The sequence below is a fragment of the Pyrus communis genome, chromosome 9, assembly GCF_041283825.1.
Source record: "Pyrus communis isolate YQ-2024b chromosome 9, ASM4128382v1, whole genome shotgun sequence".
Taxonomy (NCBI): domain Eukaryota; kingdom Viridiplantae; phylum Streptophyta; class Magnoliopsida; order Rosales; family Rosaceae; genus Pyrus; species Pyrus communis.
Genome location: NC_142573.1, coordinates 14,509,406 through 14,580,782, shown reverse-complemented (window position 1 = coordinate 14,580,782; position 71,377 = coordinate 14,509,406). Strand labels below are relative to the sequence as shown.

Below are 71,377 nucleotides of genomic sequence, written 5' to 3'. Positions count from 1 at the left end.
ACTTGATAAAAACTAACCACACGATGCATGATGAATGAACACAATTTACAAATTCTTAAAATTCTCATCAAAATGATTGGAAGAGGATCTTGTTGGTTATTTATGATGCTTAGAGAACAGAAGAAAAAAAAATGTATTAAATAGGTTGCAAGAGAGTTTCTTTCATAATAAAACGGACAATGTTTTTAAAATATATAGCAAGATTCACATGCATCATAAGATTCATAATTGATATCACTCGTGTTGGAAAAATAATAGATATGACACTTATCTATTCGATTGAGGATTTACCAAAATTGAATTTCAGGTACAAGTTCAAGAAAAAAAAATCTAGGCTTGTTTGTTTGTTTGTTTGTTCTTTTTTTTTTTTTTTTTTGTTGGTTTTTTTTTGGGGGTGGGGGCGAGGGGGTGGGGATGAAGAAGGTTTTTGCGTTTTTAGGTAAAAGAAGTTATATTCATTTAAAGCATATAGAGATACACAAGTAAAAGAAGTTATATTCATTTAAAGCATATAGAGATACACGATATAATATTCCTCTTCAAGTCACACACTAAACTTGGTAGATATAAACACATTCTTGGCTGGAAGATGCATTGTCTAATTATTTGCCCATGGCACATATTGAGGCAGTATATAATCGAAAGGGAAAAAGTGAGAATTTACTTCTTCAATGAGAACACCTTCAACAACAATGTTAAACTTGAAACTTGCAAATAAGAAATCTCAGCTTGAGTATCTAATTCAAGAATATTTGGTGAAAGCCCAGAGATGATGTGGAGTCTTGAATCTCATTGTGATGCTAAAGAGATCATTTTTAAAGACTACATTTTGTAGACCATATGCTGTAGCGGTTGATTGTTAGATTCTCTCTTTAATTCATTATAAAATGAATCCAACCATTAGCCATCACATCATGTGGTTTACAAAATATGGTTTAAAAAGATGGTCATCCTAGGATTTTCAAATTTTCTTTAGGCAAGTGGTGGATTACTCTAGTTGTTTCCTCTTTGACCTACTGTATATCAGATTCAAAGTTCAAACTCCCCTTCATCCTTTTATTGTCCCTTAGACCATCTCCAACCATTGGGGATAAAGCTTAAAAATTTAAGCTAGAAAATTTTAAGCCATAAGCCATAAACTGCTTTTCTCCTCCAACTTTTGTGGCTTAAAATTTTAGCCCGTGATGATTAAATAATGATTTTAGCCTAACTTTTTGTTTTCGGTAACTTTTTTTGAAAATAAAATTTACGTAGATTATCTTAATTTATTTTTATGAATTTTTTAGTCTAAAAATATTTAAATTCTAATAAGTAATTAAAAATCATACAAATACATAGGTATTTATAAAGTTTTAAGTTAAATTTGGTTGAAATAATTTTCTTAAATAATTTTAGACGTTAGATTTAATTTTGGGCTATCAAATCTTTTTTTTTTACTATTAGATTTGATCTCATTTGATCATAGCCGTTAGATTATAAGTAAAAAACAAAAAAAAGGTTTGAGATATGATAGTTTGGTGGGTCCAAAATAATTTAAGCCAAACTTAAATCCTAGGGGAAATCTAGTCCAAAGATATATTTTCTCCCCATGATTTATTTTAGCCCATAGTTGGAGATGGTTTGGAGGGGTTTTAAAGTTTATATTTTAAGCTTTATCTCATGGGTTGGAGATGGTCTTAGTGTAAAAGACAACTTGTACAAAAAAAAAAAAAAAAAAAAAAAAAAAAAGAAAAAAAGAAATTAAAACTTCAAAAATCTAATTGTGTACTCCAACTTTTTATATTAGAAATAAAAGTGCTCTAATAATACCAAAAAGCAAAGTATACATTTAGTTTTACATAAACCAATAAGCTAGTGTAGGATATAAAGTAAATTGATTATTTATACTGCACCTAACAACAAGCGCCCATGGCCTAATGGATAAGGCGCTTGACTTCTAATCAAGCGATTGTGGGTTCGAGTCCCACTGGGCGTGCAGCATTATCTTGGTTTTTTGCTACATTTTCTTAAGCTTCCCTTTTGCTTTCATGTCTCTCTCTGCATAATGTGTTTTGCAAAGTACAGTTGACTGCCGTAGACTGCGTGGAGAACCTTCCCCATCAGCCACCTTGCTTCCATGTTCCACTCCGTACGGCGGAACTAGGTCACGAGACAAGCAAATTGAGCAGCGCATACGACTATAGCTTTGGCCAACAATTAATCACGACCCGTCACATTTGTTTTTGACACATGGGCTTCACGCCACCGTCCCCCTCCATGCCGATGGTCATGATGAGGAAGTTGTTTTTTCCTCTTATACAATGCCGGTTTTGAGGGGGAGTGACTTTTGGTTCATATATAACTATATTAAGGGTTAATGTCAGTTTACTATCATGAAGTTTTTTGATTTTCAACATTTGGTACATGAAGTTTTTTTCATCCCAGTTTGGTACCAAAAGTTATAATTCTGGGACACTTATATATCCGTTAAGTTTTCCGTTAAAACTTCTGTTAACTAATGACGTGGTGCCCACGTGAACAATAACTGGGCGCTATGTGTCAATATGGGGCCTACTTGAATATTAAAAAATACAAAAAAAAAAAAAAAAAAAAAAAAAAGAGAATACCCACCCGTCTTCTACCTCCCCCCCAACCCCTCCCTCGTTTCTTTCCTCTCTTTCCTCTGCAATCCGCACTCTCCCTTCTCTCCTCTGCAACCTTCACCACCCTTCCTCATCTCCTCTAAAACCCACACCCACCTCTCCTACCTCACCTCACCCCTGCTCTCTCCCTTCTTTCCTTTGCACCCACCCAACGCTCTATACCTGACCCACCTCCACCTTCTTCACATTCCCTCCCTTCTCTCTCCTCCATCCTTTTCACTTCCACCTTTTGCAAAAACCCTAATCCCCAAAATTTGAGGAACATAAATTCGAAATTTTATCTAGAGTATCTATGGTTCACTAGCCACTCAAGGACAAAGAAGAACCGAAGCAAGGGTGCCACCACATGCCGTTGTCAAAGTCCAATGAGGTGGCGGCAGGGGCTAGGAATGCTCAAGAATCGGTTAGGATTTGGGAATTTATCCAAATTAGGGATTTGGGTCAACTGGGTTTTTGAAAAATTTCAGAAATTGGATGGGTTTCTTGTTGAATTAGAATTCCTTTGGGGGGGATTTTGTTGGGTTAGGTGTGCAAGGTGGGTGGGTACAGGTTGCAAAGGAGAGAATAGAGGGTGGTGCAGGTTGCAAAAAAGAGAAGGGAGGGAAGGGGTGCGAGTTAGAAGAGAGAAGGGATGGAGAGGGAACAGAGGGTGCGGGGATGAGGTAGGAGATGGATAGGTTTTTTTTTTTTTTTTTTTTAATTTTAAATTTCAAATTTTTTAATTTTTTTAATATTCAAGTGGGCCCATATTAACACGTGGCGCCTTGTTATTGTCCACGTGAGCATCACAGTTAATAGAAGTTCTAACAGAAAACTTAACGGATGTATGAAAGTGTCCCAGAATTATAACTTTAGGTACCAGACTGGGACGAAAAAAACTTCATGTACCAAATGTTGAAAACCAAGAAACTTCATAGTAGTAAACTGAGATTAATCTTTATATTAATTAACTCATTACTATGCTCTTATGTTTTTCCTAAACCTTAGGGTTTTGCTGGTGATGTCATTCTATGTCTGGGAGAGTGGTCTTGTGTCCCCGTTTTCAATTTTTTTTTTTTTTTTTGGAAACTAGGGAATTCATTACATGGGCAAAGATGCCAGCCAATACAAAGAGAGCCTACACTGAGGCATGCAAACAACAAAGCATAAGAAAAACTACGGACAACAGAGAGAGTTACATGGAAGATGCTAAAGCCAGGCTATCGCGTCAACCCCTCCATTGCCCCTATTACATTACAGAGGATAGGGTAACCCATCATTTTGAAGCACAAAAACCAATGAAGATGGGGGTCTGTTGACCCATGAAACATCGCACATCTCCGCACACTACTGTGACGCCATCGATTATGTCACCATGTTGGCTGATCTTGGGATCCAAGACCAGCGACAGTCCTAGAAAGACTCCCATAACCGTTTAGCTTTCACTAAGGAAGACTAGGCCTCCCATCTGCCAATCTCAAGAGATTTCGAAAGAGAGCAAAAAGATTCATATGAATCAGACTCCACAATTACCTTTCAAAGCCCTAAAGCTAAACCAAACTTATAGCCTTTAAGGATAACCACGGCTTCCGCAACACCCACGCATGAAGCCATAAGGGCATGCCTGATTGCAGCAACAAAAGAGTCGTCGGCATCTCATAGAATAATTCCCACGAAATCGGAGCACGTCAGCGCAGACCAGCTAGCATTAACATTAATTTTTGTGAACATCGTGGGAGGAGCAGACCATCTAGGCTCACGACCAGCCACCGATCCATGTTCTAGGAGCTCCGGGCTCTTTCTCACAACTTTGAAAAAAGTTCCAACTGAGTTGAAGATAACACATATAACTTGTGTGGGATTGATTTGACTATTATTGTACAAAAGATTGCATCTAGCTTTCCAAATGTGCCAGCACGTAAAGGTAACATACAAAAAAAGGGTCATTTTATCACCGGTAAGACCGCCATGCACATTTGAGAAAGAGAGTACCCACTTCATCCAGCTCGAAACCTCACATTTATCAATCTTGAGGTTAAGAGTTCCACCAAACCAGATAGGTTCCACCCAAGGGCATAATAACAGTAAGTGTTCAATCGATTCATCTTGGTTGTGGCATATCGGGCAAGTCGGATTAGGGACCGAATGCCTTTTGAACAGTTCATCCATTGTCGAAAGAGCCCGGTAGAGGGTTTTCCACATAAAACTTCTGATCTTTGCCGGTGTTTTAAGTGTCCAGATAAACTTCCAAATCCGACTTAGGATAACTCGGGATGAAGAGGGATGATGCAACACCGGGGGGCTGATTTGGGCTTGCTCCCAATGCTACCTGGTCTTCACCGAGTACTGCCCATTCTTGGTCTCCGACCAAATAAACTTGTCATTACACAAAGAGTCTCCAATATGTATATCATTAATAACACTGAGATCATCCATAGATAAGAAGGGTTGAAGTGAGTTAAGATCCTATGTTCGAGTTGCCGAACAAATAAAAGTTGCCACTTGAGTATCCTTAGTGACTAACATCTTTCCACCAAGAATATGATGGCCTAACGAGAGGGATGGAAGCCACTTGTCAACCAAGAGTCGCACATTTTTCCCATCCATGATTTACCAGTGAGCCTTCTTCAATAGTAAATCTCTTCCCACTAATAAGCTGGTCCAAACCGAAGACGCCCGACTACCCTTCTAAGCATCAAGAAAATAAATATTTGGGAAATACCTGGCCTTAAGAACCAAAGCCTATAACGAAGTCGGTTCCATGATCAACCTCCAACATTGTTTGGCAAGGAGAGCATCATTGAAGGATTTAAAATTTCTAAAACCCATTTTGCTGCCTCTACCATAACCCAAAAATCAAGGAGTCCAATTCATTACAAATAGTATTCTGGAACTTAAATAAATTCATCAGGTACGGTGGAATAACTTGAGCAACGACCTCTATTATCACCTCTTTACCAGCCTATGAAAGAGTGCATTGCTTCCACCCCTAGATTTTTTCCATCAAACGACCTTTCATATAAACAAGCCCACGACATTTTGAGCGGTTGCATATGGCAGGAATTCCCAGATAGGTTCCCGAATCGGACACCACCGGTATACCTAACACATTCCCTAGTTCTTCCGCAACTGCCATAGGAGTATTGGCACTAAAAAAATACGCACGATTTTGTGTAGATTCACTGCCTAGCTGGAGACCAAGTAGTAGGTTTCAAGTAGTCGGCCCAAGTTGCTACAATTTACCATGTCTGCCTTCAAAATGATTAGGGTATTGTCAACAAAGAAAATGTGGGAAATAGGCAGGCCCTGAGCACTCATCCGAACCCTTTGCAGCTTCATAGAATCCGTGGCGGAACTTATCATCTTAGACAAAACATCACTAACCATCAGAAATAGATACGGGGAGAGTGGGTCACCTTGCCTTAATCCTCTTGAAGGAGCAAATTTATTACCAGGTTACTCATTGAGGATGACAGCAAAGTTAACAGAACTCACACACCCCATGATAAGCCTCCGCCAATAAAGATGAAACCCCATCTTTTCCATCACGGCATCCAAAAAGTCTCATTCCACACGGTTGTAGGCTTTGTGCATATCAAGCTTGATGCCAAGTTCAAACTTGCTCTTTGTTTTCTTGAGCTTAAGGAAATGGAATAGCTCATGCACAATCCCGATGTTGTCCTGGATTTGTCGTCCCCCCACGAACGCATTCTGTATGGGAGAAATAAGGCTTGGAAAGGTTTCAGTCTATTAGTTAAAACCTTGGATAATACTTTATAAGAAAAATTACATAAACTAATAGGCCTGAATTGAGAGATCGATTCCGGGTTCGGGACTTTTGGGATTAAAACTATGTGAGTTGTATTGAGCTGTCGAGGGCAGGTTTCACCATTCGACAAAAACATGACAAGCTCGTTAACTTCCTTAACAATGCAATCCCAAAAAGAGTGGTAAAAAACTCCTTGGAACCCATTCGGACCAAGGGCCTTGAGGCCTCCCATTTGTTGAGCAACCTCTTTAATTTCCTCCTCTGAGGGCAGCACCAGAGAATGGTTCATTCCGTTCGTGACTATCGGGGTGATGCACTCCAAAACCTACCATCAATTCTTCTAACTTGACGAGTTAAATAGCTTGATGAAGTAATAATCAACCAGTTGATGCCCACGGCCTGGGTTCTCCTCCCAAACACCGTCATCCTTCTTCATCTTCACCACTTTATTCCTCCTCTGTCTTTGCAAAGTAAATTGATGGAAGAACGTTGTGTTGGCATCACCCTCTCGGAGCCATTTCACCCTAGACCACTGTTGCCAAAAGCATTCCTTTTGTCCCTGAAGCTTGTCAACCTCAATGGTCTTTTTCTTAATTTTCTCCGCATTTGGTCCCTAGTTCATTTGGAGTTCCCTGAGTTGGTCTATCAGAACCTCAATATCTCTAGCTCAATGATTGAGCTTTCTTTTATTCCATGAGGTGAGTCTAGATCTACAGTCACTAATTCATTTGTGCCATCTGGTAATCACGTCCCCATTGCATGGGCGGTTCCGGCAAGCTTCAATTAAGTTCCTACATTCCTCCTCCTTGGACCATAAAGCTTTAAAACGGAATCATTTTCTACCTTTTCTCTAACTTGGTTCACAGCGGATAATGATTGGGTAGTGGTCTGAACTCACCACCGTTGCATGGGTAACAGATTACCTAGCCCCCTGTCAATCCATTCCTCGACTAGCTCCCCATTTCTAGTCCCTCACCATGTGAATGGTGGCCCCTCCAGATTTTTCGGACTCCCAGATGAATTCATTGAAATCACTCTTGCATAACCAAGAAGTATCTGAAGTCCGGAAGTGAGATGTCATCCAATCCCAAAAGTCTTCATCCCCCCCCCCACCCGATAAGATGTTCCATATACTCCAATCACCCTTACCCACATAGTATCTCTGACGCCCCGAACTCTAGCATCGATGATATGTTTTGATGAAAAGGTAATTATGACCTCCAGCGAATCATCCTACCATAGACTAAGACCACCCGCCCTGCCAATAGGCGAGACATTGAACCATTAGAGAAACCCATTCTTCTACGCACCCCGTCAATTCTGTGATCCTTCGTCTTAGTTTCCGAAAGAAAGATCATAGAGGTGACATTGCGAACAGGCTAACAGGTAATAGTTGAGCGATCCTAATATTATTTTTAATTAAAATTTGTAGTCTAATAGGTTGAACATTCCATTTTTTGCAAAATAACTAAATAAGGATAGGGAAGAATATGCCTTGTACCCAATTTTTATTACACTCAATATTTTACGGTAAATAAGACTACAATAAATAATACTACCAGAACAATTCTCCACTATTAATGTATTTCTCTCAGGGTTTTTATCACAAATGGTCCCTAAGATTGATTAAACTGATCATTTTGGTTTCTCACTTTCAAAATCAATCAATGTCATCCCTGACATTCATTATCCCACATCAATTTAGTCATTCCGTTAAGTTTTGTCAACTATTCAGTTAGTTTGTATGTGGGACCCACAAATCCAATGAAATGGTGACACGTGGATTTACACAAAAAGGGTTTTTATCGCAAATGGTCCCTGACATTGATCAAACTCTTTATTTTGGTCCATGAGTTTCAAAAATCGATAAATTTGGTCCCTGACTTTCACTACGCACATTAATTTAGTCCTTTCGTTAGAATTTCATCCATTCCAATCATATGACTCCACGTGGATTAAGTATAAGAATTTTTTTTTTTAAGAGTGAACCAACGAACGAGTATTCCACGCTGGCATTTTTCTCGCGTCTCACAACCCCAAATTGAAAAAAAAATTCAATCTAAATTCGATAAAATCGAATCCAAATTCAATTCAAATTTGATAGGATTATAACCAACTAGAGTGAATGAGGAGTGAGTTATGGAGGCCAAGTACTTTTGTGGTGTCATAGTGCCTTACTTTTCCTTTTGAGCATACCCTGATGAAAACGATGATGACTATTTTTTCTTTAGTTTTGATTTTTAGTTTCTTATTTTACTTTTAGTTTTAAATCTTACAAAAAAAAAAAAAAGGTTCTTCTAGTTAATCCACGTGGCACCATATGCTTGGATTAGTAGGACAAAAATATTGACGAACCTTTAACAGAAGGATTAAATTGACGTGTAGTATTGAAAGTCAGGGACTAAATTTATCGATTTTTAAAACTTAGGGACCAAAATGAAGAGTTAGATCAATGTCAAGAGCCATTTGTGATAAAAACTCTTATTTTGTGTAAATCCATGTGTCACCATTTCATTGGATTTGTGGGTCCAACATACAAACTAACAGAATAGTTGACAGAATCTTAACAAAATGACCAAATTGATGTGCGGTAGTAAATGTTAGGGACGACATTGATTGATTTTAAAAGTGAGGGATCAAAATGATGAGTTTGATCAATCTCATGGACTATTTGTGATAAAAACCCTTTATCTCACTTGTTATGTGACCACATAATCAGAGATGGCTAAGAATCATTCGGCCGCATGATTCATGTTGGTTGGTTTATTTAAGATTCATGTTGGATGGCATACCTAACATTAGTTCTATATCTTTTTCACAAATCACAAGCAAATAGATGGTCCTAATTAACATGGCTTAGCCTAAATGAACAAAAAGAATAGCCTCCCCATTTGGGAATTCATTTTCCAAAAACAGGTAGGGTGTCTAATTTTTTCTAACACTACTTTCTTAAAAGTAGGAAAAACAGCAAAAACATTACTTTTGGCAATGGCCAAACCAAGGTCGGTAGCTAGGCTATATAAACCAGGACAATGTTTGGAAAATTAAGCAGGAGACGATCCTTAATCACGAATATTGTTTGACTCAAATTTAATTAGCTTTTAATTTTTCATTCAAGTCTTTTACTTTAGTCCACTCCATTATTTTAGTATTAATTAAATAACATGTTTGCCTTTTATTTTGTTTTATTTTATACCAAACGATATTATCTACATCAAGGGATAAGAGAGTGTGTCAAGTCTCACAATGGGCTAGCCATAATAATGTAGTTCAAATTCATTTTTGGCAAGAATGAAACCTAAGACCTCTAACTTACAAGTGAACAAAAATATCACTAAACCGTAATACTAAATGATATTTACCCTTTAACTATTCTTAACAAAAACTTTATTTAGTGTACTTGATATTATCAGGCAAAAAAAAAAAAAAAAAAAAAGAAATTAAAATTGGAACTTATTTTTGTGTCAACCCATAACAGTTTCTTATTTTGATTTGGAATCATACTTCTTTTTCTTATTATTCGTAATTCGTAATAAAAACATCATTTAATTTAAGAAATTTGGAGGAAGAAAAGTGCAGATTGTTTATCTGCAATTGTGCCCATAAACATGCTTTTGGTGTATCTGAAATTGTTACAAATGGGCACACACTTAATATAAGCCTGACAAACCGGTCGTGTTTGTCATGTTTCGTGTCATTTTTGTATAACATATGTTATCTTAACGGCTCATGTCCTATCACACCTATTATCTTAACGGGTCATTAACAGGTCGGGTCACTTTACCCAACAAGTAAAATGATCGGACCCGTTATGACCTCTTAAGAAAAATAATTTTTTTCCTTAAATTTGCACATATCGCATTGCCACATAAATATTACTTCAAAACATAAAAACACATTTGTCATTAATTACTACATCTACACTCCAAAATAAGAGCCTAATAAAAGAGCACCAATGCACTACTAGTCTACTACAAAATATCAAATGTGCAAGGATATGCAAAATGAACGAGTTTTTCTTTTCAAGGCTATGAAGCCTTTCTCAGAAGTTAAAACGTTGCCAATAAAATTCAAAGCTTGCATGTTATTCCTTTTACAAAATTCTTCAATTTTCATCCATCATGGGAAAATTGTATTAGAACTTTGGCTTGATCTATTGCCTTCAAGAGTTATGTTGATGATGTTTTTAGCAAAATTTTCTATATAAGAACTCTCTTCCGCATAAACTAAGTATAGAAAAACCAACAGTATACCAAAATAATTATGAAAAGAAATATAACAATAGTACTATACCATATAAAATATATTACCTCACTTTTTCCAAATTTTCTAAATTTAATTTAATATATATAATATTATGGAGAAATTAGGTTTTCATCCCTCTTTTTTTCAACTGTATTGATTGAAACCTTATTCCTTTTCAAATTTTAATCAAGGTCCCTTGGGTTTAATAAACATCATTAATTATTTCAATAATAAAATATTTTACATATCAAGATAATTAAATTTTATTTCTAAATTATTCATTTAGTGTTAGAACGTTACATTTGATATACTTCTATTTATGGCTAAATTTTGTATCAAATATTTTTATTTTTAGTTTGTACCCATTTTAATTTGCTATCCTTTTTTTAAATTGTGCCAATTTTCTATTCAGTTTTAGTTTGTACCCATATATATATATATATATATATATATATATATATATTTTTTTTTTGTGTCCATATTTTTCAACTTTTATTTGTACTCATATTTTTTTGACCTTTTATTTGTACCCATAATTTATTAATAGTGTACTCATTTGTCTTTAAAAAGGTACCACTTTGTTATATGTATGAAATGTACGCATTATATAAAATGTATCACCTATTTTTGTATAAAATGTATCAACTTTTTGTATGTAAAATGCTTCGTATAAAAATGATCAATTTTTTGCATGTAAAATGTCTTTAATATAAGTAATGAAAAATCATGGGTTTTATTTAAAGTATAATTTATTTTAATATTTTCAACAAATTATGAATTTTATTTAAAATCTGATTAATATAAATAACTACAAATATCAAATTTTAATTTAAAATTATAATAACCTATATAGAAATGCATTATTGCATTAATTTCAGGGACTTCAATAAAAAATCAAGAACCAACAAGATTTCAATCAAAGAACATTGATAAATGGGGACCGCATCTAAAGTCACCCTAATATTATATATATATATATATATATAAATAATTGTGTATATACATATAATTATTATAGTATTTTTAGGGTATAAAATTATTAAATTAATATTTTGCTTATTGTGTATCGGGTTATCCACGTGTATACCCTGACCAACCCGTTATCTTAACAAGTGCTTATCAAGTTACCCGATAACGACTCGATTCATTATCGTGTCGACCCGATAACCTATTAATTTTAGGGGTGGTTTCAGTACGGTTACCGTACCAAAACTCCCGTACCAATTACTATACCAAACTTTTGATATTGCAAAATCGATTACCATTATCGTGCCAAACTTTCGGTATTACCGAAGTTTGGTATGTCAAAATATTTCGATTGGAATGGTATGATAATAGTAATTACTACTTTATTTCAGGCCACTTTTTTGGACTAAAATTTGAATTTTTTTTTTTTCATCAACCCAATTCAAGGCTCACTTTTTTTCAATTTTTATGCCCTTATCTCATATTTTACATGCACAATTATATAGCTATGTAGCTAATTCATACCGTTTAGATGATTTAATCATACTTGAAGCAAGCCGATAGCAAGTACAGACAATAAAAAACTGCAGGCAACAAAGCATAGAGTAGAAAGCACATGCAACATCACAACAACACAATCCCAGCATATTTTATGTAATTGACGCTCATTAAATATATATTATTTTATATATATTTCATGTACCAAACACTAAAATATATGTAATAATATATATTTATATTTTTTTGATACGGTACAATGATATTGTGGCAATGGTATCGAATACCAATACCGTACCAGAAAATTTCGGTACGGTACATAATCGTGTCATTACTGGTTGTCACAAAATCGGTATGGTACGGTTGGCAAATCGGTTGACAAGGTAATTTGGCATAAAAATCCACTCTTGGTTAATTTTATGTCGTGTCATATCGTGTTAACGGGTCATGTTAGAAATTCACAGGCCTAACTTGATATACAATTTCAAAATGGGTACTTTTGACATGCAAATTTGACTATGGATACATGTACCATCAAACTTTTCCATTACAATTGGTACATTCCTTTAGCAATTTTTATGGTGGGTACATTTTACAGCGACCATGTTAATCTGAGTCATTAGGTTAACTTACATTTGCCAAGAAAACTTTCGTGGGGTACAAGGATCAAGCAAAAACTAATTTTGCATTTCTAGGTAGAAAGATCAAACAAAAAGTTAAATTATTAAAAATTGGTCATGGACTTCTTGGTTGATATTTTGGGATACAAAATTGGTTATGCCTTAAGTGAGTTTGTACCCAACAACATACATTAGAACTTCCAATTTGAAATATATTTGGTTGCGTGATATGGGGAGGGATATATGGATAAATTTCTGGTTATAAGAAGTACATTTAATTGTTTATAAATGAGTTGTCACAGTGAAATAAGTATGTAACTTGAATCAAAAACTGAAAATCAATAAAGTTAGAGTCGAAGAAAGTAGTTAACCTGGGACCAGAATCAAAAGTTCACAATCAGACTTGATTTTCTTGAATATTTTTAGGTCATGATCGTGTTTCTACTAAAAATACTATTATTAAATGTCATTCCCAAGTTCTCACATGATTCTCGTGTAAAAGGTGTTTGTTTCTTAATATTATGTTTGGATGAAGGAAATAAATTTGGAATTTCGATAAAAGTCAGAATTTATAATTGACATGCATCAATCCCTTATTTGAATTCAAAAACATAAAAATTTACAATTTTCGCGTGGGATAAAAACTTGGAATTTGGGACCTCTAATTTCCAAGTTTAAATTTCATGTAAATAGATGACATTTCTAACTTTACATGAGTGAGAGTTTAAAACTAACAAATTCCGTTTCAAATTCCATTGTTTTTTTAGGTTAACCAAATAAGAAAATTCACAAATTCTAGAAAATAAATTCCGTCATTTTAAAATTTCTTAATAATCTTAAATTTCCTCGTCCAAAAATTTTCTTCTCAATATATACAATATGGGTAATGTTAGAAAGAAAAATCGTATTTTATAGACTATATGATGTGGTAGTTGATAATTATATTCTTATTCAAATCTTTAAAAAAGATATTCAACAATCATCCGCTACATCATATGATCTGTAAAATATGATTTAAAAATATAATATTTATGGCATTTTTAATACAACATATACACACACATGATCAGTGCATGTAAAGTGTACAAAGTTCAGCAGTCATAATCATAATAATTGAAACAATATTGTAGCATGATAATTGACAAGTGCGATTCTTTATTTTTTGTGCTTGTATTGTTTTTTTTTTTTTTTTTTTTGGTAAAGTTAGAGATACCATTTATTTGAGCTATATTTTATAGATTACATGATGTAACAGTTAATAATTAAATTTTTATTTAAATAATTAAAAAAGTATTCAATTATTAACTACCATATCTATAAAATATAATTTAAAAACATGATCTTCGTAGATTTATTCTTTGGCAAAGTGCTTGTATTGTTCCTATCCAACGAGAGTTAACGTGATGCAAAAACATGATGAATTAGACAATACAAGCACAAGAAGTCAAGAGTCGCACTTGTCAATTATCATGGTTGTTTGATGGACAAATTCTTACTTTTTAAGGCTTCGATGCTACGTTATTCATATGCGTAAGATACATACATAGAAACCCCTCCGTTTGGATTCCACACGAACTCATTGTGGTTGACCCGGTCGCTGAAATTTTCGTGTACGTCTTGAGTTTATGATGAACGTGACATGGAAGTCCTTGCTCAAGAAATTGTCATTGTGCGTAGTGGCGAAGCTAAAAGTTATTGAGGGGAGGGGCGAAATTTGAAAGGGTAAAAATTGTTGCCGACGAGGTTTCATGTCATGAAAACATTCCATAATGTGCTCATTCACTACGTAATGAAACATTATTAACAAGGGTAAAATGTTGTAGGAAAAGGTATTGAGCCGTCGGAAAAACTTTTAGAGGAAAAAAATTGTCGTTGATCGTCGCAAATTCTTCTATTCGAAATACTTTTTTTTTTTTCTTTTTTGATTAGTCATCCAAAAAAACACATTTTCGACACCAATCACCCTTCGGTTTCGGTTAAATACTCGTCGAAGTCAATTTTTAAAAAGGTTAACTAATAATCCTAAATTAAAGAGGTTTTTTTGTCAATCTAGTGCAAATATAGTTTACAAGTAGCTCATATAAGGTTCTCAAGCTCACAATGTCATCAATTTAATAAATTATCATACAATTAGGCCGAAGATAAAAATTAATACACTTATAATATATCTTATGATGCATTATGGGAATTTTAAAACTTCATGACCCATTTTAAAAATCATTCCAAATGTGAATAGTGTAAATTGTAGTTGACCTATTTTTTTAAGGTAAACTCCAAATACATACGACTCTTCATTTTTTTACTCATTTGAAAAGATTAAAATGAACTCTATTGTGAAAACAATCAAAATGAACACTACCAATTATCAAATATTTACATATATGTAAGAGATTGAATAATGTGCTAACTATTAATGTACATTATGTGATTGTAGACTGAAATTTATATTCATGTATACAAAATTGAATACATTGCCAATATAATTTAACAAGTCAGAACTTAAGGGTATATTTGTGAATTGTGAGTTTTGGGGCATATTTTGCTGCTCTCGTAAAAGGGATGGGGTGTGTGTGAGTGAAAAGAAGAAATGGGGGACCAATGATCCCTACTATAATCATTTTTTTTTTTATCTCAATAAAGCAAAACGGCGTCGTTCCGCCCAGGAATTTTCAAAAAAAATTATAACCCTTCGCTGTTGCTGCTGCTGGTAGTAGCAAAGAAACCAGAGCAGTAGCCGGGACTCCATCATTTCCGACGGGACCAGAGGGGAGGAACCATCACTCCTAGCTTGATTCCGGCGAAGGGAGGGTCCGGCCCTCCTCGCTCCTTTGTAGCTTCGTGCGAGTGGCTTTTTCAGTAGTTGGTGAGGTGTAGTATCATAGCATGCACCAATATCTCCCATTTTCTTCTTCCTCCAGTTGTTTAATTTATTGTGTTATAGATATATAGGGTGGAGTAAGTGCCACGCCTCTGAGTTATTTTGTACTGGGACACACGGGTGTTTTCTTGTCAACTTGATCGATGAATCTTGATACGAATGTGATTAACTGTCACCACCAGATGGCTAATTAAGTTTCTTATATGAAATTAGATTTGTGGAAAATATCCCATTTCTGCAACAACCCATGTGATTAAATACTAATTTTTTTTTGCTAATTATTCGATCGTATGATTGAAAGCATCCTGTTGCTAATTATTTTTTTGCTAATTATTCCATCGTACGATGAGGACATAATTTTTTTATATTTGTTTTAGGAAAGATAGCATACCAACTAATATTTTGATTTAGTAGCATTTTTCTTTATTTGTAAGTGAAAGATATGAATCACATATGTGACATCCCACATCGCCCAGGGAAGTGATCCTTGAATGTATATTCCCATCCCTACCTAGCACGAGGCCTTTTGGGAGCTCACTGGCTTCGTGTTCCTTAGGAACTCCAAAGTTAAGCGAGAAGGGGGCTAGAGCAATCCCATGATGGGTGACCCACTAGGAAGTTGCTCGTGAGTTCCCAAAAACAAAACCGTGAGGGAATGGTAAGCCCAAAGCGGACAATATCGTGCTACGGTGGTGAAGCGGGCCCGGGAAGTGATCCGCCCCGGGCCGGGATGCAACAAATTGGTATCAGAGCCAATCCTTGGCCGGAAATGTGCCGACGAGGACTTCGGGCCCCTAAGGGGGGTGGATTGTGACATCCCATCGCCCAGGGGAGTGATCCTTGTATGTATATTCCCATCCCCTAAGGGGGGTGGATTGTGACATCCCACATCGCCCAGGGGAGTGATCCTTGTATGTATATTCTCATCCCTACCTAGCACGAGGCCTTTTGAGAGCTCACTGGCTTCGTGTTCCCTAGGAACTCCGAAGTTAAGCGAGAAGGGGGCTAGAGCAATCCCATGATGGGTGACCCACTGGGAAGTTGCTCGTGAGTTCCGAAAAACAAAACCGTGAGGGAATGGTAAGCCCAAAGTGGACAATATCGTGCTACGGTGGTGGAGCGGGCCCGGAAAGTGATCCGCCCCGAGCCAGGATGTGACACATATGACAATGATGTGCAAAAGTTTGTGTTGAATTTGATACTTATAGTAATTTGTGTTAGTTGAATTCAATACTTAGCAGACTAATTGTGTTGCTAACTCAATCCCTTTTCTCCTATCATAACCTTAGAGTAAAATATCTCTTATAATTGTATTAAAAAAAAAAAAAAATCCTACAATTGGTTTTTTCATCATATATATGAGGTTATGAGCCTCGAAGACATGTAGTTACTTATAAATCACATAGCAAGTAAAGTTATTTATTTTATAATGCTTTAAATCTAAGACATTTGAGTTTACAATTCATTACGTGATCTTACCTCTATCACTTTACCGAAGAAGCCTTACAAGAAAGTTTCTACTATAAAATTAATTGACAATATAATCAGTAACCCAATTATTCTCAACACGCCCCTTCAAGTGTGACAAAATTTCAAGCCTAACACGTGGACAACACAATCAAGTGACTTGGAGCACGTGTAGCCATGTGATAATCTGATATGTGACCATGTGGAGCACAAGTGACGTTGAGCTTAACACATGGACAATCTGCTATGATAAGAAAGTTGAGGTTCCAACTTAAAACCAATTAGTAATAATAGAAGTAGTTTAATTACATATAAGCATATCTAAAATCTTTATTTATTTATTTATTTTTATGTTGGATTCAGCCTCTCTAACACCTCATACTCACCATTACTGAAATCTATAGGATTCTCAAAGGCAAAGAAAATTAATGAATGGAAAGTTGCATGTTTCTTTGGAAAACGAAGTTGGATGACCCATTTGCTCACTCTGCATGTTATTGCAACTTGCAATACAAAGAAGTCTCTTCACAATTCTTCCATCTTTTATCACATATAGAAATTTGGAGTGATGTCATGGCGATGAAGCAGCCCAAGTGTGAAGGAAGTTCAATCTTCTCATAAACTAGATTTGGCGTTCGTGTCGTATTTGTGTGTTCGTATCGTTTTCCTAACATATCCATATTTTAACGGGTCATATCGTGTAACACGTGTTAAAATAAACGAGTAATATGTCTCGACTCGGAATCAACCCATTAATATTAACGGTAATATGACTCAACTCCTTACCCATTAAAGAAAACAAAATTTAAATCAATAACTAATGAAATGAAAAACATAATACTGAATTATTATCTCTACATACCACATTGTCACATAAACATTACTTTAAAGCATAAAACACATTTGTCTTTCAAGTCTTACATACCCCAAAATAAGAGTATAATACAAAAAATATTAGTACATTACTACAAAGTAGTTTTTTAATTAATGTAGAGGTGTAAAAAAATATTTAATATATATATATATATATATATATATATATATATATATATATAAATGCTCGTAATGGCAAGCTCTACAACTTTTGTGAAAAGGTCAACTTCAAAATTTGCCACTATAATCCCACAAACCATAAATTTAAATTTAACCGTTAATTGTAATATGTTTACGGTTCATTCGTCCTACTGAATTTCGTTTATTTAGATTTTCTTTTTTGAAAACATGATTTTTTCTAGCAGATACAGAATGATGAACTGTTCAGATCGTTAATATAATTTTCAGATTTTTAAGATTAGTAAAAATATTACTTGGAGTTTATAAAGTCTCTTGAAACTATATAACATTGACTCATATTTCAATTAACTGTAAAAACCGGAACGTGATACCAACAATCCGAACCGTTCATTTTTATGCATTTCCGTGTTGTGTTAATGAGTCGTGTAAGAAATTGTCAGGCCTATCATAAACCATAGTAGGGACCAAATGGTGAAATAAATTCCAAATTATAGGGGTCAAATGGTCTTTTTCCATGTGAAAAGGTAGATGTTCGTTTAGAAATGAGTGTCTTTATTCTCATCCTAATGTTTTATCTCCCCATTCACTTTTTAATGAAGTTTAAATTACAAATTTTTCATTTTTAAAATGATCATGAGGACCTTAAAAATATATATAATAATAGGTTGGGCGCAAAAAAGTGAAATGAGCCTTAGACTTACATTGAGTTGTGAAAGGAAGAGACAATAGGTAAGTCAAATTCGCAAAAAGAAAAGATAAAGGATGAGGATAGAAGAAATTCTGGAACAAAAAAGTGTGGATGCCCTTTCCAATTAAGAGGTAAGAAGTTAGAAATAGATGATGATCAGATATTGATGTTAGTTATTGGATTGAATAATCACACAGCAGTAGAGTATTTGGAGGGTCATTTAGTTATCGTCTGAGGATACTTTGTTGTTGGGCAAATAGCTATTCATTTTTTTAGGAATAACAGTTGGGTGGGAAATAGCATATTAGGGCATATTTTTGGAATAACAATGGGTGAAAAAATAACATTTTATATTTTTAACATTTCATGATAGGTGAGATTATAATGTGGGTGAGGAAATCGGACACTGGGGTGGGTCTAGAACCTCTCTTAAAATTGTTCTTTATCATGAATTTTGTGGTTGTAAGAATCCGCCATCTTCAGTCTTGACAAATTTGTAACTACAAAACAATTAACATCTTTGATCCAAAACCAAATCCTCATGTGCATATGAGGTGAGAGGGGGGTTTGGCCAATGGACCTCTGATGCCTAAGTCAGGAACTCTAAAAAAAGTGTGTTTAGGGTTTGTATGAGTAGCCAAAGCTTACCAAAATATGGTGGAGATGAAAATTTATAGGGAGGTGGTCGACCTAGGTGTAGGGTATTGTGTTATATATTGCGACTTCCAATTGGACAAGGTTATGTTATCCGTAGGATGAATGAGGAATTAATATTCCCACGATGTTAATTAGGAGATAATATCTTGGGAAATTGGTGGAAGTATCCTTGATTGGTTATGAGGATGATTCCTTACTTGATGGAGTTGATCTTCAATTGGGAATGGATTAAACATGAGATTTATAATTCGAGCATGAGAGTTTTAAGCAGTCGTGGTCAGCTACTTGGACCTTCAGAGATGCTGAGTTGCGCATGGGAATATTTGATAAGCCCACCGATTTAAAGAGGGCAATCTTGTTTTTCTTGAGAAAAGGTCCTTGTGTCGCCTTTTGCACTTTTAAAATTATTTTTGGCTCCACAAATGCCCCACACCTACTTGGCTGCAAGCAGAAAAAAGCAATAGGTGTAGAAATCCCATACTCTTTAGGTGAGTAGAGAATTATTTCCCAATTTGATGTAGATCTTCTACTTTGACTTAGAAATAGAGTTTTCTAGGAAAGGGAATCTAATTACCACCAAAACCTATTTAAGAATGCCTTGAGTAGGGGGTTAAATAAATTTGGAGAACAATTTTTATCCTAACAAGAAAGAGAGAAAGCCAGAGGAAATTTATTCCTCATCTCTAGCTTTCTTCTTTGCTTCCTTTTGAAAATAGTTGTTCGTCGTCCTTTCTTCTCTACGCTACACCAAGGTAAAAAAACTAATTTTCTTTCTTCTTTATTTTTCTGGAGCCTCTGGGCTTGATAGAATGGTTCGATAGGGGCCACAAACTTGGGTAGGCATGGCTGGGAAGCCACAGTGCTGCTAGGAGCAACTCGGAACTGCTGTAGAGAGGACTCAGCTCGTCAGGGAGCCGAGAAGCTAGTGTGGCACGGCTGGCTAGCTAGGGCTAGGTGTTGGCTTAGCTCAGGTCGAGGAGCTAGTGTCACATCCCGGACTCGACTCCACCGTAGCACGATATTGTCCGCTTTAGGCCCCCGACCACGCCCTCACAGTTTTGTTTCTGGGAACTCACACAAGAACTTCCTAGTGGGTCACCCATCCTGGGATTGCTCTCGCGCGAACTCACTTAACTTTAGAGTTCCGATGGAACCCGAAGCCAGTGAGCTCCCAAAAGGCCTCATGCTAGGTAAAGAAAGGAATATACATATAAGGCTTAGATGATCTTCTCCCCTGGGCGATGTGGGATGTTACAATCCACCCCCCTTAGGGGCCCGACATCCTCATCGGCACACTTCCGGCCAGGGATTGGCTCTGATACCAAATTGTCACATCCCGGGCTCGACTCCACCGTAGCACGATATTGTCCGCTTTGGGCCCCGACCACGCCCTCATGGTTTTGTTTCTGGGAACTCACACGAGAACTTCCCAGTGGGTTACCCATCCTGGGATTGCTTTCACGGAGTTCTGATGGAACTCACTTAACTTCGGAGTACTGATGGAACTCAAAGCCAGTGAGCTCCTAAAAGGCCTCGTGCTAGGTAGAGATAGGAATATACATATAAGGCTTAGAGGATCCTCTCCCCTGGGTGATGTGGAATGTTACAGCTAGGGCTCGGCCTGTGGCTGGAGCGGGCCAAGAAGGTTGGGGCGCTGATCATGGGTGAGCTAGACTCGGCCCATGAGAAAGAAAGAGAGACGCGAGCCTCTTTCCGTGATTGGGCTTGGCAAGCGAGAGAAAAAGGTTGGGCCTAAGGGCTTGACCTGTTGGATGAGAGAGAAAAAAGCTTGGCTGCTATTGGGCTTTTTCACCGTCCGAAAGAAAGAAGTGAAAGCCTATGCCTCTTGTTGACTTGCCCGAGGCACTAAGGTGCTACAGGCTAGTCCGTGAGGGCAGCAAGCTGGGTTGAGGCTTGGCGTGCTACTCTATATGTATTTTTTTCTATTTCTTTTTTGTCAAGTACCCCTTTAATATTTTTTTTTTATGTCCACCATGTAGGAATTCTTTGAGTATGTCTCCCTCAAGTCACAAAGGTGATGAGTATCTTCAGCCATTGTACCATCAAGGCAGATCTTCTAGTAAGGTAGGCTACTTCAAGGTAACAACATCAAGATTAATTCCAAAGAGCTATTTAGGAACTTTCTTGAGACATTCAGGCACGTAATTCCATTTAGGGTTCACATGAGACGTGCGAAGTAAATAAGCAGCCATGAACATGCCGTAGAACAACTAAGAAAGCCATCAAGTTCCATCCTTACTACTTCGTGCTAGGGTTCACTTTTCCTATGCCGTGTTTTTCTAGAAGGTAATCTGCTCCATAAAGTGCGCTCTTGTCCAGTGTTCTCAAAACGTGATTCGCATGATGGTGGGATTCTTCAACTTGAGCAAGTTCTTTGACTTCGACCTAACCATTGATGAGTTATGGTAGTTCTTCGACATAGGTCTTATTGACGGAATTATAAAACCCATAGAAGACATGTTCCCAAATGGTTATGTCTTTACTGTTAGGGATGCCGCAATAATTTAGAGGTCCATGATATAGACCGTAGTTGTGAAATCTTATAATCATTCCAAGCTTACCCTACTTCACACGCCACACGTGAGAGATATGGTTGAGAGTTCTTGTTGAGCATATGTGAAGTACCTGCAGTTTTTCATCCATCCTTGAGTTCCAATAATGATTCATAAGATAATACAGCGTGTTTCAAAAAGACCAAGACGTGATACATCCACAAACTCAACACCAATCATATTGAGCCCACATCAGATCAGTGAAGCATAAGAAGATTGAAGTCAAGAAAATCCGATCCTAAGACAACCTTGCCGACCTCTATACGAAATCACAATTGAAGGCAACATTTCAGAAGCTTGTCTGATGAATTGGTATGTGGAAATTGTCTCATTTGCAATGCTTGTAGTTCTCATTTGGAAGTTTTGTCAAACTCAAGAGGAATATCTAGAAGTATACTCACTTGACCTTAATATGCTATTTTCCCCTTAGATTAGGAGCATTTTCCCACTAAATTTTTGCTACCTGACGAGGTTTCAACTAGGCAACCATCTTGGGTTGGTCATGCCTTGTGTGCATTCTACTTGTGTTCTAAAGGCTTTTAGTTTTAACTTATTGCTACTTCTCACTTTTCTACTTAGACTATGGATTTTATCCTACCTTGGGTTTTACCATAGCCAAGTTTTGTGAGTTTTACTACTTATGCATTCTTCCGTCTAATTTTAGACTCTCATTCGCTCATTGTGCCAACTAGAGGAGAAGACTTCATCAACTATTTATACATCATCACGTGAACACCTCATGCACCATCTGTTACACACTTAAGGGAAAGTGTTGCAGTCCTAAATTCATTAAGAGTGTGAATGTGTAAATCCTAAAAGATTATATATAGGAATCCTATGAGATTTAGAAGATCTTTCCTTGTACAACTTGTATTTCTTTTGAAGCAAGTTTTTCTCTCCCTTGTTAATATAAATAAAGGCATAAAGCATGAAAAATTCATGACCTCAAGCCTTTCTCTCTTCTCCTTACCGCGGGTTCTCTCCCTCTCTTTTCCCTCAAAAAAAATAAGCCTACAACAACATATATAATTTCCAACAAATTACGCACTTTACACTTCTATCGCAGATTATGATGAAGGGCTTGTTGGGAATATAGTTTTTTGCGAGATTTGTTTTGTGAAGTTGTTCAATACTTAATCAAAGTTCCACTAAGCTGGGCCATCACTCCTCAAATTTCGGTTTCTTCCATTAAGGATACTGTACTGTACGATGCAAAACCGATTTTTATTCTAAGATCTCGGTTAATGCTCTTAACCACTTTGATTACAAACGCTTTACGACCACAAATCTCTTAAGCAACCATATGATGGAAGTCCAATAAATTTAGAATAAAAAAGCACAAAAGTTCTATTTTTATCACTATTTTCTACATTGGTTCATATGCTAGCCAGCTCAACAGAAAATCTTTTGTCCACGTAGAACTACACTCACTGCCAAAATTGATGGTTTTTGTAGAGACGATGACAGATTTCCTGGGTTGCAGAAGAAATCCTAGACCAGAAGGACCCGTTGCCCCTCGCGTTCAAATCACAGCACAACTGAATGCACAGAACATTCAGATGGAACCAATCAGTTCACTGGTGAGCACTGACTGCAAATATAAGAAGGAATGCGAGCCTCATCTGCAAATTTACAATCAACTCCATAACGATGGGTGTGCATGCATTTCTTTCAACGGAGGAGCCTATTATGGTACTCGACTGGAGGATGCGAAGGATTCTCCAAGGCTTCAACCTCCCCCAGAGACGAGGCATAACCTTCTATACTTGGGGAGCCAAGGATGCATCAAAGTTGCGCGACTACTCTCAGAGTGCCAGGAGTGATGCTAGTAAAGAAAATGCTGAAGGAACATTAGGGTAGATGCTTATACCTGCTTAAACAAAGTCAAGAAAACCATTTAGCTAGTTGATTTCTCAATAGGAGATATATTTCACACACAGAAAAACGTGCAGACAAACTACACGAACCTAGATGAGAGGGAGTGAGGGTAAAGAAGTTAATGAATGCATCACAAATATCCATATCGTACATAAGTATATATTCTTCAAAAATAACAATTAAACATAAGAATCCTCATGCAAAAGAGATGAAATAAACCCAGCTTGGGTTCCTCGTGTACAAACTGTGAACTACCAAACTACATTGTCCCTTAAAGAATTTGGATGATTCTTCTGTTTATTTTTATTTTTTCACATAACAGATCTTTCAACTCCATACAAGCGAAGACATCCTAATTGGAGTGACTATTCAACCTTCAACGAGGGATTCTGCCAATAATGGCAGATAATCATTTTGAGGTAACTAAGAACTAAGAAGGTTAAATAGTATAGAAGCAACAATAGTGGAAAACAGTTCAGGATTTATGCTAATCAACTCCTGTCCTAAAGGCCCCGGTCACTAATGGATTTATTATAGTAGGAATGAGAATTTGCATTAATCAATACTCCAAAAACATCCAACAAGAATAGTGCTATAGCAGGCTGATCCCAAAGTCAAAAATAACTTCAACAGGGTCTGGATTAAGATCAATATAACACTAACAGGTTCTAGAGCATATTGACTTTCAGCATATCAACCAAAATAAGAAATTACAAAAATACAAAGTAGGCCAGAGACGAAAGGCTTACAATATGGGATGCATACTTATCCACTCACACCCTCCCGATAGGTTAGTTCTCTTTTGTGCCAGAAAGAACAAGTCTTTGAAATTTGTCGGATAGTTCTTGATAAAGATGAATTTCTGTTGGCTTCACTTGTTTAATTGCAGTTTTTAAATGTTGCATTTTTACTTCTGAGGCATCAAGGCTCTCCTGATAGAATAAATAATCATGGATTGATGAACTGATTCAGAGAAACAAAATTCATGCAATAAAATAAGTAATATTCAAACCTCCATAGCTGCAACGGCCGCTTCTCGGCAGATTAACGATATATCAGCACCGGTACAGCCTTCTGAAAGACGAGCAAGTTCAGATATTGTGACATCAGAACTGCATGGTATCTTGCGCAGATGGATATGAAATATCTCTTCCCGATCAGTCTCATCTGGAGGTCCCACATATAGCAGCCGGTCAAAGCGTCCTGTCGAAAAAAGAATTCTATTCTCAAGGAAATTTTCAAGTTGTTGGAGGAAAAGAAAGACACTTACAAAAACTCATCCATCTTGTGTGTACAATGTTACAGGAATGCACCTGCTACCCATGAGGTGGGTGAACGTGAATACAGAAAATGTGTATTTGTGTGTGTTTGTGCTGGAGAGGGAGAAGGAGAAGTAGAAAGAGAAGAGAGAGAGAGATGTAGAACCTGGCCTCAGAAGGGCACTATCGATCTTGTCTGGCCTATTTGTAGCAGCAATAACAGTTACATTAACTCTTTCATGCAAACCTAATTTTAACAGTATAGATCAAGTCAGAGATTCAATAGCAAAAATGATGATTGCTTAAGTTAGAATCCTGGCTAATAAAGATTCTACATATTGTATAAAAAGAAAAAAAAGCCTTACAAACAAAAAAGAGAAAAAGCTTATAATTGTGGATCGAGTAATGTAGAACCGTTACCAACCATCCAATTCAACAAGCAGCTGACTCATAACCCTATCCGAAACTGAAACTCCGTCACTTTCCTTCCCACGAATGGCAGCAAGCCCATCAATTTCATCGAAGAATATGATTGCTGGAGCATTAGCCCTTGCTTTCGCAAACAGGGATTTCACAGCCTTCTCAGATTCACCAACCCATTTGCTAAAAAGTTCTGGACCCTTCACAGCAAGGAAATTTAGCCCTGCCTCAGAAGCTACAGCACGAGCCATAAGGGTTTTGCTGCATCCAGGAGGACCAAACATCAGGACCCCTGTCGGGGGCCGAGTCCCGATACGCTTGAATGCTTCCCGGTGTTTTTGAGGCCATATTACGGCTTCCATTAACTGACTTTTTACCTCCCTTTGACCACCAACATCTTCCCAATTAACTTTCGGAACTTCAAGTATTACCTAGAAGTTTAAGGGAACCGATTAGGAGTATGAGTAGTTACATCAGTGAAATTAATATGTCAAAAATATGGCACATGATATGATTAAATAATAATAACAGTGAAACATTTGAACTCAAGACAGTATTCTATTGGAACGTCAATCCAAAGAGAGACAATAAATAACTTGTATGTACTTGTAGTTGTTTAACAGCGGTTGGATTCAATAATTTGTACTAAAAGCAAGCCATTTGCTATCTGGTCTTGCATTCTACGATGGGCTCATAAAGAGAAAGAACCCTCACTTAATTAAGATAATTTAGGCATACTGGAGCTTGATACACAACATATACTAAACATAAATGACTGCCTGGAAACATGGAAGTATTAAACTTACTTCCCGCATGGCACTGGGCCTCACTCTCATCCTGGCCTTTTCAAAATCTTCAAAAGTCACTTTCAAGACACATTCTCCTTCAATGTCATTCAGAAATTTATCACCATCTCCAATTGTTCCCTTTAAATGCAAGGATGTCTCTAAAGAAAAATCCAAATGTGAGACAGATGAAGATCTGGAATCTGAGTAATCCATCGATATGTCTGTCGTATCTTTTGAGAAACCAGGTACATTTAGACCATTAGAACAATCTTCATCAGCAATAGATGTTTGGTGCAAACAATCATCAGAGTATTTCGATTTGACATAACGTCTAAGACAATTGAAGGCCGCTTCATTACAAAGGGCAGCCAGATCAGCACCCACGAAACCGTGTGTAGCAATAGCAAGATGTTGAACTTGCTCGTATGAAAGAGATTGCTCCATTTCGCCGATAAGAGAATGAAGTATCTCCAAACGTTGCTTGGGAGATGGCACACCTGAATGTTAATTTTCAAAACAAAAATAATAATTACATGTCCTGGTATTTGTAGTAACTACCTTTCTCATAGGCCGTATTTGTAGTAACTACCTTTCTCATAGGCCAGTGTGGATTGCTCTTCTAATATAAGCGTGTTATTACAAATTAGAAAGTTAGAAACCAATTTTAATTAAATATATATAGATTGTATCAACATTAGAAGATAAGGCTGTGAGATACCTTGTGGGTAGTGGGAGCAGGTCAAGTAGTTCATAGGGAAGCTTTGTTGTTTAAGCGAGCAGTTTCATTTCTTTTTTATTTATATTACAAAACTATTTTTGTCCAGATATAATTAGGTTTTAAATGGTCACGGTAAAAGGGAATAGAAAATGGGCACAGAAGGGAGAATCCCCTTTTGAGTAGCCTTGTATTTGCGTATTTCTTGCTTAAAGATTTTAATGTAGGTTGGTCTAAGAGCTTGTGTGTTGAATCCATTGGTATACAAAAATATTTAATGAAAATTCTTTTTTTTTTTTCTTTTTTTTTTTCCTTTTTATATTTATTTTTATTATCTAGATCCACAAACGCTGTGTGTATGCATGGGTGTGGATGTCTTTCTCCATTTAAATAATTATTTAGACATTATTCAACTTTAAGCAGTCTCAGATCAATAGGGAAAAAAATTAAAGGTCAAATGTGAACAATCTAAAACCAAACCCAAGGAAGTAAACTAGACTAATTATGACATTTGCACCTGAGCCTAAAACAAGGATGAAGACCACCAAAATTCCCATCAGTTTGTCAAACCTCTAACAGACCAACATATTAGATGGATACCTATGGTTTTCTTACTAGTATAACTCCGGAATTATTTAAAAAGGTTTTGTATATGACAAAATACAATCAACACTACAAAAACTTCATATTACCTATTTCAATTTCCCTGTCAAGTCTTCCAGGTCGTCTGAGTGCAGGCTCAATGCTATCAGGCCTGTTGGTAGCAGCAATTACAAGTACACCTTCAGTTCTACTTACACCATCCATCAAATTCAACAGTGTAGCAACCATTCTTTGAGATAGCTCTTCACCTCCTTCTTTCCTTGCAGGTGCGATAGCATCCAGCTCATCAATGAATACCTATGGAAAGAACTAATTAGAGAAGACAATATAGATATGTGTATTGAAATAACTAATTTAACAAAGGCAAAATCTTGGTAACATAATCAAATTTATTAAACCCCATTCCTGCATATATATAAGTACATACCTATAAAAACACAACTCTTCATTAAAGATCTTAAACAGTACAAGATACGTGAACAAGGAATCCACTTCTAAAATAAACTGTACATAAATCTGGAGCAACACCTCAATCCTAGGGGAAACCATCAAGCAAAAAGAATTCCGACGAGCTACAAAACAGAAGCTTTCCAATCTGACAAAATAACAGAAAAAAGGATACTTCCCTAAATTCCAAAGTAAGTCTACAAAAGGGATTCTTGCTTGCATACCTTATTTATTAAACAAAACCTTCTAAGTTCAATAATTCTTTATTAAGTATTCAGCTGATTTATGGCTTAGCAAAATTCCTCAAAGTTAAAGCTTCGGTGATAATTCTTTATAGAAATCAAGCCCTTGTCTGCTGTAAGATGATAGATATTTGGTATAATTCTAGGAGAGCACCTTTTCCAGTATTCAGTTACATTCTACAAGCATAAGATGGCATTTGACTCCATGCTATTTGAAAGTTACACATAAGAGAGTATGTAAGAGCATGTTAGGTTTTGATATACAAAAGTAATCAACAATATTAAATCACTTTAGATTCCAAATTTAATAAGCATACAATTTTCAGTGACAAATGCCAAAAGATAAAGAATTGAACAATTGAATGACAGTGTGCATAATTTTATTTGTATGTTTGCATCATTTAAAACTTAAAATAAGTTCTAACCAGAAAATAATAATGAACCCTTAAAATACAACGCATGAAAACTGAAACAGAGAAGAAACCTAACCACAGAAGGTGCAGCTTGGCTAGCTGATTCGAAAACTTCTCGCAAAGCTTTCTCACTTTCTCCAAAGTATTGACTCACAAGTTCAGGTCCATTGACAGAGAAAAAGTTAATGCCAGCATCATGGGCACATAATCGAGCCAAAGAAGTCTTTCCCGTACCAGGAGGACCATGAAGAAGCACTCCCTTTGTAGTTCGTAAACCAAGACTAATTAAAAAAATATATATGCATAAATAAATGTACTAAAAAAGACTGGTTATAACTTATGAACACACCAAAACCAGATGTTTCATCAAATGGACATGTAAATTGGTTATCTTGTGGAAGACAACAATTACATTTCTTATTTTTTCCATTGTTCAGGTATATTTCCTACGTCCGAATCATTCAATATATACATCATAGGATATTCTAATACCTTAGTAGTTAGAAATTTTATCACTGGTGGCTGACAGATTCCACATAGATTGACAGCTTACCTTAAAAAGATTTCTTTATGAATGGGGGAGCACACCATTAAATGGTTAGTACAATCTTGTAATTAACCATACAGCTCATACCTTGAACATGTTAATAGCCTTTATATCAAAAGAATATACCCGCCCGCCACAACCAGAAGTATTTAAATTAAACAAGAAAGAAACAAATAATGTGCAAAAACCCAAAAGTTTAGCATCACATGAAAACTTCAGTCAAAATATTAAGAAACAAATAACATGTCATATGACATACCTTGACAAAGTGTCCATAGAGGAGGAAAATATGATGTCCTTCAAAACTGCATATTCTTTACAAAGACCCCCCAATCTTGAAATGTTATCTCCTGTATTAGCGGCAGGATCATTACATTCCAAATTGGATAGATTTCTTCTCTGTGGAGTTTTAGATGCTTGGTTTGATGGCAAATGGAAAGATAATTTTGTTTCTCGCTTCACTAGAAAAGCATCATTTTCACAGCCCACTACTTTAGAAGCCTCATTTAGCAAATCATTAGCATCACAGCTTGACAAACTTTTAGCACCAATCACTCGGAGTAAACAAAGTTGTGAGAGCATTGGGATGGTGACAAAATTTCCGCAAAGTAAACAGCGAGAATACAACCATGTAGTAGCACATGTCTCCAGAAGTCTTTTGGTATTGTCATCCCCTAAAACCTCTTCAACATCAAAAGAATTAACAGATGACACATTGGGAATGGTTACACCTGCTACTGACTCACGTAGAGGTGAAGTTACTGGACTAGTACTAGACACACTTAGCTTTGATCGATTCAATGGTGTCTTAGGAGATGCACCCATTCCCTTTTCAGAATAATGGTAAGATTTTTCAGCGGAAATGTTGACAGAGGTATTGTTCATGGTTAATCTATTATTAGAAGGAACAATCTCCAAAACTAACTCGTTGCAGTCGTATACTGAGAGGCAATCAACTCCGGTGCTACGTGGTTTTCCTGACTTACCCAGAAGACCAGCTCCAAACTGATTTTGTACAGAGTGGATGAATATTACCCTGCCTGATGGAGGACAACCAATTGTATTTGAAAGATTTGAAGACAATAGCACTTCATTCTTCGTAACCTGAGATAAAACATAAGCCACTATAATTCGAAACTTCAGATTCCCAAAGGCAGGAAAACTTATCAACTAACCAACAAAGGTTTCCATAACAAATTGTACCAAACTAATTCGATAATTTTTCAATTTTTTCTGACCCTAACTACATGATGCCATTTTCAAATTCAACATTATAGTTCAAACTAGAATATCACCATAGTTTGGAAGCACCCTTTGGGAGATTAGTAGTTAGGTATTTACCGTCAAGAGTTTAGACACATACTAATGTCATATATTTTACACTGTATTGAATAGTAATGCATCTCCTAAACATATTCTTTTTCTTGAACCCGTTTTTCGCAATTGCCATATCAAATAAGGTTCCACATAATAGAAAGAAAAGGAGGAAAAAGAGTAACCCAGTTGTTATTCAAACCTTAGAAGATGGAAAAATTGTAGCAAGAGCAAAGTAGTTCCCTACTTCATTAGCCAACTGCCCACAAGAACCAATCCCAAAAGTTCTAGCACATTCATCTGCTAAAGAACAGAGAGGAAACCCATCTGAATATCTACTCTTCGAGCTCGGAAGCGACACCTGACAATCAAACCAATGCCGAAACACCGAAAATTAAACCCAAACACAAAACAAAAAAAAACACTCGTTTGAATTGCTTTGCCAAACGATAGGCGAAAACTTTACCGAAACAATGGAGCCAGGAGTGAAGGAAGAGGCGACCATGGAAGGCTCTGAGAGCCAAATTTTGCAGCTTTTGGGATCGTCCTGAACGTCGGCGACTCGGGCAACGAAAGCAGACTTAGCAATCAGAGATGGGTATTTGATCGAAGCTTCCTCGATGAAGCTCGCAAAACCCTCTTCTGTTTCTTCGAAATCAAGCGACCCATTTGACGAGAAGTTGTGGGAAGAATTCGATAGCCTCGATTGGGTCTTCGAATGCTTCTTTCCTTTCGCAGAAGGCATCTGCAGATAGTGGATACAGTACAATACTAACAAGGTTGATTGCTGTTCGGGAGACGGTGTCAAAAGAGTATGGGTCTTTCGAGTTCAAATGATCCCGACGGCCGGAAGTTCACTTGGCAGCAAGAATTCGAGTGGTTGGCGTGGCGGTAGAGTCAAAACTACTGGGTTGGCGGCAGAGGGAGAACAGGGGAAAGGGAACTGAAATTGTCGAGTTTTAACTTTTTTGCTAGGTTGAAAATACCCGGTTGTAACTTAAGCTAAGTTTAAATAATAGCTTCGTCCAAAAAAAAGTTTAAATATATCTCCTTAAAAAAAAAAATTAAATATATATATATATATATTTTTTTTTAATACATCAATATTTTTACACTAAAGAGAGAGAGAGTTTGGCTAAGCCACACAATGGGCAACCTAATTTAGTATCGAATTCGCCATCCACGAGATTCAAACCTAAGACCTCTCACTTCCAAGTGAGGAATACCACTAAACTGTAGTAGTGAGTGACAAAAATAGTTTAAATATTAGCTGTTGAGATTCGATCTAATGGCTAATTAGACATTTGCATTGACATACTTCTACCTTTATCTCAAAGAATATGATGCAGTGCAAAAAAATAAAAATAAAAAGGTAATTATCAGTTTATTACCGTGAAGTTTTTTTATTTTCAACATTTCATAATTAAGTTTTTTTTTTATCCTAATTTGTTACTTAAAGTAAGGTTCTAAAAGACGATAGGTGTTAATCGGGCGGTGGGTTGGGGAACAAGCATATAATTTGTCTTCGTTTTAGTATTCAACAAGTTTCTTACAATTTATTTAAAAAAATGCAAAATGACAGTTATCTATTTTCTATCTAAGTAAGTCGCAACCTAGGCAGGTGTCTAGGCGTGTTTGGACGGGCTAGGTGGGTGCTAGGCGATTTAGGCGGGTGCCTCAGAAGGTCTAGTGTCATTTCTAAATTTTCAAATGTCTAGGCATTAATCAGGGGTGGCCAACCGCTTAGCTCCTAGGCGGGGCTTAAAAGGTGCTAGTAGGGGATTTTTAGAAGAATGACTTAAAGTCATAATTCTGTGACACTTTCATACATCTGTTGAGCTATATGTTAAAACAATCGTTAACTTGTGACTTGGTGACCATATGGACAATGACTAAGCGCAACGTATCAATCTTGGACCCACATAGATATTAAAAAAATAAAAAAAATGAGCATTGGGATGCGGACTCACTACTTTCCCTTTCCTTCTCCCTCACCATCCCTCCTTCCTCATCTCTATTCGACAACCACCAATTCTTTATTTCTTCTTCCCTCTTCAAATAAACCTCCCGTCAAAACCCAGAAGCCAAAAAAACATGGCAGCTTCTCTTTATTTTCCTTGGCGCCTCCATCCTCCAGTCAAACTTCACATCAGGTCTTGTAGTAGTTAAATACAACAAACTGCCAACAATATTCCTATATAAACATTCATCAGCATTCTCACTACCATCAGATTTGGCATATTTTTTTCATTTACTACAAGTGGTGTACCAACTAATTTGCAATCCTTTAGCCCAAAATTTTCTAATAATGTATTGGCATACTTTTTCGGAAGAATAAGTATGTTATTCTCAGTTTGTATTACTCCTAAACCAAGAAAATGATGCAGAAGTCCTAAGTCGTTCATCTCACATTGTTTTATCATTTCCATTTGGAACTCCTTAATCATGACCTTTGAGCTATCAGTGTAAATTATGTCATATACATATAGAGAGACAATGAGAATACCTGCATCAGTTGACTTAATGTATAATATGTCTTCATTTGGGCTCTTTTGGAAACCATACATTAAAATAGGCATCAATCTCATCATACCAAGCTCTAGGAGTTTGCTTCAACTCATATAGAGCTTTCCTTAATTTGTAAACCTTATATTATTGACATTTGATCACAAATCCCAGAGGTTGTTCAACATACACCTCTTCATGTAAAACACCATTAAAAAATGCAGACTTGATATTTGGAACAATTTTCATTCTTTTTGAGTTGCCAAGGTAATTAAAGTTCTAATGGTATCCAATCTTGCCACTGGTGCAAATATCTCATTAAAATCTACCCCAGACTTTTGAGCATAGCCTTAGCCATCAATCTTGCTTTATTCTTTTGCACAGAGCCATCCAGATTCAGTTTAGTCTTATAGACCAATTTGACACCAATGACGAGTTTTTCAAACGGCCGACATCGAAGACGGGTTTTTCAAATGGTCTATCAACCAATTCCCAAGTACAGTTCTTCTCTATCATTTCAATCTCAGCATTTATTGCCTTTTTCCATACTCATCCTTTGATGCTTCTTCAAAGCACTCAAGTTTAATCACACATAGATTGCACCTCTCATACAAAGCTTTAAAACTTAAGAGGGGTGATCATACTCATGTGAACCTGTGATAGCATTTTAACTATCATGACTTGCAAAAAAAGTAAAGACTTGATCATTTTGATCATGTGGCAATTCTGCAGACAGCAGTTCACCATTTCTTTCTTCAATCTCAATTGTACTCCATTCATCTTCATGTACTACTCATGTATCATACGCAATATGTACAATCACAGTTCTCTCAGTCCTTGACTTCCAATCTCAACAAGCACTTTCACTGGAAATAATCATTTTTTCAATTTCCAAGTTGTAGAGCCTATAGCCATTTTCACAAGTTTCATATGCAAGAAATATACATTTAGAGCTGGTTTCATCAAGTTTATGTCTCAACTTATTAGGAACATGAGCATACACAAGGATTCAAGCACTTTTAGATGTCTTGAGTCTAGGTTTTCTTCCACTATAAGCTTCAAGTGAAGTTTTTCTATCCAAAGCTTTAGTAGGACATCTATTGAGAATATACACTGTAGTATTACCAGCTTCTGCCAAAAAAATTCTAGAGGGATATTTTTCATAATCATCATACACTTGGCCATCTTAACAGTAGTCCTATTTTTCCTTTTAGCCATCTCATTATGTTGTAGTATGCAACAGTAAGTTGTCGTTCTAGTCCTAGATTCTCACAGAATTGAGTAGACTCCAATAAGGTGTATTCTCATCCTTGTCACTTCTTAACTTCTTCAGTTTGTAACCACTTTGTAGTTCCACTATTGCTTTGAACTTCTTAAACACGCTAAATGTCTCAGATTTATTTCTTAGAACGTAAACTCAGCACATCCTAGTGCAATCATCTATGAAAGTAATAAAATACTTGTTCCCAGCCCTAGTAGAAGGTTGCATAGGACCACATATATCTGAGTGAATCAATTCAAGTGGAAATGAAGTTCTCTAAGTTGCTTCTCTTTGAAATGCATTGTCAAGTGCATAACCTTCACAGCTAGCTTTTGTCACTTTCAACCAGTGTTCTAAAAATCGGTCTAGGCGGTGCCTAGGTGCTAAGCGGTGGAGCCCCAACTTGATTTAGGCCAAAGCGTTTACTTAAGGTGAGGAGGATTTAGGCGCCCACCTAGGCGCTTGGTAGGCGGTCTACGCGGCAGTCTAGGCGGCTGCAAATCTCAAACTTACTGCAACTCTTGCAACAAATTTTTGAAACTTTCGATGTCATACGTAGCAGTAAAGCCTCGACGATCTTCTGCAACTTGCCGTCTATGAACAAATGAGAGAGAGAAAGAGAGAAAGGTATTTAACATTTAATTTGAAATGTCTCGCTGTAGATTCACTGATTCAAGACTCTGGAATGGCTTTGAAAGGGCTAAGGGAAGAAGAAGAAATGAAAAAGGAAGAAGAAGAAACAAAAATGTATAATAGAAAAGGGCTTTTCAATTTTCAAGGGGTCAAAAGGTATTATTATCTGGGACTCCACCTTTGGGAATGTGAAAGAGGTGGGATGGCACACGGTTTTGAATATTGAAACCACCCACTACTTGGGCTTTATGTCTTTTCAAAAGTTTGAGATTTACATACATACATACATATGTGCATATATATACACACACAGAGAGTTTAGAATTATATATAGGGGTTTGAGATATATATATATATGTTATATGAATTATTTGGATAATGTTTTTTTTTCCTTAGACCATCAAATTATGTAAATAAAATAAATAATATATAAAAAATTATCTAGATCCACCTAGCCTCCTAAGAGGACTTCTAGGCACTGGGCTCCAACTCACCGCCCGACTAGCGCCTAGCGTTTTTTAGAACCATGCTTTCAACCCTAGCATTCCAACCACCATTACTTGTTCCTGAAGTTGCTTAAGGGCATTTACATTCAGATGACAATCTTCTATGCCAAATCATTGCAGGTTGACACACATTGGCTCTCATTGCAATTTGCATTCTTGGTTGTAACTTCAAAGGAAACTTTATGCTTACTTTCATGAGAACCTTAACAATCAAGTTGGAGAAGGTACAATCATCATAAAATTCCACCTTATTGCTTCCAATGTTGAGAAAATATCCATACTCCATCATTTGTTCCATACTTAGCAAATTTTCTTTCAAACCAAACATAAACATTACCTTATATATATCTTTTGCCTAGCTTACTTTCAACCACAAGATTACCTTTTCCAACATCTACAAAATTTCTTGCACCCATTTCAACCTTAGCAACTACACTTTTGTCAACGTCCACGAAAAGATCTTCTCAATCAATCATATAATTGTTGCATCCACATACATCTTCACATTTCTTCACAATAGCAACATTACATGCAAAAAACATAGTATGAGTCTCATCAACATGGCTAGCATAGTTCACATGTTGAATTGCCTTCTTATCATGATAATCTTTGGCAATATAACAAAATTTATCAAAATTATGGCACTTAGGTTTTTCTTTGAGCCAACACTTTCCAAAGTGCAACTTATCACACTATTTGCAGGGATTCTTTGTTGTCTCGGAATTAACTACTGATTTTCCTTGCTGGTACACATGCTTATTCTCCCATTTCTTTCCGTTTATCTTCTAATTCTTCTGGGAATTGAAGTTTCGATTAGCATTGAACTTGTTTTGCTTAGGAGTTACACTAAGACTAGCAAACGTTTTCTTAGTTCGATTCTCATAATGCCTCTCAATTCTTTGTTCATATCCTTTCAAAATGGCAACATCTTGAGCATCAACAATTTCTAGATCCTTAGTATTTTCAATTACAGAAGCAATACTATTATAGGACCTAGGTAAACTAATCAATAATTTATGCGCAATTCTTTGATTACTCAGATTCTCACCGTAATATTTCATTTAATTAATCAAATGAAACAATCCAACAATATATGCAGATAATGATTCATGCTCAGCCATTCTTGTATATTCAAAATCATGATGCAAGCCTTGTAGTTTACAGGCCTTTACTTGTTTGTCTCCCACAAATTCTTGTTTCAAGACATCGTAGGCTGATTTTGTAGTTTCCTGGGTTGCAATCCTTGGAAAGATTTGATCGGAAATAGCTCTCTGAATGATCCCAAGAGATTTTGCATTTTGACAATATTTTCTCTCAATTGCAGAGATTTCTTCCTTCTTTTTTGCTCGAACATCGAAGCCCTTCTTAACTAAATTCCATAGTTCGTAGCTCAACACCACTTGATCTAGCCATATGAGACTTGTTATCGAGCTAGCCAGACTTTTTAGAGACTTGAATTTGATGCAATAAAGCTCGATTCAGCTCGAGTTCCTTTACCACCAAGAATCATAGATTCACACCCAATTTAGATGATTGAACTAGGCTCCGAGGTTATGTTAGTATTCATTTCTGTTTGGATAAACTTCAAAGGGGGTTGATGATCTTAGCAATTGCAATAAGAAAATAGAAGAACGAATGTTTTAGAGAATAACTTTCTGTTTCATTGGATTCTACTTAGCACACAAAGTGTGTGAAAGTTGTGTTACCATTAGGAAGCAAGGTTTTGAAAAACGCTAGGCGCTAGTCGGGCAGCGACTTGTGGCCTAATGCCTAGGCAGTCTAGAAAGTCTTAAGTAAATTATTATATATTTTTATTGTATAAATAAGTTAGACATAAAAACAAAAAAATAACAAAGCATTACCAAAAATTAATAATAAATAAATAAGGTGTTAGGTTGAATTTGGATTATTTCGAACTTAGTTTATTTTGAGCTTGCTGGTTCGCTAGGCGAGATGATATAACAAATTGTCAAGTTTGTCTTGGTTTTATCAATAAAAAAAATATAAATTGTCAAGTTGGTTTTGGTTTTATCAATCATTTTAATATTTTATTATTTTTTCTACTCTAAAACCGTGCCTTGGTCTTGGTTTTATCAATCCTTTTATATTTTATTCATTTTTTTTTCAGTTGTTGTGCCATATTTTCCTCTCGCACTAAATTTCCTTCTTTTATCAATCTCTCGCTCAACCATTTCAGTTTCTTTTCTCAGAAAACTAGTCGTGTCTTCCTTCACCATTGTCATCGCTTCACCACCTCCACCTATCTTTCCCACCCTTCCTTTTCTCATTAGATTAACAGTAAGCGAAACTGAGAGATGCAATGGCGACCAAAACAATAGAGTCTGCAAAAAACCCACCACTTGGATCGCTACCTTGGCCACCCAAGCCGCCTAAAACGCTCAAAGAGCGCCTAGGCAGGTGCCTAACTCCTACCCGATTTTGTTTTACAATTTGGCCTAAATCACGTCGGCTCTCTGCCACCTAAGCTGATTTGTAGAACACTGTTGGAAGGAGAGGGAAACACTCTCTCTTACATCATTACAAACAATCCAACCATTCAAAATTAACTCATCTTGAAAGATTACACATGTCATAAGCTATGACTCATTGTATTCTCATCTAAATGAACACATGGACTATGATCCACGACTTATATTAAATTATGCTATACTTAGTAAAATCCAACCCAATTTAGCAAATACATTTAAACTTTCTCCCATATACGGTTTCACTTCAGGTGATAGTTTCCACTTATTTATAACATATTTATAGAGTTTAGCTTATTATATGTGTACAAATTCGTTAATTTCTGTAGCGGACAAGAAGCAACTGCACAAGAGGATATATGTAACAATGGACTTACTATTTCAAGTGAGTGATATTATTTCAGAACGTTTCTATTTCACATTGTTATCTAATTTCACTTGCATTCTACCTCTGAAGATGAGTTCATTCCCCTACTTGCAAATATCGTATCTTATCCATAGAAATTTCATAATCGAAACCATTCAATTTCTAAATCTTCATGTGAAGATCATCCTTACAAAAATTCATTCGAATAAGAGAGCTTTGAGTTTTCCTTGGACTCCTTCTAAAGAGCTTGCTGCAAGGTCAGGACGAGGAGATGTTCCTCAATAGAGATTGGGAGGAAGCCATCCTATCATATATAGTTTTTGTAAATGTGTAATTTTTGTTTCATCGTCTTATATATAGTTATGCTTTTGGTTAGAGTTTATGCTCGTTATTATTTTGCTTCTTGTTCAGTTGATTACATACAAATTCACTAATTCTTGTACTAAGATGTAACTGGAGGATGTATCTTTGAATTGACAATTCTCTCCACGTTGAATTGAATGATAATATTTTATTTTTTAAATCCATTTCTTCTCTAATTATACTTTTTTGTTTCTATTCATTTGAATCTTCAATTATGTGTTTCAAGAATCTATTAAGTACTTAAGAAATAAGCATGCCCTTTCTTTTTGAACAAGTAGGAATGTTGGCTACTTTTCCCACTTGCCTTCTCCTACTTCCCTTTCCTACTGAATAGATGTCATGTGGATTATCCTATACTCAAATGTATGTATTAATTGTGTTTAAAAAAATTTCTTCTCTTTTCCCTAATGCCCCTAATTAAATCTCATATGCCAACCAAATCATTAAATTATCTATCAAATTTGACAAATCTAATTATTTTAATTATTAATATATATATATATATATATTTTACACAAATTTCATTTCCTTTTTTTAACTCACTTTTTTTTTTTTTTTTTTTTAGTCCCTTTTGTTTTTAGGCTCTTGGAGAGGTCTACAAAATTCTCAGAGATGTCATTTTTTTATACGACATATACTACAAATAAATAATATTAAAAAAACCTTTTGTGTTGTGATTTATTTTATCTGACAAGGAGAAAGATGGCCGGCGGCAAGAAGAAGAAGAGAGAGGTATGTGTTTGTAGAATTGTAGGGGAATGTGTATTGTTATCCCTCCTACATTGTGCCTTTATTTATAGTAATGAAAGGGAGAGAAGATATTTCTTCATCCCCAAGGAATACAAGATACAATAGGAAAGGATAACTAGAATAAAAACTAATCTAGGATTTACACAATCACACTTAAACTAGGAATGTTTACAACACTCCCCCTTGAGTGTGTAAATACTCAAGGTAGATTTAGCATCATGCAGAAGTTGAGGAAGTCGACTCATTGACACTGATTCTAAGGAACAACGCTTATTCTCAATAAGGTACGAACTTGCATAAGTAGTAAGTCTCACTTAAAAACCTAAGGCTATGGCAAAAACCTGAGGAGGGACAAAATCCATAGTCTAAGGAAAAATGCGTGAGGAATGCAAAAAGTCAAAGAAACGTCTACGGGACATCATCAGGGATATGACTAGCCCAAAGTGGGTGCCTCATTAAGACCTAGTTAGGTAGCAAAAACCTAGTGGGAAAAATGCTCCTAATCATAAGGAAAAGAGTACATTAAGATCAAGTAAGTATCTACATGATACTCCCCCTGAGTTTGACATAATTTCAAACAGAAATAGCAAAGTTACAACTCAGAAAGTTTACGCGTACCAATTCCATGAACAAGCTTTTGAAATGTCATCTTTGGCAATGATTTGGTGAAGAGGTTGGCCATATTGTCTTGTGAAGGGATTTGCATGACTTCAATCTTCTGATGATCTTGTTGTTGATGTGAAAAGAAAAACTTCGGCGCAATGTGCTTGGTGTTGTCTCCTTTGATACACCCCTTCTTGAGCTATTCGATGCAAGCTGCGTTGTCTTCAAAGATCGTCGTCAAGACATCAACGGCGGGATAAAGATCATAGGAGCTTCGAATATGGCCCACTACTGCTCTCAACCGAAAACATTCCCGAGTTGCTTCATGTAAGGCGAGAATTTCAGCATGGTTAGACGAAGTGGCAACTAAGGTCTGTTTAGTTAACCTCCAAGAGATTGAGGAGTCTCCAATAGTAAAGACATAACCCATTTGAGAGCGTGCCTTGTGCGAATCAGATAAGTATCATGCGTCAGCATAACCAACACGGCGAGAATCAACTCGAGGAGCATAGGGTGCAGCACCATTCGAGGATTCGTAGGGATAGAACAAGCCCAAATCCGTAGTACCCTTAAGGTAACGGAAGATGTCTTTCACGTTAGTCCAATGTATGCGTGTAAGTGCATTACTGTATCTTGCCAAAAGATTAACAATGAACGAGATGTCGGGTTTAGTGCATTGAGCTAAGTACAATAAAGCACCTAGCACACTTAGATAAGGAACTTCAAGCCCTAAAATCTCTTCATCATTCACATTCGGATATAAGGGATCTCGTTTTGCATCTAGCGAACGAACGACCATAGGAGTACTCGAAGACTTAACTTTATCCTTATTAAAGTGGTGCAACACCTTCTGGGTGTAGTTCGATTGATGTACTAAGATTCCATCTAAACAATGCTCTATCTCAAGACTGAGACAGTATCGAGTCTTACCCATATCTTTCATCTCAAATTCTGATTTCAGGTGCGCGGCAGTTCTTACGAGCTCTTCAGGAGTTCTGATAAGATTCATGTCATTGACATATAATACAACAATCACAAATCTGGAATGTGACTCTTAATGAACACACAAGGGCATAGTTCATTGTTTACATATCCCTGACTAGTCAAATACTCACTCAGACGGTTATACCACATTCTTCCGTATTGTTTCAAACAATAGAGTGAATACCTTAGCCGAATTGAGAGCGTGTTCCGGGGTTTGGAAATATTTGAACCAGTCAATGTAAGTCCTTCGGGAACTTTCATATAGATTTTCATATCAAGATCCCCATAGAGATACGCGGTTACTACGTCCATCAGCTGCATATCCAGTTTTCGGAAAGTAATCACATCCATAATGGGTGAATAAGTTTTGTCATAGTCAATCCCGGGGCGTTGTGAGAAGCCTTGTGCAACAAGAAGAGCTTTGTAACGCACAATTTCGTTATTCTCATTATGCTTTTGAACGAAAACCCATTTGTAGCCAACGGGCTTCACATATGGAGGAGTAAGAGCTACAGGTCCAAACACCTTACATTTCACAAGCGAATCAAGTTTAACTTGGATTGCTTGTTTCCAATTTGACCAATTAGTTCTACGTCAACATTCATCAACAGAACACGGTTCAATGTCATCGCTCAACATGATCTCAATAGCTACTGTAATTGTTAATGCATCGTCGACAATCATCTCATTTCTACGCCACACATCATTTACGCTAGCATAATAGACTGAAATCTCACGACTCTCGGGATGAAGATTCGTCTCTTCAATGACGCTTTTAAAATTTCCTCATGAGTTGGGTAGAATAAGTAAGCGATAGTCAAATTCATGGTAGGCTCTTCAGGACCTTGTGCAATGGTTTCCAGAGGTGTGAATCCTTTGAACCAAGGGGTTTGCCACGTTTTTGTGTAGGGGCAGATGCTTGGTTAGCAGCTAATGTACCCGGGATTCCAGGAGGGCAGTTCGTCGTACATTTGGTACATCCATCTTTGCAGGCATATTCACAGCTGGAATATGTGATCTTGTCACTCGCGTTAGATCGATGAAAGCATCTGGCATGCTCTAAGCTATGCTCTGAAGATCTAATATGCGCTGCACTGTAGTTTTAGACTGAGCCGTACGGGGATCTAAATGAGACAAAATCGAAGTTGTCCACGATAATTCACGTCGTTCTTCAGGAACGTTGACGTTCTTATCTCCCCCTAACGATGGAAAGACTATCTCATAAAAGTGACAATCTATGAAACAAGCAATAAACAGATCGCCTGTCAAAGGTTCTAAGTAACGAATAATCGAAGGAGAATCATATCCGACATAGATTTCCATCCTTTGCTGAGGCCCTATTTTTGTACGTAAAGGCGACGAGATCAGCACATATACCGCACAACCAAAAACAAGTAAATGCGATATGTCGGGTTTGTATCCGGTAACTAACTGAAGGGCACTAAATGGTTATGTCGCAACAGGTTTTAGGCGGACCAACTTTGCTGAGTGCAATATTGCATGGCCCCAAGCAGTGATCGGGAGCTTAGTATGTATGACCAACGATCGAGCAATCATTTGTAAGCGCTTAATGAAAGCCTCTACCAGGCCGTTCTTGGTGTGAACATGGGGTACATGATGTTCAACTTCAACCCCAACCGACATGCAATAGTCATCAAAAGTTTTAGATGTGAATTCTTCCGCATTATCCAATTGAATAGATTTGATCGGATAATTAGGGTGGTGAACCCTGAGCTTGATAACCTGAGCCAACAGTTTGGATAATGCAGCGTTCCTTATGGACAACAAACACACGTGTGAACAACATGTGGAAACGTTAACCAAAACCATAAAGTATCTAAATGGTCCGCAGGGAGGGTGAATCGGTCCACAATTGTCCCCCTGAATCCGTTGTAGAAAAATGGGAGGATTCAAACGAATCTTGTCATAAGAAGGCTTAGTAATAAGGTTTCCTATCAAACATGTTTGACATGCGATTCCTTGGATCGAACCTAAACTTCAGGTTAGTGGATGCATGTGTGAAGATTTGAGGATACGGAGCATCGCTATTCATCCAAGATGTCCCAAACGATCATGCCAAAGTGTAATTTCCGTGGTCCCAGTAGTGGGGCCGGCCACATACTGGCATTCAATGAGGCGTATGGTCGTAGTATACAGACCACTCGAGGTATGCTCCATCTTCTCTAGAATATGCTTCTGGCCATATTCGTAGGAAGTTATGCACAGAAATTCAACTTCATTTTCTACGTGGGTTTCAATGTGGTAATTGTTATCTCTAATGTCCTTGAAACTTAACAACGTTCTTCCGAAACGTGGAGAATAGAGTGCCTCATAAATGGTCAAGATTGTACCATTAGACAACATTATACGTGCCTTACTGTATCCTTCTATCAAGTTAGATGGGCTTGAGAGGGTTCTCAGAGGTGCATTCTTAGGTATAAAGTTAATGAAATAGATGGATTCATGCAAAACTGTGTACATGGTTGCACTATATGCCAGACAACTAACTTTCCCACTAGTCATACTTAGAATGAAGAATTAATTTGAATAGGTCACGTGCATAAAAGTTTATAAAAACAAATATCAATTTCAAGGATTAAAAAACTTAATATCCAAAACAAATCACCAACTAATAATCCAAACATAAAGGAAAATTGTTCAAAAATCAACCAAAAACAAAGGAGGGGTTCGGCCACTAGGTGGAATTCAGCCCCAATTGTCTTATTTCAACTAAAAATAAGTCTATGTCTAAGATTATAATCTTCCATAAGGGTGGTATCCTCCTGCTAATCAGAAACCTCCATCTCTGTAGTCTCTAGTTCGTCCACTTGCATGAAGTTTGATTCAAACTTCTTACGACGAGAATGATATTCATCTACAACCTTCTTGGGAGCTCGGCAAACACAGGACCAATGGTCATTTGAACCACAGCGATAACACATGTCCACGTCCATGGTTTCAGGTGCTTTGCCCTTGTTCTTGGAGTTCGGGGCCTTAGGATCAAGGTTTGGGAGCTTATGGGCTTTGTTTCCTCCCTTGGATGGGTCTTGACTCTATTGACCATGGTGGGATGGTTTTTGGCCGCCCCTACCACCCTTCTTTTGGCTTTTTTGGGCGTTGATGATTGCTATAATGTGCTTCAGGCATAGCAGTCGCCCCAGTAAGTCGAGTTTGATGATTCTTCATCAATAGCTGGTTCTTCTTTTCAGCAAGAAGTAAAACAGAGATCAAATCCGAGAACTTAGTGAACTTGTGAGCTATATATTGTTGCTGCAAGACAATATTAGAACCAGAGAAGGTCAAATATGTCTTCTCTAGGAGATCTTCTTTAGTCAAAGTTTCATTGCAAAACTTAAAAAGTGATCGGATTCGACAAACTTCATAATTATGTTCATTCACATACTTAAAGTCTTGGAAGCGCAATTACTGCCAGTCGTGTCTTACTTCAGGCAAGAATATGGCCTTTTGGTGATCAAAACGATCAGCCAAAGCGACACAAAGTGCACATGGATCCTCCTCAACAAAATATTCAGTTTGCAGAGCGTCATGAATATGTCTTCAGATGAAGATCATAGCAGTGGCTTTTTTAGCTTCGCCAACAGGCTCGTCCATTGCTTCTTCAATGGCAAGACGCAAGTTCTTTGCAGTAAGGTGGAGCTTCACATCTTGGACCCACTTGAGGTAGTTTCTTCCAGAGACCTCTAAAGCGGTGAAATCGAGTTTGTTCAAATTCGACATGCTCCTATCACAAAATAGATGGACAAGATGTGGTTAGTGTAATGGAGAAAAATCAATCCATTCATGTAGGAGTAGAACATACAGGTTCTAATAGACATGATTTGGTTTAATTTTGCATGAAAAACTTCGGGTTTTCACCATGTGTTTAAATGAAAAACTTCAGGTTTTCAAACAAGGCATGTTTATAAGAAACTTCAGGTTTCAAATAGATTCCTATAGGCAAACACAAACACACATATATATATATATATATATATATATATATATATATATATGCAAATAAATATGCAACAAGAATATGCAAAAATAGAAAATTTAGGTTTACAATTCTAATTGAATTTATTTGGACTTTGTACCAAATTAAAGTGTGAGTGAAAAAAATATAAAACCCAAATTATTTAAAAATATTAAATAATCGAAACTCGGGGCCCAGAAATATAGGCCAAGACCCTCGGGTGGGTTGAGCGATTTTTGATCCATATGTCCCAACCCTAAAAATATAGGCTTTTTTTTTTTTGGTTGGGGGGGGGGGGGGTGTGTGTTAGAGGGGGTCACATGTGAGTTGCAAGCTCACAAGGAGATATGGCCAAGGGGAATGGGCTGCTGTGGGCAAACCCAAAAAAATTTATTTTTTCAACACAGGCTACTTCAGGCAAGCCCAGAAAACAAAAAACTAAGAAAAAAATTTCTTGTACGCGGGCCACTTCAGGCGAGCCCAGAAAACAAAATTGGTTTGTTTTTTTTTTTCTTTTCTTTTCCGCGGGCCGAGATGAAGTAGCCTAAAAATTTGGGGCTTAGGGTTTCAACCAGAACACCCCAACCAGAGCTAGGTGCAGTCATTGGGGGACGAAGACCAGTGCCGCCACTGCAGGCGACTGTGTTTGGGAAAGATTTCTCGATACAAGTTTGACGACGGGCAAGGTCCGAGGGATGGAGGGGGTACCTCGACATCGGTGAAAGCCTAAGAAATTTAAACTGAATTTCGTCCAAATTAGATGAAATTCTTTAGGAATTTCAGTAAGATTGGATCAAAGATCACAACATTATGTCAGATTTATGTAGAAAATTACACGGCAAGGTTGTGGTTTCGCTTCAGGCGATGTGGATTTTCTAGGTTTGAGGGTGGGGAGCTTAATGCTCCATGCTTGCTCGAGGTCACGAGTTCGAAGAACCCAGGCGGTGTGTTGGATTTTTTTTCTTTTTTTTTCAATTATCGGCATATTCAGATCAATAATATTTTAATTCAATGCATAGATAATTCAATTCAATTTAATAATATGCATATGCAAATATATTTGATGCAATTCATAACCAATATCAAATTCACATAATTCAACAATTATGATTATGAGGCATGCACAATTTATGTAGAATCTAAAAATCGTAAAACGTAAAGTTGAGTCATGCATCATGGTGAATGTTCATGCTATCAGGGCTGCAAAAATATCGAGTTAAAAATCATTGTTTTGAAAGAACCTGATTGCGTGATGGTATGGATAAATTGGTTTGATGTAGAAAAAATCTCTAACGTCAGATTCCTAAGCGCAGCGGTAGGAGCGTGCTGATAACCTATTGTGGTCTATTTTATCTGATAAGGAGAGAGGGGGTCGGCGGCAAGGAGAAGAAGAGAGAGAGATGTATTTGTAGAATTGTAGGGGAATGTGTGTTGTTATCCCTCCTACATTGTGCCTTTATTTATAGTAATGAAAGGGAGAGAAGATATTCCTCCATTCTTAAGGAATACAAGATACAATAGGAAAAGATAACTAGAATCAAATCTAATCTAGGATTTACACAATCACACCTAAACTAGGAATGTTTACAGCATTTTGCTCCTTTTATTGGTAAATAACCATTTTTAATCTATTTTATTTGGATGTGCACTACTTAGAGCACTTCCAGCGTGGGAGCCCTCCCCCCAGGCTATTCACTATTTAATCCACCTAATGAACAGTAACTGCCATTAATAAACAGTAATCGCATTTTGCATCTCCACTGTTGCACTTGAATAGCTCTGACAATTGACAATAAAATATTAGTATTTTATTTATTTATAAAATAATATAAAATAATTTTATTTGTAATCCAATCCCAATTGGTAGCTCCTCTCTCGTCCCTCCCTCCGTCTATCTCATTCACTCTCCCAAATCCAATCCCAATTCGTTTTCTCAAGAATACAAAGAGGAGATTTTCTCTACAAATTTGTGTGAGCTTTGAGAGGATGAAGGCTATGGAGGAAGTTGTGGAGGAAAACGAAGTTAAGCCTTTGACCGCCAAGCAATTGGAGCTATATGAGTTGCAGTTCAAGTCCAAGTCCGAATTCGATGACAGCGTAGACCAAGAGGAGGAGGACACCGACGAGGACGACGACGTGAATAAGGACGAAGAGGAGGACGATGACGAAGAAGAGGATGATGACGACGATGTTCAGGAGGTCATACAGTTGTCTGATGGACCTCCGATTCACTCGGTAGGCGTCTAACGTCAGCCCACGTCAGACAGCCTTCGGGCACTCGGGCCGGCATGAATCCACGGGCCTGGAGCTCGGGTCTGCTCGAGCTCGCTCGACAGCCAACGCTGGACTTCCTCCCTCGGGCAATCAGGCCCTGTTCTGTAGCTTGTCCCTCAAGCAGTTGCTCCCGCTGGAGCTGCTCTTACAGACGAAACTACTCTGACATTTATTTGGTTGATGGAAACCTGGGCTAGAGCAATGGGTGGAAAACCTCTTTTTGCAACATTAAGTGATCAAGATAAGCCGCGAAAGCTGCCATTGCAAAGGTTTTTCCTAATTGGCGACATAGGTTTTGTTTTCTTAAAAAAATATTAATAATTAAAAGCCAGAAAGACCCAAAAGCCAGAAGGAAAAGATAAGAAATAAAAAAAGTGTCTGAAAAATGAAACTTGCATAAAATAAAAAAATAAAAAAATAATTAAATAATTAGATTTGCCAAATTTGGTAGATAACTTAATGATTTGGTTGACATATGAGATTTAATTAGAGGCATTAGTGGAAAGAAAAGAAATAAGTTTTAAACACAATTAATACATGGATTTGAGTGTAAGATAAGTCCACATGGCGTTCATTGAGTGAGAAATGCAAAGAGGGAAAGGCAAATGAGAAAGGTAGTTAGCATTCCTTTTGAACAAGAGGGAGAACATGCCTGTGAAATTCCAATTTATTGAGACTTCCTTGAAAACGCGTAAGATATTGATGTGAGCCGAGTACAATAACTGAGTTCCGGACACAAATTGATCAAGAAAAAACGCTGTTAATGAAACAAGAGCGTTTAAGGAAACAACATGAAGCTTGTCGCCCAGCAAAAACGAATGTTGTAATGCTGCTGTTTCCCAACTCCCAAAAACAAACTGCATTTTTCCTAGCTTGCGTACAAGGTTTTGAAGGCTGACCAACCAGGTGAGCATCATGCCACACGGTGAAGGAACAAATAGGACGCTTGAGGTTTTGATTGACTAGACACTGGGTGAGAAAACTGAAGTGCAGGAAAGAGAGGCAAAATTGCTGAGGAAAGAGTAGAGGAAGCCGCGCAGTGAAAGGCAGAGGAAATGATTAGACAAAAGATCAGATGAAATACTGTCACAATCCACAAACTCCGATACTTGCGGCATGAAAGATTCAGGATATCTTCCATTCTGAAAAATTTCTCGAACGAGTGGAGTAATTGTTCACTCAAGAGATGAAGATGAATACTATGGAATCACTCTCGCTCGACTTCATTTCTATCGAATTTTATGATCATTTGTGTACACCAAGTTTGGTTTAATTCAGTGCCGAGTGATCATTAGGAAGTATTATCCGTCATTATGCTTAATCATATTGAAATTTAACTAAAACTAAAAAGAAACAGTCATTAGGTAAAAGTAGATCGGTAGAGAAACGAAACATAAACATCTAAAGTCCGAAAACATGATCATCAAACATAGATAACTAATTAACAATGTTGAATGAATACTTTGAATGAGTCACAAGAATAAAATAAAGTGGAACAAGACTAGAGTGCTAAGGAGCGCGCTACTAAAGCCAAAAGTGTGATGATGAGAGGCATAACAAGCGACCAAGGAGTAATCAAAAGGGCAATTCCTAAGCTTGGCGAGGGTGCAGGTGCAGGAGAGTCGTCAGGCAAATATTGTTCAGGTGGGGCGGCAAAGGGTGGAGGAGACTGCACGATCGGGGGAAGATCAATCACCTCGACAAAAAGTCTCTGCCCGTTCTTGCAATGATCAGGAGCTCCGCTGATGAAATAGAAAGGGCCAGGCCTATCAAGCTTCATGATGCTCTTGCCGTTATCAAAGTCGATGATGGGATTGCTTGTGTTGCAGTGGTAATAATCCCATTTGTCAACCTCAAGAACTGAATCATTCTTGTATGTGAAAGCTGTAAAACAAGTCGAGAAAATAAATGAAACTAAAACAATAACAAACTTAACAAATATGTTATGTGTGTGAAGATGTCTTCTAAACACCAAACTTCACACATGGACGTATAGTTTAAGTGATTAAGAGTGTTTACTCATCATGCACTCGAGATCCTGTGTTCGAATTCCCCTCCCCCAATATTGCTAGTTTCAAAAAAGAAAAAACATCGAACACCACCTCTCTCTCTCTCTCTCTCCCCCCCCCCCCCCCCCCCCCCCCCACAGTAAGGTACTTTAGTTTGTAATCTTGAATTTGGTGCAAAAACAAGCACATATTTTGTAGCATGCGTGGAAAAACTAGACATGTTTTGTTAAACCAATTTAAACCCAAGGAAAAATCATATTTCATCAAAGTTTCTTCAAGTGCAAGAAACAAAAACGTTAGTGACTCACAAAGAGAATCTCCGACATGAAATCTCTTCCCGGCAGCCCATTGAGAGTACACATCCGTGTCGTTCAAGCCGGGTTGCCTCCATCCCAAATCATCACCCACTCGGAACTCCTTTGCAGCTTCAACTGGACAATTTGTGACGGCCAAGAAGACCGTCAGCGAAGCATGGAAGAGAAACAAGAAAGAAGACATGTTTGGGATGCTTTACAGTTAGTTCTCACAGAGAAGAAGGTTAAGAAACAAAAACAACGCAATTGAAAAGTAAGCTGCAAGGAAGGCGATATTAAGGTATATATAGGACATATGGTTTTGCCGGGCAGGCGGGAGAGTGGGCAGAGAGGGAGGTTTGCGAATAATCATGGGTAACCATCATGGGACACGTGGCGGACATTGGATCATTTGATGAGAACGTGTAGAGGTAGTGACAGTTAAATCCAGTTACCGGGCAAACTGAGATAATAGGGTTCAGAAGCATAGCCCCATTTTCTGGAAAAGTTCTTTCGTGCGGCTACCCCGGCCAAGAGGGATGGGGCCGACACAAGAAGCAGGATCCATGCTTGTGGGTCCCACTTGGTCCGACCCCATCCCGTAAAAACCTATGAAGGGGATCCATGCTTGTGAAGTTAAAATTTAATCAGAACATTTATGCATTAGTTTTGCTAGAACTCGCACCTGGTAGCTTCTACTGAAGTATATATCTATCAACAAAAATTTGGTCTCCTTGAACTGCTAAGAACCATTTTGTTCAAGTGGCCAAGTAAAATTAATGAACTGAAACATATGGAAAATTTCGAAAATCGAACAAATGAATATTGATGGGGGCTTCTCCCTCAGATTGATGTTGCTCTGCATGACCTCCCCCGTATAAATGTTTCCGATCAACCAATACACTTCCACAATATGATTGCCCAAGCAGCCAGGCATGTCAAACGTCATACGTTGGGAAAGATACTCACGAAATCACTCGCTGCTTAATTTACCAATCCCGACTTGTGCGTTGCTTCCAAATCAATGATTAATTATCTACCACATGATTCTCTTCACATTTTTGCTCATAAGTTGCTACCTAAAGCTGCTTCCTTTTGGTTCATCATCATTTCTTGGAACTGCTTCCGTTTGGCAGCTCGGATGTCGAGTATGCTAGGCGGCATAGGTTTGAGGGTACCATGTAACTCAACTAAGCTAAAGAATTCTTGCTTGGTTAAACTCTTCTTCTGGACAAGTTCATCGACCACTGCATCCATGAGCGTTCGGTTTTTCTGCAAAATCTGCTAAGCAAAACATAGCTATGTAACTATTTTTAGATAAGCAAGCATAATAGAAAACCTCAGTGCAAAAGTGATTCTTTTACGTTACCTCTTTTGCACGTTCATAACACATGTTAACAATTTGCAATGCCTCCACATCGAGGTCCTGAAAATCAAATTGTTACACGTTAAGCTGACATTGGTATTTACAGAGCAAAAACCAAACTCAAAACCCTTATTTTCTTTTGAAATCAAACTCAAAACCCTTGAGCATAAAAGCGTGTAAAGAGATATAATTACATTGAGTCGATCTGCAACCCAGAAATTAGATAACCCGTGATGTTTCTCCGAAAGGCCACCAAGAACATATGTTCGTGCTGCTGACCTAGCATTGTCTGCTGTTTCAGCCCATATCGTACTTAACTGTGAAAAAGTAGAGAGAATTTTGGATGCATCACCATTAGACTAATGAGTTCAAAATGAAAAGTCACCTTATTTAAAAGATTTAGATCCATGCACAATGTCTTAACCATTTTCCAGGATAAGTCGGATGATCCTTACGTTACCATGTAGCATGCAAGTTGATTTTAACAGTGTGCAAGACAACAGTAAAAATGCGAGAGATTCCTCAAACCCATAAATTGAGTAAACCACACAGGCACAATCAATATACGAGACATACAAAATGATACGAGACATACAAAATGAACACTTTCTATGAGCAATGCATTTTCTGAAGTTGAGTAACTATTTTTAATTTATAAATTTCCTAGTTACCCTAATTAACTACATTTTTTCTACAGCTGAGTTTCTGCATCCTGCACCACACAATTAAGGACACATATGGTGTGTAGGCTTGGATTGGATGAGATAACTAACTAGATACGAGGAATACTGAAGTAAGAAAAAAAAGGTCAATATCCAAATTTTGTCCAAGTTGAAGGAGTTAGTGTTAGAAGAAGTCAACAGTTGGTTACCACCAACGTTTCTTGAGGAGTTGTGCTGTGCTTAGGAGTCTTATCTCCTTGTTTGTAGGATTTCCTTTTGACTTATTCTTGTAACTAAACTGTGTGTAATCTTTGTAGATTACAGTTTGTATCTTTTGAAAGTAGGGTTAATTCAAACCCTGATTGTAACCTGTAGGTGGTTATAAATACAGGCATCCCTCGTTTGAATGGGTATGCAATTAAAGTGAAAGTTTGAGTTCTTAAGTTTTACAGTTAGATGGAGTAATTATAAGGTGGAGATATCGTACTATTTTGTGGGATTAGAAGGTGTTAATTTTCTTCATGACTCCTCAATCTTCTAGCTTCAACTTGGACCAAATTTGGAAGTTGGCCTCCATTTCTTTCTTTAAGATTTCTTGAATTTGGTGAGTTATCCTATCTGATCCAATCCTAGGCACCAAGGATGACCTAAATGTGCACATAAAGGGATAGTAAACCTCTTACCTGATCCTCACCAAACCAAAGTTCATCAGCTGCACGTGGTGCCAGTTGAACAGTGATATGATCGAGGAGCGATTGCCGACTTCATGACATGCGAGATACAAGAAATAATTATTAGAAAGAAACAACAAAACATGAATATATGATGCAATATCAACAAGAAACAGCACAATTAACATATCATAAATACTAAAGGCAACATTTATTCCCAAGTTCACATGTCTTATCTTATTGTATTGTTTATAGGATTTCAATTCCTATTTCTGACATGCTGGATGGTACTCACAATATTTATATACTGTATATGGGGTAGGAAGGGGAGAGCACATTCACAGAAGGAGAATACTTAAGTTTTGGACTCTCTACTTATAAACTACATCGTTTAAAAGAATAATTTTTCTCTTCCCTTTTAATTTTATAATTTTTCTTAAAACACCCTCCAATTCGTATTCCTAATTTTTTTTATAAGAAAAGAATGTCATAATCCCTCCCATGTTATTTAGATTCCTACAATTCTGATAATCTCTTTGTTTTAATCTTAATGTTAGTTAATAGCAACATATATCTTTAATTACCCATCGAAAAAAAATCAGCTTATAATGTCTTCATTAATATATGAATGTAGTTTTTAATTAATATTTTCTATTACCAAAATTTATTACTTTAATATCAAATCATTGACCTAGATTGATTACAATAATTACTTTGATGAGCAAGTCTCAACAGTTAACACTTCTTATCACTAGTAGCATGATATTAATCTGAAGTCCCTTTTTCTCAGTTCTCTGTATATCTAATTATATACTCTAATTTATTGTATTCAGTGACTTATTATACACTATAGTTGACAATGGCATGCTATGCACACGCCAGCATGCTAGTCTCTTTGAAAATTAATGAAAACTAAACAAATAGGGATACGAAGGAAGTCATACGTAAGCATTCCTTCTCTGAACTTGATAGGATCCATTTTCATTCTAACATAACCCAATTCTCGACCAGCTCTAGGAGCAATTGTGACCTGCACCACATCATTAAACTGTTAGGAAAATTTTACTCATTTACATTAACAAGTACATTTGGAAGAGCATGAATGAAATCAAGGAATATTATTTGAAAAATTCATAAATCAAAAAGGACATTAGTTGATTTTAAGTCAATGAACCCAACGACAAAAACAAAAGAATTAAGAAGCCATACAAACTCAATATTTCTAAGATCAGGAAAGTTCACAGCAACAACAGCCATTGCAGCCTCATTAATAGCTACTTGCTTCCATGTATCTAAACTTCTCTCCTTCCTATCTAGCATTCCTCTTTCTTCCATTTGTGCAGCTTGTAAAAGGTCGTCAGTAGTAATCTGCACATACAACGAGAGCAGGGGTTTAAGAGGGCAGGTCAAAATGTATGGCATAAATAACTAAGTCGGAAGTTCAATCTTCAAGATATACACACATACGTACGTACGTACGTATGTATGTATATGTGTATGTGTGTGTGTGTGTGTATATATATGTATCTCTCTCTGTGTCTCTGTGTGTGTGTGTGACAAAGATGTGCATAAAGTTGATATAGTTATAATGGAATTTTAAAGCTGAACGAACAGACAATCAATTAAATTTGTAAAAAGTGCCCGAGCCTGAACCTCTATCACATGTTTTAATGGAATATAGGCAGAAGAGTGCAAATGCTTAATAACTTTCACACCCAAATATTTGCCCCCATCAAATCTTAACAACACATTGATGGATAATGTAGTCTTCAATAGCCTGTTTTATTCACTCCTTTTTCCATTTTCATTTTTAGTGCAAGGTGTAACGCCAAGTATCAGTCAGAAAAACAAAATAACAAGGTTTAATCTATAAGAGTAAGTAATACTAATACCTCAGTCCTTCCATCACGCATCATGTTGATTGCAGCAACCTCAATTATGTTAGCTAGCTCTGCACCAACCATTCCATCAGTCATACTAGCAATAGCCATATAGTCGACGTCTTCAGCCATAGGCTTCTTGCGTGCATGGACCTATAATCAAGACATGGAAACAATTAGAATCATAAGGGTAACTGAATAAGGACAGTCTTGCAATGCTATATATCCAGTGGAAGTGGTGCAGGATATAGGTTTGGACTGCTACCTTCAAAATTTCAATGCGACCTATAAGACCAGGCTTAGGGATAAATATCTTCCGGTCAAACCGTCCAGGTCTGACAAGGGCTGGATCTAGAATATCTGGTCTATTTGTGGAAGCAATAGTGATCACTTCCCCTCTTCCTTCAAACCCATCCAAGCAAACAAGGAGCTGGAGAATATTCACAAGAATGAACAATTGACATAAGTAGGAGTTTAATTGAACATATCAGTATTAAAAGTTCTCAATACAACACTTATATATTCCCTAACTAACCTGATTAAGAGTAGCATCACGTTCCTGTCCACCAGAACCCTTGATCAAACCACGCTCTCTTCCAACGGCATCCAACTCATCAATGAAGACAACTGATGGAGCCTATGCAGATAAACATAAAAATCATGAGATGTAACATTTGTGCACCGTCGCCTCATCCTCTAAATAAAAGGATAAATCAGAAAGGCATATAACTTTCACAACCTATATCTCCTTATTAAACAGAGAAATGCCACCATTTAACACCTACGGATACATTAATATTATCAAAAATTAGTACCTAGGCTAGCCTATCATATAAGGAATTAACAGGACAGGGTGTGGAAGTGCGGGGTGAGGGGGTTGGGGAATGTAAGGAGGGAAAATTTGAACAGCTAATGTTAACACTTACATTTTCCCTTGCCTCCTGATAAAGTGCTCGGACACGAGAAGCACCAACACCAACGTATATCTCCACGAACTGAGAGGCCGAAATGGAAAAGAAGTTCACGCCTGCTTCACCAGCAACAGCTTTTGCAAGCAATGTCTTACCCACTCCAGGAGGGCCACAAAGCAGTATCCCACCTGATTAAGAAATTAATGACCCGAACAAAATGGTCGGGGAATAAGAACAATCAATTCGGAGTGCTTTCACTGGAATCAGAGCATATATTCCAAATAGGGCAAATAAATAATCATTCAACAAAAGCCAGTCAAATATGTCATGAATTCAGCATACACATAATGTCATATACGATAAAGCTATCTAACAATGTCAACAGAACAGTAGCATAGGTACAACATCTAACCTGGTATTTTAACTCCTCTTCTCCTATACATTTCACCATGAGTGAAGAACTTGACAATCTCCTCAAGCTCAAGCCTAATCTTCCCAAGCCCTGCCACATCCGTAAACTTGACATCCACGCCTCTCTCCAAATACTGAGGCAGCCTCTTATTATGAGCTCGTCGAACACGAGCACCAGACTTCATGAACTGCATTGCCATTTTCAAATAAGGATTCTGCTCACCCTTCCCTGACTCAATCTCATCCTCCTCATCACCTTCAATCCCTTCCATCTCCCTCTCCAACTCCCTCATTTTCTTCCTCTCCTCTGCCTCCGCCTTTTCGATCTTCAGCCTATCCTCGTAGTCCTTCTTCTGCCTCCTATAACTAAGCACCACAGTCCTATAAAATATGTAGAAGAACACCAACCCAAGAGCAGTAGCCACATTGGTGTCCTGAGCCAAATTGGCCCATACATTGGCCATCTCCTGATAATTCCTCCGTGCCTCGCGCAATGAATCGTCGTGCTTCTTCTTCCTCATTTCTCTCCTCACTCTCCTCTCCTCCTCTTTCTTCTGAGCCTTCATTGCCTTGTCAATCATCTCTCTCTCCTTCCTCATCCTATCCAATTCCTCCTTCCTCTGCATCTTGAACTCCTCCCTTGCCCTTCTCAACTCCATAGCTCTCTTGCTCTCCTTCTTCGGCTTCCCGGAGAAGGACGACAGAAACCCGGGCCATTTCGCCACAAAGCCCAAGTACGGCGACGGCACCTCCGGCCGTTTAAGCGGCGGAGTGTAAGCATTAACACAGAAAGACTCAATTTTCAACTCCTCCCATTGCTCCCAGAACCTCCTGTCGCTATCCACCGATGGCAAAACGGTGCGTAGAACCCGAGAATCTTCGAGAACAACCAGAACAGGCTCTGCCCTTTTCTGCAATTCAATTCCCGGTGGCTTGATTACATGCTTCAGCTTACCTTCCTGACTGAGCGCCAAAAGCTGGGTGTACGGAATTCGATTGGAGACGATGGGGAGTCCCTGGGACCATGACTCGAGTTCTTGGGGAGATAAAGCTTCGGACTTTTTGGGGGTAGACTTCTTGGGCGCGCGCTTTTTCTCCTTGACGGCGGCGACGGCGGTGGGGATTTGGGGGAGGGAGGTGGAGATTACGGTGAGAGTTACAGAGAGCTTGAGGAAATCGAAATTAGGTTTGTGGGTTTTATCGTTTTCATCATCATCGTCGGCGGGTGCGAGGTGGGAGGAGGAGGAGGAGGAGACGGCGGAGGGAGGGAGGGGTTTTGGCGGGTTTTTGGTGAGGGGTATTGGTTTGGGGTATGGGGATAGGGAAGAAGATGAGCCCAGAAGGCAATGGCAGTCCATGGAGCTTCTCTCTCTTTATCTCTCGTTTCTACATTTGATTAAGCGAAGGTTTTGTGGACAAAAAGGTGTGACTCCATTTTTCAGCTTCTTCTCTTTCGGGTTTCTGTGCTCTGTGAAATCTATCCGGAACGAACCATTGTAACAGTCGACGGGAGTGGAGCTCTTAAACGACAGCGTTGGATGAGCATTATCATCTTAAATGGTGGTGGACCGGTGGTGCTTTTTCTGGGTCCAAAGAAAACGGAATGACGGTTCGAGGTCCGAGCCTAAAATTGCAGAGTCCAAGTCCAATCTCAGGAGCCAGGCCTAAAATGTGTTTCAACAATACTTCAGTGCCCACTGCTTATTTTTACGAGATGAAGCCCATGCACTTTTTTTTTTCTTTTTTTTGGCTCGAATAACGTAGAAATTCATTGTACAACCGTTTTCAATACAATCAAACATAAAAGCAGTATAACTCTTATTCGGATAGGTATAATGGTACTTTTCTTAGTTCTTTGCTGAGAAACAGCTCTATTAATAAATAAAATAGTATAGATTACGAACCAAAACATCTATGTAATACATTATTCATAATCATATTTGCAAAAAATTAGACAAATACAAAATCATCAATACATCCAATTGTAATAGATGAATATGGTCTCTTAAAGAAACACTAATATGACTATCTTTTAATCCAACTGTCAAAAGGTTTTCAGATTTGAGTGATTTTTTTGCAAGGACGAACTTTGAGAAAATGCCTAAAAGATGGACAGTTGGATCATTGAAATACGATGCGGAGTGGGCGCTACAAAGAATCCCTCAACTAAGCTTCCCTCAACAAAAGTGGATTGTATATATATATATATATATATAGCGTCTGATATTCTATATTAATCTATACTAAGTAGAGTTAGAGGGTTTGAACCACCCGGAATGCATAGGATTGAAGAGGAAAGTCATAACCATCAGGGCAATCCACCACTTGAAATCTTGCAAATGCACACTGCAGTCGTAATGTCTACGTAATTGTTATCAACTAATTTTTCTCATTTTACTCCTTATTAATTGGACATCGGTGGCTTCTACAGATTTACATGCTCAAAAGCCTTAATCCTTAGAGAAATCTATTGTATAACACTCATCAAGTAACTTAATTATGTGAAAAATGAGTGTAAATATGTAATAAATGAGACAGTTTAACGTACAGTGATACCTGAGTAACTCCAGATCTATGTGCGTTAAACATGAGTGTGACGATGTAATAAATAAGTGTATATACGCACATTCTCTCCAATCCTTGCCCATGCATGTACCAGTCACATTATAGCAGAAGCATTCTGACAAAGCTTGGTCATCAAGCACCATACATCCAGCATTTTCCATCAACATATGTACGGAAGAGTTCTTTAGAACTTTACAAAAGGCACACCCTTAAAACAGAGTCTGAGACTAATTAGTTAATTAAGCTAATATAATTATGATAATTTAAAGTGCAAGTGCAACATCAAGCGGAAAATCATGGATGAAACCAATCGACGTCGTCGTTGTCATCTTCGTCAGTTCTTGGAGAGCCAAATTACATTCTGGACAGCAGATATGGCCAGCAGGAGGCAACTGAAGAAAGTGAAGGCTATTGAGATTGCAACATGGTCACAGAAAATATGCAAGGGTTTACAAAAATCCGGAAGAGCTGTGTGCCGGATTCCGGTGCGGTTCAGGTTGCTTACTCCTGATGCAGCTGACCCTGCGCTTATCATAGCATAGGCAAATACCTGCACACGGAAACAATAAGGTCAGATTGGATGCAAACTTTTACAAGGCACATAAATTTAATTTCGTTCTATACACCTAATATGTATGTATGTATGTATGTATGTATGTATGTATGTATATTTGCACAAAGGCACATGAAACTGAGATCATGGATGAAACGTTAGTAAAGCGAAAGGATGAAACATCGGAACTTATAGCTCTAGCGGTTCAAAACATTCACTTTTATCGGAACTTATAGCTCTAGCGGTTCAAAACATTCACTTTTATATACACTCAAGATCCTAAATTCAAATTTTCATATCTCCAGTATCGTTTGATAAGAAGGACAAAAACAAATACAAAAAACCGGCTCACGAATAGGCCATGTGTCATTTCTAATTACATTTTTTGTTAAGATGGTTTACTGTAAATCTATGTGGGAGTTAATTAGATGGCATTAGCAAGGAAGGTGATGAAGATTGATTAATTACCTGATCCCCAGCAAAAGTAAGCCATGCATGATTCCTTGAGGGAATGAGTGGAGACTTCCTGAGCAGCCTAGACACACTTACTAGTAGTTGCATCAATGAGTGAGCTGCCACAGCTGCTGAAACTCCCACCAGATACCTGCTCCATCCATCACCACAAATGATCAAAAAAGAGTTCATTAATACCTGCTCAATACCATTATACAACTAATATCAAATGACAGAAATCGAAAACAGGACCTCAGGTTTTGAATTAAATGCCTTTTATGCTAAAAACACTTTTACAAAGACAATTTACCAAATATATAGCTGATTATTTTTATAACACAACGTAAACAATTTTTTTTTAAAAAACACATCACACCAAACTAGCCATTAGCTTAAACAGTGAAAACTTCATGGTTTAAGCTCACGCATATTTAAGGATTAATACTACTAAGTGCATGTTCAAAAGATATATCAAATTTTAAATTTGAAAACTTATGGGCCATTTTTTTTTATTTTTAAATTTTGTTATCCACTTGATATGTCAAATTAAACTATAATTTACTTTTCATAATTGTAAGAAATATTTTTAGAACGAAAAATAATAATAAAAATGATAAAAGAAAACATTTATTAATTAATTAAAAAGAGATTTGAAGTTGCTGTCAAATTTGACCGCAATCATCTTAGCTACCAATCCATGTCATGATGCCACATAAGCATTGATATTTCGGTTAAAAAATACTCATTTTGTCTTTTATGACTTTTATTGTTGGTGTGGAATTTTTTTATTTCTTTGAGGATGCTCTAATATATCACGAAAAAGCCCACAAAATCTCATGAGTGGTAAACTAACGTGATTAGTTTAATGTATAGTTTTCAAATAATGGAATTAAAGTGATCTAATCTTTTCGATAAGGAATACAAAAAGCATTAATATGATAGCACTAGCAAGACAACATTTTTCACGCATCACAATAGAAAATTATACATAAAAAATAACAAAATACACAAAAGGAATCAGTCACGGGTCTGATTCTGTTCATCGATATGGGATGAAGCTGGATTGGTGAGGTGGGGAGCTTAAAAAAGGTTCTAAATGCAACAGAAACCTCGTCATGCTCGAAAGCTCTGGTTGGTCCGTGATAGAATAAATCATATTTAGAAAAAAAAATGTTGAAAAAAAAATTATAGTTCCGCAATAATTAATATAAAATTATTGGCATTTTAAAAATTGAGCGACGGTTTGATAAAAAAAATTGAAGTAAACAAAACGAAATAATTTTATTTTTTGTTTAAGGTGATTAATTTGAGAGGGAGGAAGCGGAATGGAGCAGAGGCGCTTACTCGAAGGCGTTGGCAAAGGACCACTTTGAGTTGACGGGGAGCGGAAATCCGTAGACGTACACAGTGGTCGCCTCCCTGGCTGTCACCATGAACGACAGCGCCGTCACCGAGGCCACCATGCACAACGCCCTCAGGCACAAGTGCGTCACTTCAGCTCTCCGAGATAAAACACTTGCGGCGCCACCACTTCTCACCGTTCCATTGATCTCCTCCTCCACTACCTTTCCCACCCCCGCCGCCTCTTCGTCGAACGACGTCATCTTTCCGCTGCTCACCATTTTGCTAGAGAGAATGTTACAAAGTACGTGTGCGAACGTCGCAGTTTAGTGGGAAAAAAAAAAAAAAAAACAAAAGAGTGACCAAGTTGAGTTGGTTTTAGGGGGTTTTTATAGATAGAGACGGGGTTTCTGTTCCGTCAGGGTACTTACTGCTGCATCCCAAACCAAAAAATTAATAGAAAGTAGTAAATGATGTCGTATGTTTACCTTGTATTAGAACTACGAGTGTCGATATATATTTGACTGTAAAAATTATTGAATTTTTTAATAGTTTAATGTGTCTAAAACTGAGTGCATGTAGGTACTCAAGAAAAATTACTCGAGAAAATATCTATAACTCAATTCGATTTCCAATTATAATAACTTGTAATTATATAGTTTTCTAAAAAGGGTTGTTTGATAACCATCTCGTTTTTATTTTTTTAGCTTTCACTTTTAAGAAAAAAAATAAAAAATTGGACACTCAAAAGTCATTTGGTAAGTATGTTCAACAATACCTAAAAACTAAAAATGATATGGTTATCAAACCACTTTTAGACATTTATATCAAACATTATATGGAGAGTAACATCAAATTTTGGGGTCCAGCTACAAGGCTGTCATATCCAATGGTGCGTGTTTTATGCAAGAATTAACTATTGGAAATCTCTATATGCAAGATTTAACCATCGATTTTAAATATCACTTAATGATATGTACCATAAAAGAAAATTCGCAAAATTTGTTCACATTTTCTGTAATTTTGCTTAAGAAATGGCTTCCACACATCTTTTTTGGCTTCTTATACACTGTCTTTAATTATAACCGTTGATTATGTTTGGTTAATTTAATTTAGTAGATATAAATAAAAAAAAGTGTATGAGAAAGTTAAAAATAGTATGCAAAAATCACCCTTCATTTTGTTTTTATTTTTGCAGCATTTTAAATGGTGGAGCTTTGGCTTTTGCGGAATGGTGAGCTTAAAATGCATGAGAGAAGAACGGGTGGAAATAATATAGAGCATCAGAGCAGACCATCAGAGCCCCCGTGAGTGTGCAGTATTAATTATTGCAATGCCTTGACTTGTTCTACTCCTTCAGACTGTTTTGACACTTCACTGCTGCCTATGATATTGAAAGGACTTGTAATTTCCATGGCTGGACTCTGGAACCTCATTCGGTTTCTTACTTCTAAAACGTTGAACAAAATTGTTTTTTTCTGACAAAATTATTATGGTCAAACTCAGAGACCAAGGTTTCGTTCATGTGGTTTAGTATCATAATGGATAGGCTGTCGAGCCTTCATCCATATATTTCAGGTTTGAAACTTCATCTCCTAAAATTATTATAATAATTTCAAACTCTTTCTACTCTTTAATAATAAATTAAAAAGAAAACTCAGAGAATAATGTAACTACATAACAACTTTGATGTACCTCACTCGTATAATATGTACTAATCATTGGTAATTGAAACGATAGGGTTGAATTATCCTGATGGATATAATTTTTTCTTCAACTTACTATATTTTTGTTTCAAATCAATTCTCTTCCTCTTTATTGTACTTTAGATTTTAGAATGGTAATATTATTTGCCCCAAAAAAAGAAAAAAAAAAAAAAACTCATTTCTTAGAGTATAACCGAAACTTTTATTTTCAAAGTCATCGATCATTCTTGTAAATGACCGACCAAGCTAGAAATCATCATATGACTATATGATTGATAGTGTAATCATTTAGCATTTCATAAGGTTTAACTTTTACTTGGTTGATTTTGTAAGGAGATATCATTTAAGAGGGAGAACTTAAAAGAAACTACATTGCAATGTATAAAACATGTTTAGAAAAAGACATTAAATATAAAACTAATTTATGTTGACGTCCTATGTGCCGCCATAGCAAATTCAGCACGAGTACATTATCACGGTGGCAGCTTATGTCAATAAGACAACAATATATGTTATTTTCTCTCTAAATGTTTTTATTATTATTGTCACGTAACGTTATCTTAACAGTGTACTCTTGTCATACATGTCTTTCTTCAATTTAAATAAATGACCCGTGATGGTTCAAATCATACATCATACATGCGATAGACATGTATGGATCCACAGCTGACAAGTGACAAGTACTCAAGTAACATTAAAGCCTATATATGTCACTCATTTAAGGACAAAGCTTCCAATTTCTTCAGATGTCATATGATGTCGTATTTCAGGGGAATGAAACTATTGTGACGAGGATTGCCGGGTTTCAGTAGAAAAAAATTGATGGTTTTGAGTTTGATAGATGCACATTTATTAGTATTGTGAGAAACCAACTGTTTTGATAGTTTAGATTGCATAGTGAAACCTTGGAACAACCGTGGTTCGATCCTTAAGACCGACCATGGCTCGGGAAGCTTAAGGATCGATAATGTTCGATTTACTGGTTGCGATAGCCATACCAGTAGAGAAAATCCACACTGAAGACAGACATGCTTTTAACATTCATTCCATTTTATACCAATCAGGACGCAACCATGGTTGCAAATATGCATGTAATAAGCTAAACCACTTATTGATACATCAACCTCAAATCCCAAATGTATATTTCCCTCAAAACGTTGGAGTGAAAAAAAAGGAAGTTCCAACTACAACGATTTAACGATATGACACCTCTTTCAAGTTTTAACCGAAAACTTTACCAACAATTACATTTTCTTACCACATAATTCTAGAGTACGTGTTGGCTGGCCGGAGATGTTAAACACCAAACATTAAATCCATGACTTTGGAGACCAATGACTTTGTTGGGGAAGCAATCGCACCTCCAGATTTCTGCGCACTGGTATTACTGTTTAGAAGATAGTAAGGACGAGAGGGGGCTCTTGAAGCATTCAGCTCTGCATGTTTCATTGACGGCTGAGGGGGAAATGTCATGAAACCCTGATTGGTGACCTTTTCATTTAATGCATGGCGTTGCATTGGATCCAGCGGCTTCACACCTATAATTAGTGCCCCATTAATTTGCGTCCCATTCTTGCTGAGAGCCTTCTGAGCATCAGAGTTACTCTGCACCACCAGAAATGTGAAAAGTTAACAAATCTAAATAGCAGTTGCATTCATCTACAATACTTAGCCAAACTGAGGCAAACGGAGAGCAAAAATAGGGAATAACGGTAAGTCTTTGGCAACCAAAACACACATCGACAAACATGCTCTACATCAACTTTCCATTACAAATGCATAAGCCAATAGCAGTAGCAAATAATTATTATGTGCATAAGTATTTCTGAATAATCCTAATTAATACTATGCCTTTGTGAGGCTATGTCTGCAACCAAGGTCAAACAAGCAATCTTACGTTTGACGTCCATGGCAGCATCCAGCCAAGAATAAAAATCCATATATTTTACAAGTAAAACATCTTTTATAACACACAACAAAAATTCATAGAAACACTACTCAGCTATTTCCAGCTGTATGAATTTTTTTTTTTTTTTTTTTTAATATCAAAGTCTTGGTTACTTTTACTCCCAATTTCGAGTGCATGTCTTATGATGAGCCTGACAGACGAACTGTCCAATTGGCGAAGTCATGGAAACACTAGCAGTTCAGAAAGGGAACGGAATGACAAGAAAATAAATTCTTGGTATAAGAAATTCGCGTCACCAAACTTAAATTAATGTAGGAAAAAGAACCTGGTATAAAATGTGCATCCAGTTGGCATCTCTTGGACCGGGAACATGTTTCAAAATCACACCACATTTTTCAAACTCTCGTAAGACTAAATTTGTATCAGCTGGAGAAAATCTGGAAGAACAAAAAGAGAACACTATCAGAAGCCTATAATCAGAATAGCAAGTAAAAACTACATTGCCAAATTATAAACATAACGTCAGAGGTTGAAGGCTTGAAGACTAAGTAAGACTATATAAGCTTCAATCAGTAGAACGTCTGTCCTAAAAGGTTGGAAAGAGCCATGTGATCTTAAAACAAGACAATAAAGAGTTCCCAGCATATTTCTGTAGAGTGCACAACAAAACAATTCCATAGTCCTTCAAACTGCGAACTAGAAGCTCAGTGTAGCAATTCTAATAGTTTAGTTCTTTGATATCTTTTGAACAGTCACAGATAAAAAATATCAAACACCATCACATCCCATAATTTGGACTGTTTTATACCATTACCTTGTTAACCTTTTTCCTAGTCTCCTTGTGGGATGTTAGTTCTGCAAATAATAGAGCACGCTACTTATTAAGATTTGTCTTACTTCTAATGTCTTACTTCTAACAGTTGATTACTGAACAAGATACTCACTTTTTAATGTGCACAGTCAATAAATTCTAAGTGATTAAGTAGCGAAGAGGAGCATAGACTTGGGAGCAGGTATGTGGCTTGGGAACAATTAAGAGCAAATTGACACACAACTTGCTCACCCGTAAGCAGCTAAAAGGACATTTGTCAATGCAGAATACTTCATCATGACAAATATCTGAAATTTCTCATAGTAATTGAAATTTTTCATAGTAATTCAAAATTTTAATAACATTTGGCCAGGAGTACTTCCAAATGACCACTGACCACTTCAAGTTTAAAATGTGTTGCATTGGGGCACATGTTTAATGCATATCTGAAACCTCCAACAGCTGAGAAATAAAGAGATGTTATTGAAAGAAAGCTCTTTTCTTGGCACAACAGCCACATGGATTAAGCCATGAGCTTTGGCCCCTTCCTATTTTCCTTTTCAAGTCATAATGGCAACACCTAAAGTTAATAATATGATGATACAGAACCAAATGGCATAAACAGGAGTAACAAGCACACAGGTAATGAATAAACCTACAGTGCACATACATTAGCAATTATGCAATATTGAAACCATCATGCATGGCATTTTTGTAAGAATTCCTCAATAACTTTTCTGCATCACTTTTAGGCAAAATTAGGCAACTTATTTAGTAATATTCAAGTCAACACACAATAGCAGCTAATTAGATATTGTGGCTAATGTAATTTTCACATGCAGACTATTCCCAAGAACAGATGCAAAGGTAAGGTTAAAGAATTACCCATAAACAGTAACCCATTCTTCTTCGTTGAGGTTTGCTGTAGGCAATGTATTCCTTTGCATCTCTGGCCTTGCAACTTCCCTTGGAGGTGGAAGAGTGATCAGAGCAAGAGGCTGAACAACACCCTCAACTGGTGAACTCTTTCCCTTCTCTTCTTGCTCACCGCCACTCTTTGAGGGTGACCACCAACTCATACTTGCTGAACCTTGTTGGACATGGTGTCCGTTTGATAGAGCATACGAAGTGCTTGCCTCTGATTTTCCCTTCACCGGAGTCGAGGAATCACGCCCAAAACTGTGAACCGGGGTTCTAGGATCCGACTTGATTTCGGGGGATACTGGGTAATCTGGAATTCCAGATTCAGGGGAGAAGTCCGAGCGGTCTTCCAACGTGTAAAGCGGAGGTGGTGGAAGGTCCGATCCCCCACCGCTCTCGCGCCATAGTGCAGAGACTGCAGCTGCCTGGCCTGGAGTTGAAAATTTTCCTTTCCGGGACGATACGGGTGAAGCTAAATCTTGGAAAAACAATGACTGCCTACCAGATTTGGGAGTTCTATGGACTGTGGTGCTCATCCTATGATATCTTTACAAACCAATTCCTCTGAAAAATGGACAAGAAATTCCCAATTATTATTTGTTTTCCTTTTGTGCAATTGTCAGCACGCAAAGGACAACATAAGACAAATATCAAAGACCAAAATTTTAACAGAAAATGAAAAAGGGGGAAATGTTTTATTTACTTAATTGAAACCAACCTAGCTCTAAATTCCTCAAAATCGGTCGTAAATTTCGAAAAACTGGATTAGGGTTTCTACCTTTGGTTGCCGCGAAGCCAGGGACATTAATTTAATCACCCAATATAAAATGAAATCGACGAAGCTAACGGCACGAAAGAATGTGCAGTAATCTAAGTCAAGAGCTGAGAGAGTACCTGAGAATTGGGGGAAAGAGGCGCCTGAGATCTCCGATTAGGGATTTTGAAGTAGGAGGGATTTTTATTGAATTTCTTTCCCAAATACTGAAGAGCGAGAGTGTTCGAGAATGCAGAGCTGCTCGTCGAATAGAAAGCCAATCTTGAAACCCTAAAACCCTCGCCGTCCCGAAATTCGAACTTGTGCTCTTTTGACAACAGTTGCACTTTTCCCAAATGACGATTCTATCCTCGTCCCGCTCTGCAAATTTCAGCTCACATTTGATTTTCGAAAATTTCCGTTAAAGCAAGTCCACCGTTGGTGGTCGGCAAAGACAATAAAATTGCTTTTATTTTTCATTCTAAATAGTAATTGTATTTGTGAAAGTTTGCTAGTTTGGAAGGAGGATGATTATTATTCACAAATATATTTTTTTTAATTTTTTTTTCGTCTTATCCTCGCATATCATTATCGTTGTAAATTTTTGGATAATTTTAAACGTTTAATTTGCAAATGCGTTGAACTATATAAGATTTTAAAGTGTGAACTTTGTATTTTTTTAGTTTTTTAAATAAATTTTGTTTAGAGTTTTTATTTATTTATTTATTTTATTTTTTTTTTGTCAAAATTTTTTAGAGTTTGATTAATCCTAGCCATTTAATTGAAAAAAAATTCAAATCCAAGGCCACAAAGAATCACGTGGGTGGGAAGTGGGAGAGCTGATGAATAGAGACAAATTTAGGCTTCACGTGGAGGGACCCTCTGTCTGTTGGGCTTCAAGTAGGGCGCAAGCCCTTGCAATTGTTGAAGGGGCAGTTGCCTTTAAGTCAGCCCAATTGCCTCTCATTTTGTGGACTGCTGGAAGAGATTTTGGGGGGTGGAGGCAACTCAACCCAATTGCAACCCTTGCAATTAGGTGGCGGGTGCAAATGCTCTTACAACGATAATTGCCCAGGCTATTAGGCAATTGGCCATTAATGTCATTGTGAACAGTAATTGCTTAAGAGCATCCTCATAAATGAACTGCCTGGACAATCAACATTAAAAATTTATTTTTAAAAAAATTGAAAAAGAATAAATATTATTTAGTTATTAAAATACTTTATTTTTCTAGGGTCTCTCTAGAAACCTCTACCAACCCTTCTTCCTCTTTCACTTATCTCTGCTTCTCTGTCATTCAATCCCTCAAGACCCTCATGCAACCACCTGATTAAAGATCTCCTATATGTTTTCCATCTTCCACCCCCACATACAACCCAAAAATGCCTTTTTCTAACCATTTCCAGCAATACCAAATTGAAGATCTCCGCTCCAAGCATCGGCTTCGGCTCCAAACATCATCAATCTCTATTTTGGAGATCTCTGCTCCAGTAATCACCTTGGGATTCTGACCACGCCAATGAGAAGAAGAGCGTTACCTTGAATCAAAGAAGGTGGGAGTTGAGTAGGTCGAGAAGAAGCACGAACGAAGCTGGGTTTTGGACATAGGGCAAACATTAGCCAGATGTCATATTGCCTCAAGTGGACAAGCGGGCATAGCCCGAGTGCTGGTCTGTGGGTGTTACCCACTAAATGGCCCCATTCATATAGATGGGTTACAGCTGTTTTTCTTGGGTTTGGGGCTGAATCACCTGATTGCTAGGGCAATTGGATGGGGTGGCAATGCTCTTATATGAAGAAATGAGGGATAAGAAAGAATTTATATGAGATAAAAAAATCTTCTTTATCTTAATGGAAACTTGCTTTTTCATTTTCTTTTTAACAAACGATATTATCTACACTAAGGGGGAGGGGGTCGGCTTAGTCTCGCAATGGGCTAGCAAATAATGTGGTTCAAATTCGCCTTTGGCGAGAATCGAACCTAAGACCTCTCACTTACAAGTGAAGAAGAATACTACTAGACCATAGTACTAAGTGGCAAATTTTAATTAATTAGTTATTAGTAAACACATGAATATGAATACCACACGTTCGTTGTAAGTAAATATGGCCCAAAATTATAAATAAATAGGGACGTTAAGGGGGTGTTTGTTTACCCGCATTAGCCTTTACTCGTTTTCACAAACGGCTTCACTAGCCGGTCTTAGTGATAGATCCCGAAACCCACGAGACTAGTTAAGACATTCATTCATCCTATCTCGCCTTCGTCCATTCTCTCCTGCATCCTATATCGCCTTCGTTTGCTTCACTGCCCTAGGCCTCAATAAAAGTTGGAACTTGGAAGGTCTAGCTTATCTCCAAAGTTCTTCTCTTTCTTCTGCGGCGATCAAATTCTAAAGGGAGAAACATGGTGTTCTATGTCAAAGCTTAACTATTCATAGGCGATTTCACCATTCTCATGGGCTCGACAAGTTCAAGAAGGAAGAGCTCATCAAATATGGCTTCCTAGAAGACTTTTGATAGCTCCCTCCCCCATCTCTGTCTCCAATTTTCAAATTCTCAAATTTAATTCGCAATTTACCCCAAATTTTCATTAGGAAAATAGAAAATTTGCATCTGCATTTCTTGTCAGGTTTTAGAATTTTATGGTCAAGCATCAAGAGTGACTCGAATTTGGGGATTAGATTAGGGAGAAAATTGCAATTTTCTCACAATTGAAGAAGCAATTTGTTGTTGCTGCTTGTAATTTCCAGCGAATAAGAAGAAGAGAAAGTCATTGTTTAGACCCAAATGATTGGTTTTTCATGATTTTTGAACTGGATATTTTGAAATTGAGCATTTTAGTGCATATACTAAGTTAATTTTGGTTGAAAATTTGAGTTGTTTGTACTAATTTGGTGTCGGATTTGTGAATTGCATGTTGAAAATTTTATTATCCTACTTCTTAGTCAAACACTGCACCAAATACTTCACTAAGTCAGTCCAGTTTAGTCTATTCTAAGCCAGTCTAGCTTAGTCTTTGAAGCTAGTCCAATCCAAGATAGTCTGATGCAAAAAACACACCCTAAAACGTATTACACTATAACAATTATTTTTAAAACATGCGATATCTAAAAATAATGTATACAAATGGAGGACATGGTTTGAACTGGACACAATGGATTAAAGATGAGAGATTTTTTAGTGTGTTAGAACACATGATAAAATACCACATATCATGGCATGATTGGAGGAAGGTTTTTATTTTATTTTATTTTATTTATTTATTTATTTATTTTCAAGTTTCCCCTTGATTAAACTGACACATAGTGTTTCGCCCTGTGTTTCGAGGACATTGAAAAATCTTTCGTTAAAGATAAAGACTTTAACAACCAGGACAATCTACCACTTGCCACAATATAATAGTTTGACTTGGTTTGGTTTTGGTAATTTCTTAAGGAAAAAAAAAAAAAAGGAACTAAACCCAATCAATGTTGGACAATGGAGTTAGGTTTGGTTCGGGAGGTTTGAGCTTAATAGATTTTCTCTACGCCGCATATGGGTTATGCGCGTCGATTGGGCAAGACCCGACAACGATTAAATCCAAGCCTTCCAATTTTATAACTTAAAACATGAGGATATGATGAGTCTTAGATGAGACACAGTAAATTTAAAAGGAGTCCAGCGTGTAACACCTGACCACGATTTCCCTTTCCTTCCATCCTCCTACTGCCTACCTCAGCTTCTCCATTGTCGCCATCTGCACCGACGTCAACCTCTGCAACATGAAGCTTCTCATCAACCTTGAAAACTTCCTCAACTACATTGTTATTGAGGTCTTATACGACGATCACCGTATTGAACAGGCAGTGGTCTAACTTCGAATTACGCCATATTTGAAAGCCGTTGGGGATGAAGTTTGGAAGCAAGGCCCTAAGCTGGGTCGTCGATGCCTTGAAAGCTAGTAAAGAGGGATGCGCATACCTTACAAAATTTGGTTTAGAAATTTGGTCTCTGCATTACCCTATTCATATTTGTGGGTTATACTCTGGTGTATACTCTTTGCTGCAGTGATTGCCACTTTTCTTTTTTTGAACAAACCATATTATCTATACTAAGGGGGAAGGGGTGGGCTTAAACTCATAATGGGCTAGTAATAATGTGGTTCATTTCGCTTTTGGAGAGAATCGAACATAAGATCTCGCACTTACAAGTGAAGAGTAATACTTTGTTTTCATTTAAAAAAAAATTGGGATTTAACTTGTTGGGTCATGCGCAACCCATGCGTAGAGCCCAAATGCTTAAGAGACAAAAATCTTTGGGCTTAAACCCAATTAGTTTCTCTTTTTAATTTTTTTAATTTTTCTTCTACTATCAAATCCGACATACCATCAAACTTACAAATCAAAGATATTCAATATTCCATCAATCTTCAAATTTAATATTCTAAGTTTACGTAGTTATTTGCCAATAAAAAAAAACTAAATGTGTAAAATGAATTCATTTAAATACTAATATGCAAGTAGTCGGTTCAATTCCGTTTAGTTCAATTTATAGAATCCTAAAAGGCTAAAAACTTTACCAAACCAGTTTATTATGGTTGGATTCGGTTGTAATCTTATTTGTTATATTTGAAATAAAATTTTGAATTCTTGTTAGTGTAACAAAAAATAAGGCCTAACATATCGCACGCTATGATTTAAAGGAACTTTTGATGGGGAGTTTCAAAATGTAAATATTGAAAATATATGTATTAGCATGACTAAATGAATACAAATTTAGTATGTTAGTTCTAATAATAGAAAATGTAGTGTCCATGTGTCAATACCTGAATGGTCCATCTGTTAAGGAATAT

At 37.1% G+C, this 71,377-nt stretch overlaps 5 protein-coding genes, 1 non-coding gene and 1 pseudogene across 9 annotated transcripts; 1 reads left to right on the top strand and 6 right to left on the bottom strand.

The window, feature by feature from the left end:
- Positions 1-1,902: 1,902 nt before the first annotated feature.
- On the top strand, positions 1,903-1,975 carry TRNAR-UCU (transfer RNA arginine (anticodon UCU)). The gene has a single exon. It is a non-coding gene; the product is annotated as a tRNA-Arg (tRNA).
- Positions 1,976-23,157: 21,182 nt separating this feature from the next.
- Positions 23,158-31,605, bottom strand: CIP111 (Cam interacting protein 111). Of its 4 annotated transcripts, none has more exons than XR_011069156.2 (11): positions 31,089-31,605; positions 30,825-30,983; positions 29,568-30,412; positions 28,838-29,042; positions 27,749-27,956; positions 26,360-26,838; positions 25,554-25,984; positions 25,300-25,380; positions 24,887-25,077; positions 24,624-24,806; positions 23,158-23,866 (listed from the first exon to the last, which is right to left on the bottom strand). XR_011069156.2 is itself a non-coding variant. In XM_068480122.2 (11 exons), the coding sequence occupies exons 1-10, from the start codon at positions 31,365-31,367 to the stop codon at positions 24,666-24,668; spliced, it is 3,015 nt and encodes a 1,004-aa protein (XP_068336223.2). In that variant the 5' UTR covers positions 31,368-31,605; the 3' UTR covers positions 23,158-23,869; positions 24,624-24,665. The 4 variants fall into 4 exon arrangements, 2 of the variants coding, with proteins under 2 accessions (XP_068336223.2, XP_068336222.2); XM_068480122.2 differs by having other exon boundaries at positions 23,158-23,869; positions 25,558-25,984; XM_068480121.2 differs by having other exon boundaries at positions 25,558-25,984.
- Positions 31,606-43,806: 12,201 nt separating this feature from the next.
- LOC148694304 (uncharacterized) lies at positions 43,807-44,818 on the bottom strand (annotated as a pseudogene).
- A 3,926-nt stretch (positions 44,819-48,744) lies between these two features.
- ENODL7 (early nodulin-like protein 7) lies at positions 48,745-49,939 on the bottom strand. Its single transcript, XM_068478437.2, has 2 exons — positions 49,645-49,939; positions 48,745-49,211 (listed from the first exon to the last, which is right to left on the bottom strand). The coding sequence occupies exons 1-2, from the start codon at positions 49,832-49,834 to the stop codon at positions 48,829-48,831; spliced, it is 573 nt and encodes a 190-aa protein (XP_068334538.2). The 5' UTR covers positions 49,835-49,939; the 3' UTR covers positions 48,745-48,828.
- Positions 49,940-50,271: 332 nt separating this feature from the next.
- On the bottom strand, positions 50,272-57,190 carry EMB2083 (AAA-type ATPase family protein). The gene is made up of 11 exons (XM_068480004.2): positions 55,532-57,190; positions 55,135-55,307; positions 54,744-54,845; positions 54,474-54,638; positions 54,221-54,361; positions 53,538-53,696; positions 53,273-53,358; positions 52,341-52,419; positions 51,190-51,312; positions 50,999-51,055; positions 50,272-50,910 (listed from the first exon to the last, which is right to left on the bottom strand). Exons 1-11 carry the CDS (start codon positions 56,886-56,888, stop codon positions 50,695-50,697), a joined length of 2,658 nt encoding a protein of 885 aa, XP_068336105.2. The 5' UTR covers positions 56,889-57,190; the 3' UTR covers positions 50,272-50,694.
- Positions 57,191-58,157: 967 nt separating this feature from the next.
- On the bottom strand, positions 58,158-60,801 carry LOC137738841 (CASP-like protein 3A1). Its single transcript, XM_068478315.2, has 3 exons — positions 60,446-60,801; positions 59,117-59,252; positions 58,158-58,645 (listed from the first exon to the last, which is right to left on the bottom strand). The coding sequence occupies exons 1-3, from the start codon at positions 60,721-60,723 to the stop codon at positions 58,430-58,432; spliced, it is 630 nt and encodes a 209-aa protein (XP_068334416.2). The 5' UTR covers positions 60,724-60,801; the 3' UTR covers positions 58,158-58,429.
- Positions 60,802-63,177: 2,376 nt separating this feature from the next.
- On the bottom strand, positions 63,178-66,999 carry LOC137739672 (mitotic phosphoprotein N' end (MPPN) family protein). Its single transcript, XM_068479334.2, has 4 exons — positions 66,684-66,999; positions 65,754-66,353; positions 64,383-64,494; positions 63,178-63,753 (listed from the first exon to the last, which is right to left on the bottom strand). The coding sequence occupies exons 2-4, from the start codon at positions 66,323-66,325 to the stop codon at positions 63,445-63,447; spliced, it is 993 nt and encodes a 330-aa protein (XP_068335435.2). The 5' UTR covers positions 66,326-66,353; positions 66,684-66,999; the 3' UTR covers positions 63,178-63,444.
- Positions 67,000-71,377: the final 4,378 nt, after the last annotated feature.

What these genes read in the sequence shown, in the direction of transcription:
- EMB2083 (XM_068480004.2), bottom strand. Translation starts at nt 56,888, where the DNA reads ATGGACTGCCATTGCCTTCTGGGCTCATCTTCTTCCCTATCCCCATAC. An exon ending in GTGATGCTACTCTTAATCAG is followed by an intron (nt 54,639 to 54,743) that starts GTTAGTTAGGGA and finishes AATATTCTCCAG; the next exon opens with CTCCTTGTTTGCTTGGATGG. An exon ending in TTCAGAGAAGGAATGCTTAC is followed by an intron (nt 52,420 to 53,272) that starts GTATGACTTCCT and finishes CATGTCATGAAG; the next exon opens with TCGGCAATCGCTCCTCGATC.
- ENODL7 (XM_068478437.2), bottom strand. Translation starts at nt 49,834, where the DNA reads ATGTCTTCTTTCTTGTTTCTCTTCCATGCTTCGCTGACGGTCTTCTTG. An exon ending in TCATGTCGGAGATTCTCTTT is followed by an intron (nt 49,212 to 49,644) that starts GTGAGTCACTAA and finishes CTTGTTTTACAG; the next exon opens with CTTTCACATACAAGAATGAT.
- LOC137738841 (XM_068478315.2), bottom strand. Translation starts at nt 60,723, where the DNA reads ATGGTGAGCAGCGGAAAGATGACGTCGTTCGACGAAGAGGCGGCGGGG. An exon ending in TCCTTTGCCAACGCCTTCGA is followed by an intron (nt 59,253 to 60,445) that starts GTAAGCGCCTCT and finishes TGGATGGAGCAG; the next exon opens with GTATCTGGTGGGAGTTTCAG. An exon ending in TTACTTTTGCTGGGGATCAG is followed by an intron (nt 58,646 to 59,116) that starts GTAATTAATCAA and finishes TTCCGTGTGCAG; the next exon opens with GTATTTGCCTATGCTATGAT.
- LOC137739672 (XM_068479334.2), bottom strand. Translation starts at nt 66,325, where the DNA reads ATGAGCACCACAGTCCATAGAACTCCCAAATCTGGTAGGCAGTCATTG. An exon ending in GAATGGGTTACTGTTTATGG is followed by an intron (nt 64,495 to 65,753) that starts GTAATTCTTTAA and finishes TTGTTCTTCCAG; the next exon opens with ATTTTCTCCAGCTGATACAA. An exon ending in GGATGCACATTTTATACCAG is followed by an intron (nt 63,754 to 64,382) that starts GTTCTTTTTCCT and finishes CTGGTGGTGCAG; the next exon opens with AGTAACTCTGATGCTCAGAA.
- CIP111 (XM_068480122.2), bottom strand. Translation starts at nt 31,367, where the DNA reads ATGCCTTCTGCGAAAGGAAAGAAGCATTCGAAGACCCAATCGAGGCTA. An exon ending in CTCCTGGCTCCATTGTTTCG is followed by an intron (nt 30,984 to 31,088) that starts GTAAAGTTTTCG and finishes TTTGATTGTCAG; the next exon opens with GTGTCGCTTCCGAGCTCGAA. An exon ending in TCTATGGACACTTTGTCAAG is followed by an intron (nt 29,043 to 29,567) that starts GTATGTCATATG and finishes TTTTTTAATTAG; the next exon opens with TCTTGGTTTACGAACTACAA.